The following is a 72,089-nucleotide window of genomic DNA, read 5'->3' as shown; positions in this document are numbered from 1 at the left end:
CTTAAAGGGTGTGTGTGTGTGTGTGTGTGTATGTGTGTGTGTTTGCATGTGTGTATGCACAGATGTGCATGAATTTAAAGCTCAGAGAACAGACAACCTTCGGTGTCATTTGTTTTTGGAGACAGAATCTATTGTTACCTTGCTCTTCACAATCAGGTTAGGCTGGCCAGCCAGTGAGACTCAGAATTCTTCCTGTCTGTGCTTTCTGAGCTCTAGGCTTTCGAGCACAAGTCACCACACCAGACATTTTAATGTAGGTTCTGGGGACTGAACTCAAGTTTTCATGATTTCTCAGTGAACACTTCACTGAGCTATGTCCTCAGACACACACACACACACACACACACACACACACACACACACACACAGTATCAACTCTAATTTCTCTAATCAGAGGAAGTCTAGCCCAAGCAACAAGGTAGGCTCTTAGCATGTCTTCCGTAATGCCTGTGTTTCTTCTTCCCGGCAGTTATAGTAACTATCAAGATAGACTGGTTGGCTGGCTTATTTGCTTTTTCTCTATGCCTTAACAAGAGTGAAAATCTCTCTCGGCCAAGATTGCTTTATCAATTTTTTAAGTTTTAGCCACTTAAAAATTGTTTCTGAACAAACAAAAGAATCCTCTAAGCCGGTAGGAATGAGAAACTTATTTTCAAACCTAGATTTTGTAAAGGTAAAACTCAGTCCTTCACAAAGAGCCTTTGGTTTGACATGTCTTGTTAGCTCACTGTCCCCTCTGTTTTGCCCCTTCACCTCGAAGCCCCATTGATGGAGCCAAACCGTCTTCCCTGTGAGCCAAGCTGTCTTATATGTCACGGTTTCCGGGGGTGGGTGAGTGGGAGCTTGTGAACCTTTCATTATTGAAAACACTGTGTTACTCTGATCTTGGTGGACACTGTCTTCACCCCGCTGCCTGTTAGCTTAATTGGAACCTGTTCTCCTCTTGGGAGGGCTGAGTTGTGCAAGGTGACTTCAAGACAGGCAAAGCTAACATAAAAGCACTCAAAGGATGTCAGCTGGTTACGAAAGCTGGAGAAGGATGTCAGTGAAGATAAAAGGAGTAAAGAAGAGGATGTTGACAAGTCAGAATGCGGCCTTCGGTTTTGTTTGCTCTGCTACTTTCACATTAGGTTTAAGAAAACTTTCACGTTAGGTTTAAGAAAAGAAAGCACAGACTTTAGAGCTAAGGTGCTCATCTAAACAAGAACAAATCTCTAATAATGCGAACAGCAAATAAAGTGAGTTTGGGAATAGTTGCTCTGCTTATAAAGAATATGTTATGTATGTGTATGTGAATGTGTATGTGTATATGTATATGATGTATGTTAAAACATGCATTCTTTCACTTAATTAATACTTACTAGATGAATTTTGAAAGGAGAGCTACAAAGTTGAAGAAATGCAAAGCATCTGGCTGCATTTTAGTAGAGAGAAATAGTAGCAATGAACCACATAGACTGAATTATGGGGCTTCTAGTTTGGATCTTAAATATCCCTCAAATGTGGCAGGATTGGGTGCTAGCCTGCAGTGTTGTAGGGAGCTGACAGAAGCTTGTGCTTAGCAGAGGAAAATTGTGTCACTGGTATTGTACCTTTGAAAGGAATGCGTTGTGGTAACTATTGAATGATCAGTGGCTATGCAGAGCCGTACATTAAAGAACACATCAAAATACACATAACAACCTGTATCTATGTATAGAAAAGAATATTTACATCTGCCACTGTGTTGGCTTTCAGCTCCTCCTCCTTCCACCTCCTCTCCTTCTCTCCTCCTTAGACTTTTCCCCACCTACCCTCCCATCCAATGATAGGCTTTGCCTTATCCTGGACCTTCCTTCTTGCATAATGACATCATCCTAAAGGGATGTATTTTGAGAGGAATGTAGGCCCTTGGCTGCTACCTCTTTCTTCTTACTTCCTGGCTGCCAAGGAGGTCTGCAGCTCTCCTTTACTGCACACTTCCCCCATGATGCTTTGACTCAGAAGTCGAAAGGCAGCTAGACCAGAGGGCCATGGACTCTGACCATGAACCCAAATAGTTTTCCTTTTACAAAGTTACCTTGGGCATTTCTGTCCCCAAGACAGAACACTGACATGATATGATTAGAATGTTCAAGAAGGAAGAGACTAATTTTTAAGTTATCCCACCTGAACAGTTATTTGGATGAATGCACAAATAAATACGATTGTATTGATGAAGCTGTTGATGTGGGAAAGGCGTCTGAGGTAGGGTGAGGGAGGTGACTAAAAAGACAGAACTAATTAAAGAAGAAAAACAAGTCCTTATCAGTGGACAACGATTACATGTACTAGGGCATTTCAGGATTGAGAGTAGAAGAGGTAACGGGCTTAGATTGTTTAAAAAGTGTGGAGCAGAGACTGAAGAAAAGGCTACCCAGAGACTGCCCCAGCTGGGGAACCATCCCACATGCAGTCACCAAACCCAGACACTATTGCTGATGCCAAGAAGTGCTTGCTGACAGGAGCCTGGTACAGCTGTCTCCTAAGAGGCTGCCAGATACGGATGCTCAAAGCCAACCATCACTGATCACAGGGACCCCAGTGGAGGAGTTAGGGGGAGGACTGAAGGAGCTGAAGAGGCTTTATCTGACATCAGTGGGAGGGGAGGCCCTTGGCCTGTGAAGGCTTGATGCCCCAGTGTAGAGGAATGCTAGGGTGGTGAGGCAGGAGTGGGGGGGGGAGCACCGTCATAGAAGCAGGGGGAGGGGGAGGGGATAGGAGGTCTGTAGTGAGGAAGCTGGAGAAGGGGGTAACATTTGAAATTAAATAAATAAACTATCTAAATTAAAAAAAAAGATCTTCTATGTTCTGCTAGGGAGTTTATCTTGTATTTATGTTACATAAAACTGCAGGAGAATTTTTAAATGATCCTTAGGTAACAGAACCCTCACTCTGGCAGTCTCTGGGAACTGGAGAGATCGTAAGAAGATTCCCGATGATTCCCTCATATTTCTGCACGTCTTCTGAAATCACTGGCAGTATCAGTTCTTCCCCCAGCATCCCAAGAATGTTGACGAAGCCAACAATTTTGGAAGGATGATAGTGCACTCCGCCCCCAGGGCAGAAGAGAAGTGGTCTCTTTAAGAGATTGCAGTTTCCCAATCTCGTCTCCAAAACCGTGACTCAGGCTTACGGCATGATCAACCTCCACTTGGGTTCATGGATAGCTCTTAGATGAGACATGGGAAGAAACCCCTGCTACTGCGAAGCTTATCCAGTCTGCTGTGCCTTGGTTTCTACATATACGTATGGAATCTTACATCTCTGTGACAGCTACCATTTAACTAAGGCAGCTGAACTTGTAGTTTGAAAGGATAGGAATGTCTGGGCACATTAACAGTCTTGGTGGACTGAAAGCATAACGTTTCCATAGAATTCAATAAAGTACAGCAGCAGTGGGCATGGGGCTTATTCCAGAAGATATGTCTGAGGTTATTCCAGAGATAATGGAACTGAGAAATGGGAGCAGTTTTTCCCTTACTGGATAAAGCCAGTGACTCAAGTGTAAAGAGAGAAGACTTTATTCAGCGGTCAAAAGATGCTGAAGTGTAGGAGCCTCTTAACTCTAGGGTGATCCCATAAAGATAGGCATAGTGAAGAAGACAAACAGGATAAGAGAGGGGAGGAATCATCATATCTTTTCTTTGAATAGGAAGGCTTCTTCCAGGGACTTGGGTGCCATCTTGTCCCATTCCTTTTACGGGTTAATGTTTCAGGTTATGACAGCAGATAAGCCAAGAAAACCAAAGGTTTAAAGCCACAAAGGAGACCCGGTAATTCGGATACCAATATTTATAATCTCACAGCAATGAGTCTGTGGGTCTTCTGCAGGCTCAAGAGAAGAGTAAGCGCTTCCAGAAAAGTGATCTTTAAGTCCATGAAAACAAGCACAGGCTACTGTTACTGGAAACCACGTGGCTGAGGGGTTAAATATAGCAAAGCTAGGAAGAGACTAGCACTGCTCTGATTGCCTGGCTGTGTGACTTCCAAAGGTCACGCGACATTCCAGGCTAGCTGAGAGCAAGCAAGACTTGAGGGTTTATTTATGCTTTTCCTTAGTAGGAATAATAAAGTGTGTAGGTAAGGAAAATGAGACTCTACATTATAATATTTCTGAGCCCTATTTTGCATGATACTACACTTGTCTCCTAAGAAATCAACAGCAAAAAAAAAAAAAAAAAAAGACATCATAAAATGGGAGAAAACATTATTATTATAAAAGCGTATGTTTTTTGGGGGGGTCGGAAAAAGATGTCCCCAAAATATGTCACTCTGAATGCTAAGCAAAGAACCTCTGGACCCGTGAGCCAGAAAACACAGCAAGAGACCTTTTCTATGGTTCTAGTTCTTCCAAAAGCCTAGAATCGTCCACCTTCTGATGCCTTCACTGAAATCCCACTAACCACGGCAGATTAAACCCAAATCACTGGGGAAGAGAGTGAAAACTCAAACATCGCATTTGAAGCCCCACAGAACTTTGTCAGTCTTTCCTTTCCTCTAAAAAGAGAAAAGTCATTGGATGGATCCAGGGTTGGTGGCTCACACTTGTAATCCCAGCACTAGGAAAGGCTGCTGGGCAGAAGGAGTGCTGTACATTCAAGGCTAGTCCAGGCAATATACTGAGTTTGAGGTCAGCGTGGTCTATAGAACCAGAATATCTTAGTTACATTCCTATTGCTGTGATAAACACCCTGACCAAAAGCAACTTGGAGAGGAAAGGGTTTATTTCAGCTTACAATTGAAGTCTGCCGTGAAGGGAGGTCAGGAGCTCATGCAGAGGCTGCAGTGAACCAGTTCTTACTGGTTTGCTCCTCCTGACTCATTCAGCCTGATTTCCTATACTATCTAGGGCCACTTGCCTGGGGTTGGCACAGGTTCCAGTGCACTCAATTAACAATCAAAAATATGCCCCACAGATTTGTCCACAGACAGTCTAATGGAGCTTTTTTTGTTTTTTTTTTTTGTTTTGTTTTTTTTTTTTTTTTTTTCTTAATTGAGGCTCTTACCCTCAGATAGCTCCAGGTATGTCCAGTTGACAAAAGACCAACCAGGAGAATCTCAAAAATAAAACAAAAGCACCCAAATGAAATAAACAACACTAGTAATTTACAGTCCTATTTCTTCCAGGTGAGTTGCTATAGTATGTCGGGATACAGGTTTTCTGCAACACGGAAGATGGTTACCAGAGCAACGAATGTGGAGACTCTGGTCCTAAATTAGCCTCAGGCACCATCCAGCAGGCTGTGTGGCTGGCTTGGGTGTTATCTCAAGCCCAATCAACATGGAAGAAGATCTGGACCAAATTAATTGAACATCGACTCACTCTAGCCTACATGAGAAACTGAGGCCCAGGGGGACTGTTCTACACGTGACACCCCTTTCTTAGATCCTTTCCAGCAGTGGTTCTCAACCTTACTAATACTGTTATCTTTTAATACACTTCCTCCTGTTGTGGTAATCCCCAACAATAACATTATTTTCATTGCTACTTCGTAACTGTAATTCTGCTACTGGTATGAATCATAACGTAAATATTTTTGGAGAGTCAGGCTTGCCAAAGGGGTGGAGACCCACAGGTTAAGAACTGGTGCTTTACAGCATAGCTAAGATGCTCCCTGCCTATAGGGAACAGCTTCACCAGCCGGTCCCAGTGACCCAGCCTTGTCTTCCTGCTATTCTAGAACATGGCTGGCTGGATTCTTTGAAGAGTTAAGGGGCTATTTGCAAAGGAGATCTACCCAATGTGTACATCAGGCAACTATGTCCCTCTAGTAATACTATGTGCAAAGTATTTACAATCAAGTCTTTAAAGAACAGGCTAAAAGCCCCAAAAAAGGCTACTTCTTCCTCAGGACCCTTCAGGGAAGGAATAGCTGGGTGTACTGAGGCCTATGAGAAGTTTATCTTCTTCCACGTGGGTTTTTCCCCCCTTGACACACTTCAAAAGAGAATATGGTGAGAAACAAGTTCTTAACTTTTAGCTTTTATTTGTAAGGTTAAAAACTGGGCAAGAGATCTGAAGAACTCACAAAAGAAGATAAACAGTTAATATGTATGTGGAAAATAAGCTCAATAGCTGCTTATAAGCCTAGACATCCTCGCCCATATAATACAGAACATGCGTTTCCTTGCCCATAGGATACAGAACTTGGGGTTTCCTGGAATTTAAAAAAGCCGCTGCCCGGTATTAGAGAACCTGTCTTGGTTTGCTGATCAGGGGTCTCAGAGACCTTCACAAAACTATAGAGGCTGTTGTCATTGCCTACAAGAACTGGAAGGGAAGACCCAATTGTTGACGAGGCACACGCCATGGTCAAAGAAGATCAGGCCCGGTTTGGTCTGGAAGTCTATATGGTGCTGTAAGATGCTGTTCAAACTCCTGGGGAAGAAAAAATCCATTTTACTCGTTGTTAATCTTAGGACCCACAGTAATGACTAGTGAGTGAGATAAGCCAATTGGTGCCATGGCCGGATGAATGTTAGGGAAGCGTCATACAGTATGCCAACTGGGTTTGAGGCTTACCCTACAGAAGAACTCAAGCCTGGCACCAGTGAAGTTGGCCAAGAGCCTGTGCCTGGGGAAGTCATAAGCCCTTGGGTATTCAGTGCACATAGCATCGAACTGCCTTTTAATGCCCATCCTCAGTCCCAGAGACTGATGCAGCACTCACCCCTCATCAGAAGATTCCCTTTGCAGTGTATTTATCAACACAGAGATAAACAACGAATGAAAGTGCAGAGACTGAGAGCCTGTAGAACGCTCAGGCACAATGGGATATCTATGTCACGATGCTTCCTGATTAACCCCAGGTCAGAGGAGGGTGAGGATTTGCTGGATTCCCACCCCCCCCCAAAGTGAGTCCTAGGTTTAGGAAGAGACCCTCACTCTACAGGAATGGGCAGTGGGCAAAGATGGACACCAGATACCCTCTTCTGGCCTGTGCACATAGCAGAGATGTGTAAACCGTGTGCACAAATATGCATACATAATCACATACACATAAAATAATTAAATTTAAAAATATTAAAAAAAAGAGTTAGCACAAGTTTAATGCAATGGGGGTGATGTAATACATTGCTCTACTCAGGAGAAAATGATGCTCGTTAAGATTGGTGTGTGTGTGTGTGTGTGTGTGTGTGTGAGAGAGAGAGAGAGGGGGGGGTGTTTAATATAGATTTTAACCTTAACATAAAGAAGAGGGGAGAGATGTACCTTGAGAATCCCAGGATCTAGTAGAGATGTCAAACAAGCTGTTCAAAAACACAAATAGAGGGTTTAGGGGAAGTTTCATGACTGAAGATACCCAAGTGATATGATTGATATTTAGAAGCAAAGGAGCCAACAGAGAAGGAAGGAGGATAACAAAACTCCTGCCTGCCTCCTGCCTCAGAACAGTATTCAGAAATACAAAGCAGTTCACCAGGAGTTAAGAGGAAAACCAGCAGCGTGGAGTCCAGGAAACAAGCAAGACAGAAAAATGTCTTTAGGAGAGATGGGGGTTTGCCAAGCACTGTAAAGAGAGAGGTCTGGGAAGGGGAGAACTCTCGTTGCCACTGGTTTGAGCAGGATGGAGATCAGTGCTCTGCTCGAGAGAAAACCAGTTTTAGTGATGTAACTGCAAAAGGGTTGAAGAAAGGATGAGACTTATTCAAATCAAATTCCGGCTATAGTGATCACTTCAAATTCTACCACAACAGGAAACACTCAATATATGGATCTACTCCACAGTCCTCTAGAAACGCCAGAGGGGTAGGGAAATGAGCTCTCATATAAAAGGAACCTGTTTCTTACGGTGCAGAAATATCGTCACATGGTTTTAAAATCTTCACTGGGTCCATGAAATGAAATCTTCACTTGCTCTTATATACAGCAAACGCTAAGTACAGTGCAGTAGAAAATAGAAGACTTACAAGGCTCCTTGAAAAATAACTTCTTATAGAGGCATACAAAGGAATCTCTCTCAAATGCCACAATAGCTAGAAATCATATGAAAGAACAGAATCCGAAGCTCCGTGAGATCAAAGAGGCAGGAACCCAGGATTGCGTAACCGCATGCGCAGATACAGCCGGTTTTCGGGAACTTCCGTTCTAGGATGCGGGGGTTTTGATCCTGGTTTCCCCTAAGAATACAGACTACAGTGATACTTGTCACGCACGATTCTATTTGGGTGGCAAGGCATTAGAAACAGGACATCGTGGGTTCTACTGAGGGTGGAAAGTAACAACGATAATGAGAACAAGGAGTGTTTATGACTGCCCACGTGACTGACGTCCCAGCTCGGGCACGTTTCTGTGAACTTCTATTAGCCAGATATAGGCAATATTTTGAATTCAGTTCATCTTGAGCATCGCAGTGCTTTGGTTTCTCTTCCCAGTATTGGGGTTTGTTTGTTTGTTTGTTTTTTGGGTTTTTTGTTTGTTTGGTTGGTTGGTTTTTGCTTTTGTTTTTGTAAACTGCTCTTTTGACTCCCTTGACCCGGGGTTCTCTCCTGTCTACTAAATTTCGTCTGTGTCATCTCATATCGTCATCCCTTCAGACCTCAAACTCAATACTATCAAATTAAAATGACTTATTTCTTCAAGTTACTAAGATCTGTTTATATACTTATGCTGTACGATAGTTATAGGTTTAGAAAGAAACTAAGCGGAAAATGAGGCTTTTTCCACATACTTGAAACCGCAGCCCCTCCATAATGTTCCAAACGGTCAACACCTTGCCTTGATATAGAATAAACACATTTTAAAGTTGATGAGCCACACCTTGTATGTTATTATTAAATAAAGTCTGTAAGCCATCTATTTGAGTGTGGGCAACCTACCAGAGGCTTCCATCTGGAAGTGTCATAGGTGCTTGTGACCTACCTGATATAGGAACTGGAAACCTAACTTAGGTCCTTGGCAATAGTTTTAATTTATGAACCATTACTCCAGTCCCAGTGTTTCTCTCTCTCTCTCTCTCTCTCTCTCTCTCTCTCTCTCTCTCTCTCTCTCTCTCTCTCTCTCTCTCTCTCTCTCTCTGCTTTCTCTGTCTCCATCTATCTCTGTCTCTCTTCACCTCTCTCTGTCTCTCCCCTCCCTCCTCCCCTCCCTCCCTCCCCCTCTCCCTTCCTCTCCCTCTCCCTCTCGTCCTCTCTCTCTCTCTCTCTCTCTCTCTCTCTCTCTCTCACACACACACACACACACACACACACACTCTGATGCGCTCTCCCATCTGCTTTCCTGAGAGCTGGGTTCTGGCTCAGTGTCTGCTACTCACTTAGTTGTTACTCTCTAATGTGGCTGCTTTCATTTGCAAACTCACATTACTTTCCTTACTTTCCTTGTTTGGGAATTAAGGTGTGTACTAAGGGTGTGTCTGTAGTCCACCCAAAGGGATTAAAGGTGAGTAGCATGTCTGCACTGCAGACAATCACACTGACCTAGAAGGTCTTTGGATGTGATCCCTTGTCAGAGCAGCCATGTTGGTGGATTAAAATTCCTCTACATTTGTATATTATCTTAATGAAAGTAATTAATAATTAATAATTTATTATTAGCAGTTAGGTTACTTAGGCAGCTTGCTATTCAGTCCTTGACTTAAGAATTAATTATTATGTGTCTTCCATATTCCAGAACCCGGAGATTATGTCACTGAACAGTAAGTAAAAAGTTCCCCTCCTGAATTCAAATTCAAGAAAGGAATCAGAAAACAAAAACAACCAGCAGACAAAATATGTAATACCATGGACGAAGAAGATGCAGATTTAAATGTGCCAGAGGGGGTGTTTTGAAGTGGGAGGGAGAGAAAATCCCTTAGTGAAGAGTATACTCGGCAAGTCTCAGAAGTAGCAAAGAACATTGAGGTGCTTAGGGATGGGCAGGAGGAGGAGAGGCAGATGCCCAGAGAGCTGGGAACCCATCTTGTATGGCTGTTGATTTTATTTTAATAGCTGTGGGAATCTATTGGGGCTCAAAACCGAGGGTGACATAATCTTTTGCACTACACGTTTGCCTTAAGAACTATTATTTCTCCATCATGGAGTTCCTGGGAGGACTGGCTGAGGGAACAGTTCCTAGGACTCTTGTCCCCCCTGCCTGTTTCTCCTTATACACCAGCCCTTGTGACCGTGGCTGCATATTCTGGAATGTGTTCCCATCATCTGTACATTTTTGGGAGGGCTCTGGCTTGGCCAGTGTGTCTGGCTTAACAACATCTCTTCACACTAAAGTGTGAAGGGAGAGGGGAGACTTCAGAGTGATCACAGAAATTCCCTAGCTGCCTGAAGCATCCAGGTAGAGCAAGGGAGAAATAAAGACTATGCATAGTTTGGGTCCATTCCACAATTTAAACAAATAAAAACAAAGCAAAAGGAACAAACAGACGACAACAGAAAGCAAGACCAAACCCAGGACGGTCTCCTCCACAATATTTTCTTAAGGTTTAATGATTAATGTAGGCAAAGGTAGAAGCCAACCGACTGTGTCAGGCCAAACAATCCTGGGGATCTGCCAGACCTACAGGCGTTTGGATGACCCCTAGGACTAATGGTTTTGAAAACTCATTTCAGCTCTCTCACACATGGTTTGACCATGGAGAGATGCTTCCGAATCAACCATAATGTTAATAAGTAAAAGAGCTACCGAGAAGACTGAGAAAGGCCACATTAAGATCTGACCGTAGATAAAAAGGGGAGCCAAAGAATGTTCCGAGAGACTCCATAAATCCCCTTCCTTGTGTCTAGAAAGACTGTTTGAATATCTTATATTCACTTAAATTATCTTAAGGTTTTTCCTTTAATTTGTTGATTTCATACAGGAGTATACTGTGTTTGCTTCCTTTCTACCCTCCTTCCTTCTACTCAAACTCCTCTTATAGGTTCAATCACATCCTCTGAAGTTCATGACCACGTGCGCGCGCACACACACACATGTGCACACACACACACACACACACACCTACTCCTCCTCAATCTACTGAGCCCTAAGAACATTTCCTCAGTTATTTAGGGCTGACCCCTCAGGCTTGGGAATCTCATTCCTGTAAATTAAAAAGAAGAAAACAGAAATCAGGTCCTCTCTCTCATACCAGCCATCGACTCCCTGTAGATAATCATTCAGGGATGGGGGCTTGTTAACTTTTCCTCTAGCTGCATGGTCATGTTGATTGGCGCAGTCTTCGTGGATCTGTTCAGGCCCCCATAGTGTTAGCTCCTGGGAACAGTATTCTATCCTTTCCAGAAGAATCTACCACACAGCAGACATTCTGGTCTTCAGCTTCTTCCAGTCTTTCTGTCCCTTCTTCTACAATGTTCCCTCTAGGGATATCTTGCCAGTTTCTATCTTGTGGTGGTTCTCAAGCTTGATAGCTGGGTAGGACTGCCATTAACTTTTTTTTTCCATGGCATCTTGTGTAATATCCAGGAGCACTTCTGCTCAGGGAGGAGGATTTCAGGTCACTTCCATTACAATGTCCTTTGACCAAAGTGTGTGGTGTCTTCAGGAATAGATCTTACCTCTACAGTCTGGTGGGAAGCCAAGATTGATGGAAGGAGTCTACATTGGTTTAGGGCTCTTTTGGAACCCTTTGACCAACAACTTGAAGAGAGGTTCCCTGGGCTTATGTTTGGTTATGTTCCCTGATGAAGTAGCTACTGTAAAACTATAAATGCATGAACGTAGTGCATTCTTCAAGCATCCACTTTAGCTGATTGGAGCTGGGATGGGTGGGGATAATACAGGTAGACTGCAGACTACCTGTATGCCTTCTCATGTTTGGAACGTGATCTAGGTATTCAGCCACAGGTTTCATACGATGCCCTTTCCCAGTGCCCCTTCATGTCTTCTCTCTTATAATAAGGAAACAATCGAGCACCATAGGAGAAGCTTAAAAGAGAACTCTTGGTGGTTTAAGAATTACTTATACCAGAGCCAGCAGATGTTTTGTTTCTGTTTGTTTATTTTTGTTGCCATTGTTTGTTTTTTTTCACCTGTGTTTATTGGGGATTTGTTTTGTTGTTTCTTATGAAGCTGGAAAATAGAGGTTGTAGGATTTCTTCCTGGGTGAGCTTTCCCCATGAATTCCTACTGTCTTATCCTTCTCTGGGAACCTAGTTAGCCATGCATCATATTCTTACTCTCTTGAACAAATCTTTCTGACTTGAAGTTTGCCTCCTGTCAGATCCTAGTTGTATTATGAATAAAATGTCTGTTTATTCACGGTCAGTCACGGGGCAAGTGTTGGATCCAGGGGGTGCTGTTGGCTCTTTCCATTCTTAGAGGTTGGTGTCTGACAAAAGCCCTAAATAGCCCTACCCAACTGTTCTGTTACTATTACTTTACTTATAAACTTTCATTGGTGACCTTAACTTGCTTCCTAAAGTTTAATCACCATTAACTCAGAGCCTAATCATGCTCAACAGCTAATGTAAACCCTGCATGTGTATCAGACAAAGGACTTATTCAGAGAACTCACTGAAAATCAGGTTGTCATTTAAACTTAAGAGGCAAACAACCAGGTAATCTATGCTGTATGGATGGACTGTCCAGTGAAGCTGAAATGGTTACTTCCAAGTCCTGTTCTGTATTCCTCATTCTCCTAATAAGCATTGTAGTATGAACATGGTTATGAATGCTAATTTGAAGAAAAGAAAACAAAACACAAGATTAATTTCCAAACAATCAGGTATTGAAGTCTTTAGGCTTAAAAGGCTAGATTAATCATCTGTAAGTGAAGGATGTTTAAAAATAAATGCATCCATTGAAGGACATTGAGTTGTAATGACAACCCAGCAAATAGAAACCTAAAAATATCCCCTGAGCCTTGTCTGGAGATTGTTAGGAATCAGAATAGATAGAGCAGAATGAAAAGCCATACTTGAAAAGGAAAACTGGTGGTAGCTCACAGAAATACTCATGGTGAGGGTGCTGGGCCCACTGAGAGCCCCATCTGGATGGTCTGATGGTTGATCAGATTTGAGGAGTTCTAGGCTCAGGAGCCTAGCAAATGTTGGTCACACCTATGCTGATCCCTTTACTGAATCCACCCAAGACATCATCTATGCTTAGGGTCCTGTGCTTATATTTTTACTGGGAGAAGATTTTCTTGTCGTTAGGTGGGCATATTTCTCATCAGAAACTAAAGAAAATGGCACCACAGCTCCTGGGAGAACATTTAAGAACTAGTTCACCCCAGGAAAGGTTGGAAAAGATCATCTTTAAGGGCTGTCAAAGGTCTGATCTTGAATCCCAGGCAGCATTTGGCTTTTGTCTCAACTTGCATAAAAGGAGTATGCAGAACTATGGAGACACCAGAGAAGAATCTACAGGCATCCCAATTCTGCCATGGTCTGGTTGTACCTATAATGACTGCACCATAGCGATTCAATTTTTATGTATAATCATTTACTAACAGATTTTGGTGATCTGAATTGTATATTCCTCATACACACTTTTATATTTCCCCTTATGGTTATCTCCAGTCCAGGAACAAACCGTGAGTGTTTTGAAATAAAAATACTTACAGAGGATAAAGAATACTAAATATTGGCATCCGTAACTGTGAACGTTTCCTTCTGAGTTATAATTAATGTAAGTATAGTTTGTTTAGAGCGTCTTACAAAGGAGCAAGAGGGACTGTCCTGAGATCACTTGCTTTCTTCCTCCAATGGGAATCCAAGAAAGGTGGGCCGGCTGTGTAAGTGCACAGGAAAGGGAGCCTGAGCAGAACTCGGGGCAGGCAGGGGTTAGACCAGAGCACAGGGAAGTGGGTGGAAGTCCCACCCTTTAGCTTTCCCCAAAGGACAGGGGTGGAGTTTCCGACAGAGACTGGAAACCTTCCTGTTCACTTTAATAGTTTAAGATGGGCTCTGACTCTTCTTGCCCACCCCTGAGTACAGTCCTCACAACATCCCAACATCGCTTTCTTGCCACTGTTAGCAACCTTTGAGAAAATGAATTCATCATCCGCAATGCGATACTTGTATACCCAAGAACGTAGATGCTAATAGAGAAAAGAACTTCCCCCCCAAAATATGTCATTAGGGCTTTTAAAAAATACCTTCCTCATTGACAAGAATTGCTGCATTTTGAAAACATAAATATAAAGAGGAAGTGATCACCTTAATATAAATTCTTTGAAAAACATCTTTTCTTTCCTTCTTTCTTTGTTGCAGAGTGAATACAAAGTAGCTGTTCAGTGACACAGCTTGGCTTTTGTTTTTGTTTGTCTGGTTTTTGTTTTTGATTTTATTTTTGTAACAAGTGGCATGACAGCAACTATAGCTGCTGAACATTTTTGAACATCATTTCTCACTATATGCAAAACATTGCATTAAATCCAAGGAGGAATTCTTAGACAACAGAGTAAGATACATAAAGGTACAGGAAGCAAAACACCAACCAATGATTACACATGAAAGACCCATGGCTCCAGGTGCATATGCAGCAGAGAATGGCTTTGTCTGGCATCAATGGGAGGAGAGGCCTTTGGTCCAGTAAAGGCTCATTTTCCCAGTGTAGGGGAATGCCAGGGTGCTGAGGTGGAAGTGGGTAGTTGGGAGAGGGAGCACCTTCATGGAAGCAATGGGAGGAGGAGGAAAGAGGGAGGAAAGGGGATAACATTTGAAATGTAAATACAGAAAATATCCAATAAAAGTGATTTTAAAAAAAAGATACAGGAAACAGAGAGGTGGGAAGGCGGATACTTAGATTTCAAAGAAACTTCAAAGAATCATTGCCTTAGTCAGGTTGAAAGTTTCTATGGCATCTCTTATCAGATATTTCAAACCTAGGTTTCTTAACTGCTGTGCTAACAACAGTTGTAAGACTCCAGTTTGAGGAACAGAGTTTAGGGTGTGTCCTGTAGAGGAGAAACCAGTATTGTGGCGATGTAAGTGTTATAACTTCTTTTTTTTTTTTTTTCAATAAGCTAATTTAAAGGTGACCCTTGTGCTTTTAAAACAGAGTCTATCAGAATGCATACATCTTGAAGAAGAGAGGTTTCTTTCTGACAATTTGGCAGCTTAGAAAAATCAAGTCTATTTACTGTACCGAATGAGCGCTTTGCTTCTGCGATACTCTACTGCTCAGAGAAAGGTATACTAGGGCATACTTGTGGTAAGTGTGTGTGTGTGTGAGTGTGTGTGTGTGTGTGTGTGTGAGTGTGTGTGTGTGTGAGTGTGTGTAAGTGTGTGTATGTGAGTGTGTGTGAATGTGTATGTGAGTGTGTGTGAGTGTGTGAGTGTGTGTGTGAGTGTGTGTGTGAGTGTGTGTGTGAGTGTGTATGTGTGTGAGTGTGTGAGTGTGTGTATGAGTGTGTGAGTGTGTGTGAGTGAGTGTGTGTGAGTGTGTGTGTGAGTGTGTGCGAGTGTGTGTATGAGTGTGTGTGAGTGTGTGTGTGTGAGTGTGTGTGAGTGTGTGTGTGTGAGTATGTGTGTTTGAGTGTGAGTGTGTGTGAGAGAGTGTGTGTGAGGGTGTGTATGTGTGTGTGTGTGTGTGTGTGTGTGTGTGCAGGAGGTGACAGAGAGAGAGGGGGTAGGGGAGAGCATGCTATGCCAGAAAGGACATGATTAAGGCTGAGCACGCTTTTACAAAACAATCCACTCTCAAGCTAAGACCCCACTCTCACCAGAACACTGCAAACCCCCATAACCTGACCCCCTCTTACAAGACTCCACCTCTCGGCACTGTGATATTGGAGATTAAGTTAGTATAACGTGGCACCCTTTGGGGATGCAGTCAAAGCACAGTAGTTTCCAAGTGGAAATCGGATAGCCTGGAGGAAATACTGTATTAAGTACAAGAGCCCTGATGTTCCTACTCCTGCCCCTCCACCACTTCGAGAGTGAAAATCTTCACTCTCCCCCGCCAGGATTCCTACCCTGACTCAGTGGTGACTGCATCACGAGGGTTTCTATAGTAGTCAGACTTGAATTCTCCCTCCTTTGTTTATCCTGTGCGTTCACTCTGAGTAACAGGACTTAGCTTTATCGAAATTTACTGGGAGTATCTGCCCTTGACCCTGTTGTCATCTCTCCCTGCAATAGCTTGCTCGCCATTGTCTCTCTTTCCTGGTTTGATCCTTTATAAGATTTATGATGGACACTCCAACCCCACCTCATTCCCACCCTACTCCTCCCTACGTCAGTCTACTGTGCCTAACCCCACCCCTCTCCTGCTACATTGACTGGATAACTAGACCACAAACTCCGAAGTAATCAAGGTGACTTCGAATTTCAGCAGGTGAGGCTGGAGGACAAAATTCAGATCTCTGATAACCGTCACAAGACTTTGTTTCTAGAAGGGATTCTGTCCTAAGCTAGTTCTCTTAACAACGTGTCACTTTATTGAGGTAGTAAATTTGAGCTTTTTTTAAAAAAATAGATCTGAGTTTCTGAAACTATGCTCACATTATGGCTGTGTGTGTTTATGCATGGCCGTAAATCACCGTGATTAAGAAGTTAAAGGTTCCAGAAAGGTTTGAAATACAGACAATGGGGTCGATGTTTGGATACAACACTCAGAGTTCCCTAAAGAGCTCAGTGAGGGGGCTACTAATTGAACATTCCGAGGATCCGAATTGCAGATCTATGCCCCTTTATCTCCAACGTTAAATTCTATGACTGGTCAGGGCAATGGGCCAGGATCTCTGCGCTCCAGACACAAATGGTCAGATAGGAGAGTGACACTCATCACTGAATGTAATGGGGCATAGAGGTTTACTGAGATCATAAAGGCCATGGGCTGAGGAGATGATGGCTCAGCCAGTACAGCATCTGGAGTAGAGAGACAAGGAGACCTGGGTTTCATTCTCCAGTGTCTAAGGAAAAGACTGGTGAGTCTGACTGCATACATCTGAAGGCCCAGGTCTGGGGTAAGCAGAAACAAATTCCTGACGCTTATTGCCCTACTGAATGATAAGCTTCATTTTCAGTATTACTTGGGAAACCAATCCTAAAATTCACCCATTACACTTAATGTTACCGCTAACAATGCATCCGAAATACATGTGTTATTGTTACAGAGTGGTCATATATTAATGAAAATTAGAAAGTTGTGTGTGTGTGAGTGTGTGTGTGTGTGTGTTCGATGAGATCCTCAGTTGCGTGTTATAATTGTACTTAGTGAAGATTTGGGGGAATTATTTTCCTAACAAACACTTGATGTATACAACTGTTTTATTTAGGGAGCAAGAGAGATCCTCTGAGAGGTATGAAAGGAAAGAACCAAGACCCAGGCTGTTTCCTCAAAGCAATCTGCCCAAATAGATTGCAGAACCATGATGCTTTTACACAGTGCCCACTACACCAGAAAGAGCTGAATGGGCTGCTTTCATAGTCCACAAGCATGTTCCCAAAAGAAATTTCTTTGTCAACTGCTCAGAACCCAGAAACAGTCAGAGTGGAACTATTGCTGTAGGTCATTTCTCAGAAGAAAGAAACAGGCTATCTATCAGCCCTGGTCACTGAGTCCTAAATAAATACAATAGAGTTAGTCAGGAGCAGCTCCTTAGAGTTTCCTTCCTCTTTATTTTTCTTTTCACACAAACATGCAAAGACATGCGACTGCCCCTTTAATTCTTGAAAGTGGCAGGCATTTAAAGGAGCTCCTTGGGATTTCTTTGAAAGGAACACATCAACAACAAACAAACAGGACACACTGGTGATGAATGGCTGTTTCAAGGTTCTTCTGAAGTTGAGGAGAGGTTACTGTAACCAAGCCTGGAAGCTTTGCAGGTTTCCAAATACCTATTGCTGTATTTGAAAGGAACTTTGTACTCCTATCAAAAAAAAAAAAAAAAAAAAAAAAAAAAGATGCAAAGCGAAGTGACACACAAGGCCCATTTACTTGAGAGCCCGGCAGCTTCCGCAGGGCCAGAACGGAGGGCAGCGCCAGCCTATCCACTGCTATCAGCTGTACCATTCCCCACCTCTGCCCCGCCACTCCCTTAACTTGATATCTGTTTACTCTAGAGGGAGCGGGTTTTGAGAGGCAATCATAAATATCCTGGCCCAATGCCTTAGCAGTCATAACAAGGAAAAAGACCGTACTTGCCTGAAGATAACGCTGGGGATATTTAAAGGTGTGGGTTAATTTTTTATCCATTCTAATAACTGTTTTTCCCTGCTCCGGTCTACTTCTTTGCTCTATTTCTGCCCCAAAGCTGCAGGCACACGGATCTCCGCAGGCAAAAATCCCTCAGAGCCTACTCAGGACTGACTTGTAAGGACTAGTTCGGCCCAGTCCCACCATAACTGGGTGGCTGTCCCTTCTCCAAAATGGCAGGTGTGAGCAGCTGTTTAAAGTATTCTATGTTTTTCTTCAACTTCTTGTTCTGGGTAAGTCATTTTCTTTTAGTTATCAGTTTTGTGCATGAAAGAGGGCTGGAGACAAATATCATAACCAGGAACATACTCACATAGAGCTAGAGGATGAGGAGAAAAAGACATTTAACATGGAAATGGTTAGACTTGTTTGTCGATGCGTTGTTTGGGGAACTGAAAGTAAGCCAATGGCTCAAAAAGGGGGGGCGGGTACTCAAGTTCTTTGAAGATAAACATTTCCCAAATGTTTTCATATTGTTGCAAGACTAAACACGGGGGAAATGTCCTTTAATTAAAGGACATTCATTCTTAGTTCTATGTCTATCAGCACCCTGGTTTAAGGAAAACAGTTTGATTCAGCACGGCTTCTGGTTCCCTCCCTTTGACATCTGGTTTCAAAACAGGTGACTAACGAGTAGGTGGCAGGGCGGTAAATACAGGAGAGGGTCCTTTTCAGAGCCCCCAGGAAAAATGAAGGGTCTTAAAATATCCCGGGAGAAGAGCATTTAATCATACGATTCAGCTAAACTGATGACTATACATTAGTATTTTGAAGTTAGTATTTTGATGTGTTATCAACCCACCCTTTCAGACAACAGGGTTTCTTGCAAAGTATATCTTGCTTAAGCCTGATGATGGCCCCGAAACACATGCACTCAAAGCATCATTTAACATTGAAAAATCAAATATGATTTGAAGGGGTGGGACGGGGTGCTGGTGAGAGAACCTTATCGCACACACAAATATAATATTACTAAAACGTGTTCACAAGTAAAGAAATGTCCCAGGGTGCTCAAACGGAAAACCATTCCATTGTTTCTGGCTTGAAAAGTAGTTTATGCATTATTAAGAATAAGGAGCTCTGGGTTTTGTGTCTGAGCCTTTTGGCCTCTAATAGAGAGATGGCTGGGATCGGTCCAATAAATTCATTTTCTCTTCTTTGGGTAAGGGGCTTAATAGAGATCTGGACAGGTCAGGGGTGAAGGAAAGGCTCTGATCTCATAGTCCCTTGCATTAAAATATTGATTTAAATAAACTAATATAGCGTTCCATGGAATGGCTAGTAGCACTAATGAATAAAGGTGACGTAATGGTAGATCAGATTCATTAAATAGTTTTCATTTATGGAAACAAGAGTATAAAGACATTTTGTCCTTTATGCTTCGTCATTTTTTTCCTAAAAAGGGGGACTAATTTTGAAATTACTAGAAACTAAAAAAGAAAAATATTTTGAAACTCAAGGATATATGACAAATTTTAAAAAGTAGTAGAGCATACTGCTTCTCTTGAACTATTAAAGTCATCAAGAGTCGAGCATAAAGGGAGAAATGATTGTGTGCTTTGGCCTTTTTTCAAACTTTCCAACATTCACAAATGAAGATAAATTTGGAAAACTACTCAGCCACAAATTCATGCCACCAATCTGGACGGGCACAGCCTCAGTAACTTGCCCAGGCAATTATGAAGAAAAATGTAAGGTTATCATTCATCTATCAGTACATTAGCATAAATCTTGAAAGGAAATTACATTTACTCATGTGTCTGCAATATCATTCTCGGACTTTAAAAATGTAATAAGAATTTCTTAACCGGGGTTTAAGTTTCTAATTGCTTCAAACATGTTATTTGAACTGCGATTCAGAACGGGCCCACAGACTGTGGCCGGTGAATACAGCTTGTGTGGCGATTTTAGTCAGTTGCTTCTTCCTCAGACCTCATCATTTCCCCTTTTTCTGAAATTTCATGCCAGTATTTTGGTGGCCTTGTCGTAGGTTCTATTGTTCAAATCTTGCTCGTCAAACACCCATGGTGTGTCATGTTCCTCTGTCTTTCATGTTTCTGTAAACCAGCAGTGGCCTTAGGGCAGGTGACAATATGTAATGGTGAGATGTCTGTGATGATACTCAAGTTCATTTTGAGTTGATTACATGATTGAAGTGGCTGATAACCAGTGCTATCAATATTTCTCCATAGAAATGTATTGTTTTATTTCCAGGACATTGTGTGTGTGTGTGTGTGTGTGTGTGTGTGTGTGTGTGTGTGTGTGTGTGCAATCTCGCGCACATGCATGTGTGGGTATTTGTATGCAAACCTACATATGTATATATACACATAATATATATACATGTCAAACATTTTTTCAATTTTTATTGGATATTCTCTGCATTTACATTTCAAATGTTATCTCTTTTTCACAATCTCCTCTCCCCTCCCCTTCCCATTGCTTCCATGAAGGTGCTCCCTCTCCCAACATCCCTCTCCCACCTCAGCATCTTGGCGTTCCCCTACACTGGGAAAACGAGCCTTCACTGGACCAAAGGCCTCTCCTCCCACTGATGCCTGAGAATGCTATCCTCTGCTGGATATGCAACTGGGGCCATGAGTCTCTCCTTGTGAACTCATGGGATGGTGTTTTAGTCCCTGGGAGCTGTGGTGGGTTTGGTTAATTGATAATTTTGTTCTTCCCATGGGGTTGGAGACCCTTTCAGCTCCTTCAGTACTTTCTCTAGCTCCTTCATTGAGGTTCTTGTGTTCAGTCTGATGGTTAGCTGCAAGCATCCTTCTCTGTATCAGCATGGCTCTGGTAGAGCCTCTGAGGAGGCATCCATATCAGGTTCTTGCCAGTAAGCACTACTTGGCATTAGCAATAGCTTGGTTTTATTGGCTGCATATGGGATGAATCCCCAGGTGAGGCAGTCTCTGGATGATCTTTTCTCCAATTCCTGCTCCTCTGTTTGTTCCTTTATTTCCTCGCATGAATGGTCAAACATATTTTATATATCATGAAGGCACACACAAATGTGACATTAAAAACTTCTTTCTTACTTTTTTACCAGATTTCAAAACGATTTTTCTCATACCATTTAACAATAAGATATTGTTTTCATTATAAAATAAAAATATAGCCCAATTCAGTTCTTATTCTTATTAATGTACAATTTATTCTGGGTTTTCATCAAGAGGCATTTCAAGTTGGCTTCTGATTCTTTTTGACATGATACAATAATTTTTCTAACTTCTGTATTATTAAGTGAGACAAGATATTTCAGGATCATTTGCTCATTTCCTGGCCAGAGTTAGAGCTACCTGTTTTTTTTTTTTTTTTTAAGTCCTGATCTATTTATTTATTTATTTATTTATTTATTTATTTATTTTTACAGAACTACATCCATTGTTTCTCTTTCTATGATATATATGTTATCATATATTTATGGTAACTAAATATTAATATACTAATGAACACATAAGGTTTAAGATGCTTAAAAAATGTGCCTGAAAACACACAAACCAGAAACAATCTTCAAATTGTGAAAAAGTTGAAATACATTTCCATTATAAACAAAGCATGTGATGGGCTTGATGGAAGTTGGAATCCATTGTCCGACTCACAAACGGAAGTTTGGAATAGATCCAGTTGTGAACCAAGAATGTTACATAAAACTAATCCAGGAAAGGGATGTATAATGGTTTAAGATAAAGGTTCAAGGTCAGTTGCAACCGTCCTCAATGTGTCCCATTATGTTCCCTGACATTGTCACCGGTTTCCTGGGGAACTCTGATTGCTTTATGGTTACAATCTGTTCTTTCTTCACGGTCACTCAGAAAATCTTTCTGACCCCATAGATTTCAGTTAGATAACTCTAACTTCTGTCACAGATTTGTCTCATCTCCATGTGTGGGAGGACCTGCAATTTCCACGTAAGGGACAGAGACTGTTGGTGAGAATGCTAGTTGGGAAAGCCAGTGATGACTTCTTAGCCACATGTCACATCAGCATTTTAAATAAAAATGTAGGCAACTGGCACTCTTGAGGTGAGGGGACATTTCTACCTTTACTCTCCTCTCTCCCCTTAGCCCCAAGCTTTTAGTTAGAAACTTATGATTCTTCCTAGGAAACCAGCAATTTGTCACATTCTTAATATTTGCTTAAGCAAAAATTTTAGGATTCCCATTGATGTGGTTTTCAAGTAGATGTCTGAGGTCTTGAATTTTTTTTTAAAAATGCATTCTTTCTGGTTTTGACTTGTGAAACTTGGCTTTGGTAGAGTGGGGCCAGATGTTGAAATGTCTCTGAGACAGGCAGAGGGTCATTTGATCTGAGCACACTGGCTTCTCTTCCAGGAGAACTTGATGTGCCATGCAAGTATGTGGTGGTTCTCAGTTGATAGAATGGATAAGGAAAACACATGAGTTGAAAATCATTCCTAATGATAATGGAGATCGCTGCCAATGGAAGAATTGGAGGCATTATCTATAAAAACATTACATATACCAAACCTATTTCTTTGAGTCATAAGTCAAACAGGAAATGGCCCAATTTTCTCACACCCTTCTTAAATAAGACAGACCAGGGAGTATCCAAGAGGCTTAATGTTTCCTGGGCATCTGGGTAAGTCAAAGTATGGGATTTTCTCTAAGAAGATGTAGGATAATAAAATCTAGTCACAGAGCATCATGGGACCATTGGGTCTCATGAAGAAAGCTCATGAACATTACCAACCTTTACATGTGCACAGTGAGGAAAAGGGCTTAAGCCAGACAGCCAGAGACAATTGCACCAGAAGTGATCAGTGGGCAAGGGAGATCCAACTGTTCGGAAGGTAGTGTGAGCATGAAGCAAACCCAGGAATCAGTGACCCAATGTCCATTGTCTTTTCTACACTGGAAGTGCTTGGCGTCGTCGATGTTAGGTCCCTTGCTCTTCCTTCCAGTCCCATGTTCCCAGAAATAAGACTCAGACTCAAAATAAATTTACAAATACCTCGGCCATTTAACCAGGCTCTTCTCTGACTAGAACCATAACTTAAGATAGCCCATTTATGTTCATCTACATTCTACCTATGCTCAGGTACCATGTAGCTGTGTCTTCACATCTTCCCTGACAGATCTTTTTCTGCCTGGCCCTATCCCAGAATTCTTTCTGGCTCCCAGAAGTCCGATCTTCTATTTCCTGCCTAAGCCATAGGCCACAGGCTTTTGGATCTTGGATGCAAAACAGATGTATTTTTGAGATAAAGGCACATCACAAATGATGGGACATACTTCTATTTTGTCCTTTCAGCTGCTTAAAAGCCTCACAATGAACAGTTAACTATGGCTGAAATTTATAACCATGGTTAATACAGCAGTTGCTTGTCATTGTATAGTCGATTCTGTTCAGTTGAACTATGGGAACAGTGAAGGTGTAAAGGGCCAGTTGTAGTGAGCTTAGGTCACATAGGTGCCCCTTTCACCAGCTGTCCTTTCTTGGAGGGACAAATGACAGCCATAGCTCAATCTACCTCCTTAGATCACTGAGTTAACATGCACAAAGGACTCAAGATAACTCAAGAAGTGTTTATGAAACCTAATGTTTCAACCAGCAATTCATAGGCATTTTAATGAATAAAGATATGGAATTATTTCATATTGTGATGAATAATTTTCCATGTCGTCTATTGGAACAGATGAAAAACTAATATGGAAAGAATTGATGATAAGGCAATAATTCTTCTATCATAGTTAAAGAAATGGAATAAAAATGTCTATTAAGGCCAATTGTGAGTCAGACCCTGAACCTCCCTACCCTCTTGCTCATACTAACATATGCTCGTTGGCTTATCTCTGCTCCACTTTCTGCACGCATAGACGGAGGGTGGGACTTTTACCTAGAAGCACTAACTGTAAAGATTAACTAAGAAGCTTTATGGCAACCTATAAACAAGGATTGATATGCAGTAATTTGATTGAAATTATCTTTATCCCAATGATGGCTCATATTGATTTTTAATATAAAAACTTGCCCACCAAAGATGATTGTATTTTGTAGTATAGTAGTTTTTTTTTAAAAAAACATAGGCATATTTTAGCCCTGCAATATAATCTTCTTTTCTCACAAGGCAAGAAGTCCGTGGGAATAAGGGGACTATACCCTTCATGATGCTGGCCTCTAAATAGGCAAGACCCTAAATATCCCCCACCCAAGTGGCTTCAAACCTGTGGCTGTTTACTACACACACTCTTGTCCACTAATGACCATTGGGGGCTTACTACTGTAAGTTGAGCTTGGTTCCTAGGTACTTATACAAATTTCTGTCAAGTCCAACAGAGCTCAAGTCAGAAGTCAGTTTTAGATGACATCTTGCCATTCTCTTCCTGACATTTTCTTGATTCCAGCATGTTTTCTGTCTTAGTTGGCTTGGAACTTGTCTTAGTCAGGGTTTCTATTCCTGCACAAAACATCATGGCCAAGAAGCAAGTTGGGGAGGAAAGGGTTTATTCAGCTTACACTTCACATTGCTGTTCATCACCAAAGGAAGTCAGGACTGGAACCCAAGCAGGTCAGGAAGCAGGAGCTGATGCAGAGGCCATGGAGGGATGTTACTTACTGGCTTGCTTCCCCTGGCTTGCTCAGCCTGCTTTCTTATAGAACCCAGGTCTACCAGCCCAGGGATGGCACCACCCACAATGGGCTGGGCCTGCCCCCCTTGATCACTAGTTGAGAGAATGCCTTACAGCTGGATCTCATGGAGGCATTTCCTCAACTGAGGCTCCTTTCTCTGTGATAACTCCAGCTTGTGTCAAGTTGACACATAAAACCAACAGTATAGGCCTCCATAAGTAATGACCATAGATTGGTAGTTGAAACAACTGAAATTCATTTCTTACATTCTGAAAGCAGAGAGGTCTAAGATTGAAGGGTGGGCCAGTTGGCTGTCCATCAAGGGTCTCCTGCCTTCTCACTTTTTCTCACGTGGTCCTTCCCAGGAGTAAAGGTAATGGACAGAGACAGGTCTCTCTTGTATTCTCCTCTTCAATCTCACTTAGATTCTACTTTCTTTTTATTTATTATATATAAGTACATTGTAGCTGTCTTCAGACACACCAAAAGAGGGCATCAGATCTCATTACAGATGGTTGTGAGCCACCGTGTGGTTGATTGGATTTGAACTCAGGACCTCTGGAAAAGGAGTCAATGCTCTTAACCACAGAGCCATTTCTCCAGCCCGGGCTTCTACTTTTGATGACCTCATTTAACTTAAATTATCTCCTAAAAGTCCTGTTTCTAAATATATTCATTGAAGCAGCGTCTTACCAGAGTCTTATGCTTAAGGAACTACGAATTGAACCATCATTTGCCCATCTGTCAATATCAAAATCTCCTACCTTCTTTGAATACTGATTCAGAGCAACCACATCATAATTGTAAAAATCAAAAATGCCAAGTGAGAACTGGGTGAGACCCAGAGGGGTTCTCCTGGAATTGAAGTCAAAGTAAAGATGGGCCAGTTAGTTCTCCGAAGCCATGGATACCAGGCCTGGAGCTGATGTATAATGCCTTTCACTTCCCAGTCCTACAAACACAGATATCCAGAGTGAGACAAATCTTAACAACTTAACACATCCTTCGAGCTAAAGGAGAAGGATGCAGGAGGCCCCAGGGACTCACAGTGAAGGCCCATGTCAAGACAATGAGAACAGAGCTGCTCTGTATTTCACCAACTTGATAGGAGGCACAACTATTTCTAAGATTGACTCTAGCATTTCGGAACATCCTAATGATGTTAAGTTTATAACTTTTACATGTGAAATTCTCCAATGTGATGAGAAAGATGCTTTAAACAGCATATTTTCATTTTAAGACTAATTGTGTGTGTGTGTGTGTGTGTGTGTGTGTGTGTGTGTGTGTGTGTGTGTGTGTGTAAAACAGGGGTAGTTACAGGAATGGACAGGAGTTTCTCCCATTAGAGCTGTAACAACAACCTGTCTGCAAAATATGCCTACTGGTGCAGGAGTGGCATGAATGTTATAGGAGTAACCAACTGCTTTTTCATTGGATTCTATGAGATGGAACCTATTCCTGATATCATTAAAGAGGTCAAGAACCTGAGACTAGACAGATAGATCATGGGCCCCCAAAGATAATCTATTACTATTATTCTGTTAAATAAACATAGCAATAAAATGACGCCTAATGACATATCGCCACACCCACAGATCAGGGTCTCCCTCTACTCTCATCAGAGAAGCTTCTTGCAGCAGATGGTAATTAACAGAGACTAACCACTGGACAATGTGCTGAGTGAGACTTCCGAGTGCTTATCCCTAAATGGAACTTTTAAAAAAATCATATCTCTCTCATATAACTCAGGGATCTATGCAGATGAGGGGGATAGAACCAGAGATGGCGGGTGATGTTAAGGAAACAAACATGACAGGGTAGATACATATAGGAACTCACAGAGACAGTGGAAGCATGTTTGAGACCTGAACTAACTCGAGGGAGACAAAATCCTAGCACAAAGGAGGAGACTCCCGGCCCTAGCCAAGAAGCCATTCACAAATGACAGCAGCGGAGAGAGGAAAAATCACTTCTCTTCAGTGGAGTGATACCAGGAGTAGCAGACTTCAGGCTGCTTGTTGACATTCGCCAACACAAATCAGACTCCATACTTTTTAGTGGATTTTGTTTTTATTTTTCAGAGAGAGGAAGAACATGAAACGGGGTAAAAAGAGACGCATATGAGTTGGGAGATGAAAATGAAATGATTAAAAAATAAACTATCAAATTCTTAAAGAACAAAAACTTACAAAGGGGATTGGTATGAATATACTTGTAAAGGGAGAAAAAAGAAACAGAAAACATGCACAAGGAAAACAGTTAATTAGAAAGAAAACTGTGATTATTATAGAATCATTATCAGAAAGCCTTGTTATCATTTACACTAATTCTCAGCCTCTGATTGGCTGACTAGCACCTGCTAACCTGGACCCTTATCTTTGTCAATATTAGCTGTAGTGGGAGGAAGGGGAAATGAGGTTTGCAGCTCTAACAGTTTATTAATTAATTTGTATAGCATTTATGTATGCCTGCATGTAAGATAGTCAATTGCATAGGTTATAGGCTAGTGGGTGAAGACATTTTCAATCACATTAGAATAACTGGGACAATTTTTGTAGGAGTTAAAGCCTGTAGGAAGGGTTGATGGGTTAGGTGTTGGTCTGGACTTTCAACCTTTTGACTATACTCTATCAGGTGCACTTCCCTTAGCTTGGACTTAAAAGACTTTCCAGGTCTTCGAAGCAGGAGAGATTCCACATTTCTTCAGCAGCTCAATGTACTCCCTGTTCTTTTAGCAAGTCCTTCGACCTTATTTCCATTGCAAATGTAACGAGAAAGCATTCGAGGTTCTGCTGGAGGGTCGCAGGCATATGGTTCAACCATGCATACAGGAAAGCAACAACAGTCCAAGGTCACTGGGTTTTGGAGAACTCAGACATTTCTTTGTTAAAGTATGGAGAGTGAGAAACATCTAGAAAGTTCTCCAAAGCCTACTATGTCTGGTATGTTACTGGGGCTGCTCTTAATATATCTAACTAAAAATACATCTTTGGTTTGTTTTTTTTTTTTTTTTTTTTTTTTTTTTGAGGCACATACACACACACACACATAAAGTCATTATTTTTTTAACTTTGAGAGACAAGAGTTTTTCTTACACTTAAGAGAAATGTGTTTCACATTTTATGTGTTGGTCATGGTCCAAATTAAATAATCTGGAAAACCCATTAAAGGAATTTAAGACTTTAACTATGGTTTCCCGTTGTTTCTTTTCTCCAGGTAAGCTTTACTACTTACAATAATTTATTTTTTTAAGTTTATTTGAGTTTTAAAACATTAATTAATATGTACTATCATTGCTTAATTTCACATTTTGTCAAGTATTCTACTATTCTCTGTCTTTACAAATACCTGTCTTCCTTAGAAATATTGAATGCATATTGAATGGTTAGAGTGTTATGCCTTTCTTTCTTGGTTTGAGATAGAGTCCAAAAGTCAAATCCAGGAGGATATCTTACCTTTCGGCCATAGGAAAAAATTCACATGATTGGAATCAAATCCCATAAAATGTCTTTCACCACTTAGCAGAGGTCTTGTCATACACTAGGAACAGACTGTGATTCTCATCACTCTTGTATATTGCTATGGAATACTTCAGAATGTAAGGGTCTAGTTATTAATGAAAGATTCCAACAGCCATACAAGTGGGGTTTATGGAATTTTATTGTCTCTTTGTATTCTAACATTCTTTTTATTTTCCCCTTTTCTACAGGTATGTGGTACACTGATCCTGGCACTAGCCATATGGGTGAAAGTAAGCAAAGATGGCAAAGAGGTAAATGTAGATACACAAAGCAACTTTATCTCCATAATGAGAAGGAATACTAATGATGGATAGTAGATGTCCTATAACATTTCCCTTGAATGCCTCTCTTATCATGTGTGATGTCACATAGGTTTGTATTTTAGGCAGTCAAAATTACTTACTATGTGCCTTGAGTGAAGCAGTCCTTCTGGAGAGCTGGGAGATGTGTGCTAATGCTACAGAAGCATCCATATACATTAAGAGAAAGCCATTTCTCTGGCATGGGTAGAGATCTAATATTACAAGCTACCCTAAAATGAGCTACCCAACTGGGCTAGTCAATCACTTGGCCAAGGGCCAGTCCTCAGGAAGGCTGACTTACCCTAAGCCATTTTAAAAATATGGGAGGAGTTATATCCTCAATGAGATGATGTATTTTGCCTTTGTGTGGTCAACAATGGAGCATCGACGTGCAGCTGGGTTAAGCCTGCCTGCTCTTCCGAGTCCTTTATCTGTATCATCCAGTGCAGTCCTGACATGAAGTCAACCTCCAGCCTGTTTCTTCCCTATGGCTGTTTGTCTGACCGACATGGCTGAACATGGCAGCTCAAATCAAATAGTGTGGCTTTCTCTCTCTCTTCCTCTTAGTCATCTTCCTCCTCCAGGAAGCTGCCAAGATTTATAGCTCGGTTTTGCTTTTAAGATCCAATAAAATTATCCTTGAGGTTTCTTCTGAGCCAATTCTTAAACTATTTTATCACTGAAACTCTAAGCAATGACCCCAATTTCCCTGGTGACATGTGTCATCCCAGGTGGGGCTCTCTCCCAAATTTGAGTCTTATTATTCTCAAGCTAGAAAGACTTCAACACAAGAAGATGTTGGAGGGCTTTAAGTAGAATCTTGCCTTCTTCAGGCCAGCCTAATGAACAGCTTGGAGGCATAAAACACCTTTCCTCTCTGCCAAGAACCACGTTTCTAGCACCTCTGATTATCATGTAGTTGATTCCAGAATGGCTGGTCCAAAATTGAGGGAGACAGATGTTTTCTTGGAGACGAATGTGACTCCAGATTTCAAGGGCAGCTCAAGGACAGTTGGTATTTATCTCTTGCAACTGAGGTGGTCACTCACACCAGTGTGACTCACTCACTAGTGTGACCAGGATTCTGTTCAGCTTCTTGATCATGGAAACACTTAACAAGACCCATCTGCTCCCATGACATACCTTTTCACCTCAGGGACAATGCTCTTATCACCATGTTTGAAAGTTCAGTTTTCAGGCACAGTTCCAGTCTTTGGTCTCAACACTTACTATTTCTATTCCATGTTCCAAATGCAGGAGGAGGAAGAAAGCAGGAGGCCATGGGCGGATTGTTGATCTAGATTTAGCCAAAATAGCACCATGCTGACTTCACTTCTTGATGCTCTCATTTTCACTCTATTCCGCTCTCAGTTCAAGGAGCACCCTGCTGCCTACTTTATGTTTCTCAAATCCTGTAGAGCAGTTTGCTCAAGTCTGTGAAGGCAGGCTCTTGTTACAGTCAGATCTTCTATTGTTAGGGCCTTCTCAAAGGTTTTCTTCCCTTAAGAATTCTGATTCCTATAGAACGTTGCAATGATACTATTAAGACAGACGTGAGGAGAATTCTTAAAATGATTTAAACACATTGTGTCACGGTACAACTAGATGCCTTTGGACACAGCTTAGTGGAAAGAAAAAAATAAAAGCAAACTAAGCTGGTTTATTTCCTTTTTCAAAATATAGATAGATTTTCCATAAATAAATCCTCCTCTCTTTTCTTCTCTCTCTCCTCCTCCTTCTCTTTCCTCTTTCCTTTCCTTTTTCCAGCTCCCTCTTTTACTACTTTCTTCTATCCCAAGAGAGTCTAGAACATCCAAGGCAGGTATTTCCTCATTCTGTCTTTATCTGATGGATAAACTAGGAGAGGCTGGGTGGAGCAGGTAGTCTTGCCTCTCAGTTAATCAGAATTCCATTTATTATTTATACTGATAAACATGGCTCTAAGTTCCTGATGGCCCCAACATCTGGTGTCTGAGAGGAGGAAGAGGGTTTTGAAGGTGCCCATAATCTTCCCGACTTTGGGGATCATAATTTAAAAACAAAGACTAACAACCAACCATTATTCTGAGAATACTTTAGATGCTCAAAGATATGTCCACAGCCTGAATTTTATACCATTATTTGATTTGTGGACAACATTTTCTTTCTCCCCAGTGTTTCTGTTAAGCAAATGTAGTGTTTAGTCTGTTAAGAAACAACACACATTGAACAGATTAAAAGAGAGTTGTAGTCCTTGAGAGAATGTGAGTCCACATCTGGGAGTGAAATGACTGAGTGGGGGGCTAGACGGTACCGCCAGTTCCATTTAGATCATTGGGCTGTCAGCTTCTTACCCAGAACAAAAGTCAGTCCCAGGCCAACACCACGGAGCCTGTCTCACAGGAAGTCAGCTTGATTCGTGTTTATCTTCAGTGAGTGTCAAAGAGTCAACAATGAGGGGAAGAGCTGAATTTTATTACTGGGAAAATAGAATGAGTCGTTTTACAAGGGCTAACATGAGCACAAACACACACAAGAATGGCAGGGAGGTGACATCTCTTTCTGTTAAGTGCTTTGGGAGGACAGTTTTTAAATGGATAAACCCAATAGCTCCCAAGGCCAACAACATGGGTACCACCCTTGTCTTAGGACATCTCCTTGAATCAAAAGAAGATTCTAAAATCCTCATCTTTCAGACTAACCAGGCCTCCTTTGGGATTTCTCCCCTTAAGAAACAGTTTATATGGGGCAGCTTTGGTAATACTGCTGGGTTCCAGCTGTAACAAATCTCGAGCTCACATTTCTAGTTCATTCTTCAACAAGAATAGGTGTTTGTTGGGTGGCACTAGTGGGTCAGCATGCAGCTTTCTTTCTGCCTGATCCCTAGCAGAGGGTAACCCAGCTGAGTCACCTTCACCACAGTCCTGACTGTTGCCTACACAGGTGTCAGCTGCACTACTTAAGCTCCTTATGAAGACAGTCCATCTATTATCACTCTGTCTGGGTTTTCTCTCTTAAGTTCTAACAACCTTCTACCTGTTTAGATGTTATAGCATGGTCTGGTGATTATAAAGAACTGCCTTCCCAAAGAGGTTTACCTGGCATATGTATTTTGTCTCTGACCTGTGCCTGCCTATTAACAACAATGATTTCTCTGGCTTTAGTAACTTCATAATCATTTTAAATCATTTAAATAAATATATGTATGTATGTATGTATGTATGTATGTATGTATGTATGTATGTATGTTTGTATGTCAATCGTTTGGGAAACTCACACATTCGTCCAAGATATTTTTAATTATATTCATCCCTCACTCCTCCCGGTCTACTTCTCACCCCTCTCAATATTTGTCTTTACTTTTGCTGTTGTTGTAGCAACTCACTAAACCCAATGCATGCTGTCCGTGTATTCATGGATGAGGGGGCATCCATGGGAACACAATGGTCTATCTACCCTAATTCTCCCTTTTGAGAAGTCTGGCTCCAATCTTAAGGATAAACCAAACAAAAAATTTTCCCCCACCCAAATAAAAAAAAAATCAAAATAGAACACAAGCAAGCTTTAAATTTGTCAATCTAAAGCATTGTGTGTATACAAATACTTTAAAAGACGAAGGGAGGCTTTAGAAATAACAGAACAGGCCTATTTTTCCTCTTATAAACTAAATATGGACCCAAAGACTCTGATAGCTTACTTTCCTTGGGGTTACAAGCTTGTAATATATTGGAATCCCAAGGAGAGTATAGATATTTGCATTTAGGCTTTCAAAACTTAAGTACACTCCTTCTTGATGATCATCAAGTTAAATGTCTCCTGTGGGTTATGAAGGGAGTTTAAAAACCTTCAAGAGAGAAGGATCACTCGTGGTACCTCTTGCTTTTGTGCTGATTGTTAAGAGGTAACCCATGAGTGTTCCGGTAGATTTGAGAGGACACAGTCTTGAGCTTTCTTAGCCCAGTACCTAGATGTTGTAGGTAGCATAAGGACTGTATACAGCATACATGTGTAACCCTGGCATATGAACTCCATCTTTAACTGTGATTGACTACTGTCAATCATGTGAGGAACGCACATATCAATGCATGAAGGAAAATAAGTGGCCTATGGGTTTCAGGCACTCTGAGGCTTATATGTAAGAGTATACTTGCCTTGCATGCAGAAGACCTGAATTATACCAGATGAGTAGCCCAATAGCTGTGAATAGTCCTAAGATAGTCTCTTCAACATCCCATAATTGGACAGTTAGGTAAAATGAATGTTTCTAGGTTAGGTCCTTCTGAAAAGAAGACAGGATTTGATATTTGAAGAAGTGGGCTTACTGCATTCTTACCAAGATGTAAGAGCATATTTATTAACCTGAGCCCTTTCCCAGTGAGCTTTTCAGCCATTTCCTGCCTTCTGTCCTCTTCTGCTCAAAGGCAAAGCACTTTGATTTTGATCACCACAGCTTTGCCTGTTCTTTAGCTCCATGTGAATGGCTCTTACAGCATTTGCTCTTTTAAGGACATACAACTTCTTTAGCTCCCACATGATTCTGAACTTCATGCATGTTGTAACCAGCATGACCTTGAAGAACTTGAGATGTTTTCAAGTCAAAATAATTAGGTTATCATAAAACAAAGGCTGTAGAATGCTACTCTAGGTATAAAGTATACAACATGTGAACCAAAAAACCCATTAAAAAAAAGGACTAAAAGCATCTTTTCTTTTAAACTGTTAGAAACAATTTTAAAGGGCCATCACGGTTCCTCCATCCAACATCTGCTGTCTTATTCTAGGACAATTTAAGGCTGGAAACATGACTCAGGAAGGTGGCATTTCAATACAATGTGAAAGCAGAGACTGTCCTACTGGTTTAGATCACAAAAGCTTCTCAGGGTTTCAGAACAGGGTCTGGCACCCAGTCAGCGCCCAAGGGGTATTTGGAAAATGAATAAAATAAACATCAAGGGGAAGGATCCATACACCAATTCTTTTCTTTTTTCTTTTTCCTAGATCGTTATGTCTGGAGACTATAACACGAACCCCTTCATTGCTGTGAATATCTTGATTGCGATTGGGTCCATCATCATGGTTCTGGGTTTCTTGGGATGCTGTGGAGCTGTGAGAGAAAGCCGCTGCATGCTTCTCTTGGTGGGCAAACATCACCCTTTAGACCCCAAGGGTTATCTGTGATCTGTCACAAGACTTGGATTTGCCAAGTTTGATGAAACCCTAATTTATTTTAGAGAATTTGGTTTTGGAAGATACTATGGCATAGGTTTTAGATTACATAAAATACTATTATGTACTGTTTATATTAATTAATGTTGAAAGTTAATATGGCTTCAATTATTCCTTAACCAGCTTTTCCCAAATAACCACACAGAAACCTTTTAATATCTCAAAGCCTTCGCTGGGTAAACTCTCAACTAGCTCATCTAAGTTAACCCAACCTACTAGCCACATCCAGGCACATGGATAGCTATACTTCCCAGTCCTGTAATCAGGACCAACTCTTCCCATGTCTCCCTACAGAAGGTCTTTCTGCCTTCTCCTTCCCAGAGTTCCCTTTACCAGGAAGTCCCACCTTCTACTTCCTGCCCAGCTAATTGGTCATCAGATTTTTATTAAAGCCAATCAGAAGATGCCTTAGGTAGGCAAGGAAGGACAGAGACAGTTTCACACAGCAAAAGCCAACCCATTAGCTTAAATCTGAGTTTACTCTAAACTTTAGAGTCTAAAGGAAGAAACATTTCAATGAGCCGTGCCTTCATTCCTTCAGTCAGTCATTCATGCAACAAGACATTTCTGTATGTCAGACACTGTGTTCAGTGATACAGAGAGCCCTAAGATAGACCCCCCATTGTGGGAAGACTCAGTGAAACCATACCATACTGAGGGTAACTGAAGAGGAGAAGGGTGAGGCTGGGAGAGGGAGCTTTCAAGCCAGAGGTAGAAGTGAATAATCTATTTGTGTGGGGGAAGGTGTGTGCTTGATTCCAGGAAGAGAGCCCGGGGTCCAGGGCTGCTGTGTTTGAGAAATGGGAGTGTCCTGGGTGTAGCCAGGGAGGGCAGAGGCTGTTTTCAGTAATGGTAGGAGATGCATTTGTGTTGGAGGCAGCCAAGTCCTAAAGTACATGCTGTGCAAACCACATTGCAAGGGAGACAATCAGATTTGTAGTGAGAATTTTCTAGAAGGGCGAATTAAGCTGGAATAGCTCGTAGGCATTCACTTTTAGACTTATACACTAAAAACAATGGGCAGCTCTTGTAAAAACTATTAGAAAATAGTATTTATCGGGTATGCATTTGACCTAAACTTGCTTCTCTAATAAAATAAGGATTGTGCCTGTCTGAGGGGAATGGTGCTTAGTGGTTTGCTATGAGGGAAGGCAGAAGCAAGTTTAACAGGACTCCAGCCACATCTGCCAGAGCTGCTTGAGTTAGACCTCTTTTGACATTTAGAAAATTTAATTACTTGAGGAACTTGTTTTCCAAATAGACTGGTATGTGCCCTGCCTCTTCTAGGCAAACTTCAGGATATGCACGGGGAACAAGGTTCAGTGATTTCAACTGCGAAGATACTGTTTGGAGACCAGTTTTTGTGCATGTTTTCACCTTGACTGAAACAGGAATGGGAAACAACACTTAGATAGTCTAGGCTTTCAAATCTACTTTCCTTTAATGGGCTAGAAAAGGCAGGGGTCTTTCTGATGAGATTTACGCAACACACTGTCCCTGACCCACTTTTGAAGCAGATGTTTCTGGGTAGTAAGAGGCTCAGACCTGCTGCTTCAACACTGTAGGATAATAAGGGGGGGCAGAGGTTGGTACTGGATTTTGAGGTTATTCTGGCTGCTGGGGGTGGGTGTCACACAACACTGGATATGCTGTTGGAAGTTACCCACTGCTCTGAGAGTAATCCATCCCTATTCCATCTTTCAGTTTTTTATCAGCTTGCTCCTAGTTCTGCTTCTGCAAGTGGCAGCCGGTATCCTAGGAGCCACCTTCAAATCTCAGGTACGTGCCCAGATGATGTCTGACAGCTCCCAGAAACGTATAAAACACTGAACCCCTTCATTGCTATGAATATCTTGATTGCAATTGGGTCCATCATCATGGTTCTGGGTTTCTTGGAATGCTGTGGAGCTGTGAGAGAAAGTCGCTGCATGCTTCTCTTGGTGGGCAAACATCACCCTTTAGACCCCAAGGGTTATCTGTGATCTGTCACAAGACTTGGATTTGCCAAGTTTGATGAAACCCTAATTTATTTTAGAGAATTTGGTTTTGGAAGATACTATGGCATAGGTTTTAGATTACACCACGTATATTAAAATCCTACACGGTTACGGATCATTTAACAAAATATATTTTTCCCCTCCCAATTTCAGTCGAGCCGCATTCTGAATGAAACACTGTCCGAGAATGCCAAGCTTTTGGCAGATACAAGCCATGAGGCGAAAGAATTCCAGAAGGCCATGATCGCATTTCAGACAGAGGTAAGTATAATGTTTGACCACTTGGGAATTTGAATATAATTATTCTGTGTTTAATTTTGAATTAAAAATGTTATTATTTTATATGGGTGGTGTTTTACTGCTTGTATGTCTATTCACCACGTGTGTTCCTGGTTCCTGCAGAGCCCAAAGAGGGAGCTGGATCTCCAGGTACTGGAGTTACAGGTGTTAGTAAGCTGCCCTGTTCGATGCTGAGAATCAAACCCAGGTCTTTTGAAACCATAGCCAGAGTTCTGAACCACTGGGCCATCTCCTCAGCCCAATGTTTAATTTTTTAAAGTTGTTGCATTCTGTGGAAAGAAATTGTCCATTTGCAGATTTTGACTTATTGTCTTTTCGAAATGTAACAAAAAAAGTATTTGTAACAGTTTCTAATCCCTTAGTGTTTGAAGCAATTTTAGGGCATACATTAAGAAGGTATGTGAACAACAGATCAAGCTGTTACGGGGCAAACCAATAATTACTTTGATGTTTATAGTCTAAAAGAGTCATGCTGTGGAGTCTACCTTCCCACTTAAAACTAATGCTGTGCTCCTTACAACCCTATGAACTTATGTTTTGATTTATTTTGTATTGCTATAACAAAATGCCCAAGACAATATTTTATACATAGAAGACATTATTTGTTAATTGGGGTTCTTATTTATTTGCTTGTCAAGTTGTTTTTTATTTTATTTTATTTTATTTATTTATTTATTTATTTATTTATTGACAAGGCCTCACTGTATAATCCTGCAAGTCGCTCAGTAGACCAGGCTTTGTCCTTTGCCTCTGCCTCCTGAGTGTTGAGATTAAAAGGCATGTACCACCAATAGTGAAAAAGAGGCTGATTTTTGGTCACAGTTCAGTAGGTGGAAGAGCGTGGCGTCATTGTCGCCTCAGTTCTCTGAGGTCCTCAAAGAGGAGGGCATCATGGCAGTGGAAGTAAAGAGGTCCCCAGAGATAAGAACCAAGATTCTAGGGGCGGGAGGATGGGATGGGGCAGGGGGACGGGGCCGCGATTTGGGAGATCCTGCTCTTTAGTTGTTGGCTTATGTTACTTTGAGGGTTCAGATTTTTAATTTTTTAAAAATTACACACAAAGCTACAAAGTATGAACAATAGCTCCCAGTGTGTTGTTTGTGTGTTCCATGTTCTTCCGCTCTTCCCCTCATCCTCTCGTCGACCCTACCACCAGCTCACTTCGACCTCCTTCGGCCCCCTTCGGCCCCCTCCTGCCTGTTCTAGTTTCATGTCACAAATGCATCCTACCAGCTTCCCCATCCTTTCTTAACCCCCCGTGTTCCCCTCTCATGGTTACTCACTCTCTTACGAACAAACTCAGCCCTGCAAAACCACCTACTCTTCACAGTCAGCGGTAATCCATTCACAAGGGTGATTCCCCTCTGCCACAGTCCCCACTTCATACAGATTTCAGAATACAAAAACCGAAGCAGATGGTAACATCATGCTGACTCACACCCTCTTGAGAAGGGGCTGACAGATAACAGATGAAAGGCTTGGAATCTGAATTCAAATTTACAGGACTTTTCCTTCCTTCCTTCCTTCCTTCCTTCCTTCCTTCCTTCCTTCCTTCCTTCCTTCCTTCCTTCCTTCCTTTCTTCCTTCCTTCCATTCATCCATTAATTTATTCATTCACTTTACCCCCAGATCGCTGCTGTCCCTTCCTCCCAGGGCGCTCTCTCATAGTTCCTCTCACCCTCCTCCTTTCTGCTCTGACAGTGTGGAGGTCCCCTTGGGTATCACCCCATAGCGAGTCTCTGTGGGGCTAGGCTATTCTTTGCCACTGAGGCCAGACAAGGTTGCCAAGTTAGGAAAACAGGATCCACAGGTAGGGAATAGATTTAGGGACAATCCCTCCCGCAGTGAAGACCATTTGCTCATCTACTATTTATGTGCAGGGGGTCTAGGTCCACTACCCTATGTATGCTCTTTGATTGGTGTTTCATTTTCTAAGATCTCCCAGGGTCCAAGTTAGTTGACTCTGTTGGTCTTCCTGTGGAGTTCCTATCCTCTCTGGGTCCCTCAGTCCTCCCCCCAAATTTTCCACAAGATTCCCTGAGCTCCATCTAATGTTTGGCTGTGAGTCTCTGCATGTTTCCCTTGGCTGCTGGGTGGAACCTCTCAGAGGACAGCTGTGCTAGGCTCCTGTCTGCAAGCACAACAGAGCATCATTAATAGTGTCAGGGATTGGTGCTTGCCCATGGGATGGGTCTCAAGTTGGGTCGTTGATTGGCCATTCACTCAGTCTCTGCTCCATTATTTGTCTCTGACCTTGTCTATACACATGTTAGAATTGAAAGATTTGTGGGTTGGTTGGTGTCCTTATTGTGGGCCGTGACTAGGACACATACCGCTGCTAGGAGTCTCGGCTATAGTCACTTCTATAAACTCCTGGGAGCCTCTCCCATCCCAGGTCTCTGGCACATGCTAGAGATGTCTTCCACCCCCACCCCTCAACCCCTGCCAGCTGCTGGTTTCCATTCATGCTCCCAGCCCTCTGTCTTGTCTTTCCCCATACCTGATCCTGAACCAGCCATTCCCCTCCCTCTCCCCTCTCCCATACAGTTCCCTTCCCTCTAAGTGAGATTCAAGTATCCTCGATTGGGCTTTCCTTCTTGTTTAGCTTCTTTGGGTCTGTGGATTGTACCATGGGTATCTTGGCTAAATGGCTAACATCCACTTCTAAGTGAGTACACGTATCGTGAATGAGGACATTTTATTATTATTATTTTTTCATTGGCGTCCCTTTTCCTTCATTGTCTCTCTTCTCTCTGTTCCTTCCTCCTTTTCTCCCTTCCTTTCCTTTCTTCCTTCCTCCCCGTCCCTCCTCTTTGTTTTTCTATCCCTTCCTTCCTTCCTTCCTCTTTCTTTCTTTCTTTCTTTCTTTCTTTCTTTCTTTCTTTCTTTCTTTCTTTCTTTCTTTCTTCCTTTTTGTCTTTAAGGTAAAATCAAAACTTATAGAGGCACAAAAGACATTCAACTATCTAGTTTCTTCCCAATCAATACCAAGTTCAACTTCTTGAGGAAGCTGTGTCAGACCAGGTTTGTCTAGTCAAGGTCCCTTGGGCTACTCTGTCTTCCTGTCTTAAGATTGTTCCACTCCCTTGGAGTGGGCTTCTTTCAGTCCTTCCCCTTTGTGAACACGTGCACTTCCTAGAACAACTAAACATTATTTTGTGAGATGCTTTCTAGCCACACATTTAGATTTTAGAAACCTCATTATAATAATGACATGTAATATTCACTGCAGATGTGGCTTGTCATAGAACATTAAGGGGGCTGGATTTTATAGGTTATCTAACCTGAGTTTTCCTCAGTTGAAATATTTTACATTTATCATCTAGCATTTAAATAATGTGTTGAAAGTCTACTGATTTGTGTACATCTCACTTATATATTCCTCTGGTAATCAGTATATTCTTCAATTTAAAAAATCACTCTAGAATTCATCTTATTTAGTCTTAATTATTTCTGAATCTCAAAGGAAAAAGAAGTCTATGGATGTCTGCAAACACTGTGGCTTTTTCTTTGAAAACATCTGTTGTTTGACTCCCAAAGTTTGTTTTTTCAAGCTGAAAAAAAATCCTCAATTTCTTAGGCAATTTATCATATGGCATTGTTTCCCTGGTTATTTATCAGTTCCTATTTGGACAGACTCCAGCTTATAAAAATTCTGCTTAAAACATTTGTTTTCAAGCACAGAAATATGACATGAGCCAGTTCCGATCTAAGTTCCTGTGAGAAGCGCTGTTTCCCTAACTTCCCCATGACTATACCCTCTGCTTTCCCATGCCCCACCTATTCCCAGTGTGGAGCCCAGACTAATTCAAGTTGACAACAGAAGATATGGGCAGCCTTAGTCTTCCCATGGGGCAAGAGCACAGAGCAACTTGGTTCTCTCTGTTAAGAGGTCTTGGGACAAGAGACTATAGAGATCCAACGAGATTCTGGGGCAAGCCCATTTCGAGGGATTTAAGGCCTCTGTGCAAACTATGATTTACTAAATGTGCCATGTGTTGTCTGTTTTGATGTAATCTCAGTGCCTAAGACTTAGGGTCACATTGCACCCTGAACCTAATTTTGTCTGCCAATCCATTTAGCTGTCTGTGTTTAAATTACATTTCTTTTGGGAAAGGACGTGTTTGGTAATGCTGCAGCATGCTGTAGCAGAAGGGGTACCTTAGCCGGCCCATGCTGAGGCATCCCCTGCTGTGTCTAGTATAAAATGAAATTTACTTGGGGGCATAAGAAAGGGGTGAGAAGGGAGGGGAGGCAGAGAAAGAGAAGGAATGGAGGAAGATGGGCTGGCCAGGAACATGTGGGAAGAAGGGGAAATAGAGAGGGAGGGGGAGAGAAAGGCCAGAGAGCGAGAGAAGGGGGCCAGGGCCAGAGAGAAAGGAAAGGGAGAGAGAGGGAGTGGGGGGGGAGGATGCAAGAGCAAACAAAACAGTCAGTCCTTTTTATGGCAAGCCAGGCTCCTACCTGGCTGTTGAATGGAACCTAGAAGAAATGCTAAGAGGTCATACTCCAACCTGTTTCATCTACATATACAATGCATATGAAAGAAGTTTCAGATGTTGCATGGCTTTCTCTGATTTTCAGGAAACTCCCACACAAATTCCCTATTACAATGGAATGTGGCTCCCTTTTGGAAATCTTGTTGAGTATTTTTATAAGGGTAATGTATCATAAACTCTGGCTTTTACATTCAACATTCACACAACTTACAATTTTTTTTCTGACAAAACGTCTTCCCTAACTGCCCTATTGTAGGTCTAGAGAGTAGGTACCATAACAAGCTTTATTTAGTCTTTCTGTCTTCTCGCCTTTATCCTTTATCTGTCTGTGCCTCTTTAACAATAATCAGGTATGCCGTATTTCAAACATGGAGTGATCTTATGTATATGAGATTTTTGTCCTATTTTATATAGTGTCTTAGTTAGGGTTTTACTGTTGTGAACAGACATCATGACTAAGGCAACTCTTATAAGGACAACATTTCATTGGTGCTGGCTTACAGCTTCAGAGGTTCAGTCTATTATCATCAAGGCAGGAACATGGTGGCATCCAGGCAGGAATGGTGCAGGAGGAGCTGAGAGTTCTACATCTTCATCTGAAGGCTACTAGTAGAATACTGACATCAGGCAGCTGGGAGTAGGGTCTTAAAGCCCATGCCCACAGTAACACACCTCCTCCAACAAGGTCATACCTCCAAATAGTGCCACTCCCTGGGCCAAGCATATACAAACTATCACATACAGCAAGCCCACATTGATTAATATTATTTAAAATAATCAGGAAGAGTAAGTGACTAGTTGTCTCACTCATGAGAACAAGGAGGTTATTTGAAGAAAGCCCTCCTTGCTAAAATTTCAGCTCTTTCTTTATCATAAGAACATTGAATCATGAGTTTGTGCAACTCAGTTCTTGAACCAAAGCCCACATCACTATCTTTGCCTCAACTGAATTTGTTACTTTAAACTCACTATTTGGATCTTCTTTGCAACGTTGCTGTTCTATAGTGTCTGACACATACTTTCCCCGTTTCTATGGAAATCATTGATAATGATATTGAAGAAAACATGCTCACCTGGGAGTATAACAGACAGTGAAAAGAAAGTTATTGTAGTTAATGTATTTAAAAGCAGATGCTAAATGCTGAGTACTAAACTTAGCACTTCATATGGATTTTCTTGTTCTCCATCCTTGCAACAAATCTGGAGATTAGGTCCCATTATTAGCATCTGAAATTTTGGCAGGATGGGCTTTAAATATGCATAATATGGCTACCTAACTACAACTATTGAATTACAGTTCTTTTCCTATTTTTCAGAGTTTGTTTTGTTTTTTGCTTCTTCTCTCTTTCTCGCTTTTATTAAAAAAGATTCTTTTCTCATACAATACATTCCAGAGGGATAGTCTAAATTGGAAGTCTTTCATCAAATCCTTAGACTTGATCAAATCCTTCCTTAGAGCTCAGGGAATCTTGCAGAAGAAGAGTAGAAAGATTCTAAGAACCTGCAGGTATGGAGGACATCAGGAAAAGAAGGCCCTCTGCGTCAACCCAGCAAAGTGCACATGCACTCAGAAACAAATGCAGCAAGCACGGGGCCTCCATGGGTCCACACCAGGTCCTCTGTAAATACATTACAGCTATCAGCTTAGTGTCTTTATGGGACTCCTGACTGTCAGAATGAGGGGGTTTCTAACGCCTTTGCCTGCTCTTAGGGCCTGTTCTCCTCTCCCTGTGACTGTGTCCAACTCTGATATGAAAGTCTTTGCTTCATCTTATTATATATCTAATATGTTATGTTCTTATGTTTGGTTGTTATCTTTTTGAAACCTGTCTTTTTTCTTTATTGAAAATAGATTCTTCTTTCATACAATACGTCACAACCACAGTTTCCCTCCCTTCACTCCTTCCAGCTTCCCACTCACCTCCTCTCTCTCTCCCTGACACCCACTCCCCTTCCATTTTTTAATTCAGAAAAGAGCTGGTCTCTAAGAGACAAAAACCAGGCATGACAAAACAAGATACAATAAAACAAAAGTTCGATTATTAAGGCTGGACAAGGCACCCAATAGGAGGAAAAGAGTCCCAAGAGCATGAGTCAGATAGACATTCACTCCCATTGGGAGTCCTACAGAAACCCCAAGCAACACAACCATAACTTGTATGCAGAGGACCTGGTGCAGACCCATGAAGGCACCATGTTGCCACTTCAGTCTCTGTGAACCCAAATGAACCCAAACTAACCCTGTTTAGTTCATTGGGCCATGTTCTTCTGTTATCCTTGACTACCCCCTCCTCCCTTCTCCCCTCTCTCTGCTCTTTGGCCTTCTCTAATCTCTAAGAGGGGGGGACTTGATGGACATCTCCATTTTAGATTCTTTCTCTGTATTATGTCTCTCTGTGAGATTACCCTCTGGCATTTTCTGTTGGAAGAAACATCTCTGATGATGGCTGGACAATATCTATGAGTCCAGTAAAATACTATTAAGAATCAATTTATAGGTTTTTTGGGTTATTTATGTTTGGTTCTACCCTAGGTTTCTTGGCTATCCAGACTCAGTCTAGAACATGGGCTCCCTCTTCTCATGTGGGCCTTAAGATAAGCCATACATGGGTCATTTTTTTCAAGACAGGATTTCGATATGTAGCCCTGGCTGTCTTGAAATTTACTCTATTGACCAGGCTGGACTAAAATTCAGAGGTCCATCTGTCTATGCCTCCCAACTGCTGAGATGAAAGATATGTGCCCAGATCTTTTTACTATGTCTCAAAAATAATTGTCTTTAATGATCTTTGCACCAGAGACATTTCAAAGAACAGAGAGTTTCAGGACCTCCATGAGATTGAATTTTCATAGAGGTTTTTGAAATAGGAAAACAAGCGTGCGTGTGTGTGTGTGTGTGTGTGTGTGTGTGTGTGTGTGTGTGTGTCTTGGAACTCACTGTCTTAGTCAGGGTTTGTATTCCTACACAAAACATCATGACCAAGAAGCAAGTTGGGGAGGAAAGGGTTTATTCAGCTTACACTTCCACATTGCTATTCATTACCAAAGGAAGTCAGGACTGGAACCCAAGCAGGTCAGGAAGCAGGAGCTGATGCAGAGGCCACGGAGGGATGTTGCTTACTGGCTTGCTTCCCCTGGCTTGCTCAGCTTGCTTTCTTATAGAACCCAGGTCTACCAGCCTAGGGATAGCACCACCCACAATGGGCCCTCCCCCCTTGATCACTAGTTGAGAGAATGCCTTACAGCTGGATCTCATGGAGGCATTTCCTCAAGGGAAGCTCCTTTTTCTGTGATGACTCCAGCTGTGTCAAGTTGACACACAAAACCAACCAGTATACTCACCAAGTAAATCCAATTGGACACTAACTCAGCTATCTGCCGATTCTGTTCCCTGATGTGCTGGAATTAAATTTATACCTGAAAAATCAGCCAGTATTTGTTGTGGTGGTTTCAGAACTGTTTTGAACAGTTTCTTCATGAAGTGTTCTCTCCAGTAGATGAGTTAGAAGAGGATGGAGATACTTCCTTTCTCTTCCTCATCCAATAGTGTTCCATGTTATGTCTACTTCCTGGCTTCCTTCCTGGATTACAGCCACATCCTCTTTCCCTTCAGTGACTTTAGTCTGTACTTTTATCTCTATGATGTTTTTCTGAAAACTTGATCTTTTGGCAGTGCTTGCTTCCCTGTTTCAAAGATCTCTATGAAAAATTTAACCTCACAGAAGTCTGGGAACTCTCTGCTCTTTGAAATGTCTCTGGTGCATAGACCACACAAAACAACTATCTTTAAAGTTTTTCAAAAGTTTTGAGCAGCATGTGTATGTTTCTAAGTTGAGAACTTGGTGTGTGTGTGTCTTGTGTCTACATAGGTCTGTAGATTTATGATAAGGCGATAAATGATTAGACAAGAGAGAGATAGGCGGGAAAGTTCAAGGAGCAGAAGTGGAGGCAGGAGGCCTAGACAAGATGGAGGCAGACGTGTATGTTTCTCTTGGTGTATCTCTAGCTTAATAAGTTTGTTATTATTATTTCCAAGGGTTTCCATGGGTCTTTTATTATCTCATATAGAAGGGTGGTTTGTATCTTTATCTATTGGATGTAAGTTTATTGTGTAGAGAGTTTGTAGATTGAGAATTTAATATATCAACCTGTTTGATAATCTACCGGTTTTTGGAGTCATGTTTGTGCTGGGCAATAGAGAAATGGAGCACACCAGGGTGGTTGGATCCACGTGGGACAGATACAACAGGGGCAGTGGAGTAAATCACGACCGAGTTCTTAGAGGTAGACTGGAGTACCAAGCAGTGTGGGAACCGAGTGTGTATTTGGCTCTGCCCTAGAGCGGAATCCATCGAGTGAGACCTCAGGGGCAACAAAAGGTTAAGCCATCATTTTAATATTTACTACAAGTTAGATCAGACTTTCTCTTGTCATTAAAACTAAACATGAAAAATCTTGTTGTTTTTATTTATACTTTATTTCCAATTTCTTCAAACGTTTACTACTTTATTCATTTTTCCTTTATTGATGTTCAGAACAAAATTCCTTTCTAACAGTAGATTTTATTTATTTATTTATTTATTTATTTATTTATATTTTAGTTATGTGTATGGGTGCTTTGTCTGGGTAAGATGACATAGCATATGTTAACATAAGGAGTACTGCAGAGGTGGCTCAGTGCTGCTTTCAGAGGACTGGAGGTCAGGTGTCAGCTTCCATGTCAGCTGGTTCACAACTTAACATAAATCCCTTAAACACACTTCCAACGGATCCCATACCATCTCTGGCTTCTATGTGCATGTGACACACCTGCCATATCCAAGCACATGCTCATGCTTACACACACACATGTAGACACTAACACACCTAGACACTCACTCATGTTCAAGTGAAAGAGTGCAAGCACATGTACGTAACACAAAAAAAAAATTGGTATTTTTTTGCATGAGACACATCTTTGTAGTGACATTTAGAAGAGCAACTGAATGCATGACAATGTTTCTGGTTATGCTAAGGACAGGGTTTCCTCCTGCCTTTCTCCTCACAGTTTAAGTGCTGCGGATTGAAACTTGGAGCTGCTGACTGGGGAAATAATTTTCCAGATGCGATAAAGTCCTGCAAATGCACAGGCTCTGGTTGTGTAAATTATGACCAACAAAGAGTTTATCGAAAGGTAAGAATAAGGTTCACTTTGGCATAACCTTAGTTCTGCTCTATTCCTTTCACAATGATAGTCTTGTAAAAACGTGAAATACAGCAAGCACCAGGGCAGCTGTGATATGAAGATGTTTATATAAAGCTAACATTTATATAACCTAAAGAATTTTTTGTCTATAAGCTTAGCATCATTTTAATCTAATTTTCATGGGCCAAATTTAGGTCAAGTACAAGCTAACACAAAAGTTTATTTTATCCTGTTTTTGGTCACTAAAATTACTTTTCTTTTTTTTTAAATTGTAATTAAAGTTCTGGAAATTAATATATTTAATTTAGTTTTAAAAAGTTACCCCCCCCATTATAATACCTTTCCCCAAGAATCCGTGTAAGTACAAATAAAGGATTTGATATTTAAGACTTCAGTTTTCAAACATTAAATTACTTGCTAATTTATCTACTTATTGTTGCAAGTAAGAGATTGATTTGAGTATTTGAAATCAATTTAAATGGTGAGTTTCTATCTTCTGCATGTTATATGCATTCAAAGTGTCTGAGTTGTGGGTACCAACTTCTATTTTCCATGTGATTTTTAATGAAAAAAATTTAAAAAATATTGTCATGAAAAGTAACTACTGATCATGTTTATTGATTACCTCTTAGAAGCCATGCATCTCTCATCACAAGGCTTTTTACACTGGGGCTGGAGAGTTGGCTTTGCAGTTAAGACTGTTCTTCCAAAGAACTGGATTTCAATTCCCAGCACCCACATGGCAGCTCACAACTGTCTGTAACTCCAGTCCCAGGGGACCCAACACCCTCATGCAGACACACATGCAGGCAAAGTACCAAATTCACATGAAATAAAAATAATTGAAGAAATCAATAAATAGCTGTCCCTTCTGCCCAGAAGAGCTCAGCAGAAACGCAGTCAGTATCAATGTGTAAATGTTTTATGGCTCTTCTTCAGAGACAATTCCATCTCAGTTCTCCCTGTGTCTCGCCTCAGAATGACTTGAGCAAATGATTATGATCTAGTCATGAGAGACTCCCAAAAGCTACTCCATTTCTCATTAGTTCCCAGGATACCCAAAAGTTATTTCCAACCTAGTGTTGTTTTTATTGACCAACTGTCAGTGTCATTAATAAATAAAAGAAAATACCAAATCACAGAGGGAAAAAAAAAATCCTCTCCTCCAGACTACTCATTGGGGTTAAGGGGGCTCAGCTGTGAAGTACTACAAGATGTCACTCAGATTTACAGGAATTCCCAGGAGAGAGTTACAAGTGGCAATATTATTCTGTCATTTCATTGTCAAAATAATAGCAATTGCATTTTTTCATTCTTACCTTTTATGATCCTCTCTGATTCCCTCCTCCCTACCTCTCCTGCCCACCTAAATTTAGTAGCACACTATTTCCAAGATAGAATGGGAATCATTATTTGATATGGATGAATGTAGCTTCCACTTAGGGCAATGAGGAAATTCATAGGCATCTCTACTTCCCATGGAGGACTCAGCTGAAAGATGTTTTTCGTCAAGATATAGTCTGAAAAGCACTTTATGGAATGATGTCTCCTGAAAGTTCATACAGAATTCATCTGAGTATAAGCCAACAGCTGCCCTGGCATGGTTCCTTTTCTTTGCTCTCTTTTGCTGTGTTTTCTTGGGAGCAGGAGGAGACAGATATATATCATAAATTTAAATCAATAGATGTAGACATTCACCTCTGTCTTGGCCCTAACTGGCATAATGGTCTCAGATGTTTGCTGCTTTGGATTAGAAGTAAATGAAGAAGTTCACTATATTAAGGAATGAAGTTTGGGATAGACCTTCCCAACTTTGGAGATCTTCTGCTGCTGCGGCTCCTGCTTCCTCCTCCTCTTCCTCCTCCTCCACCTCCTCCTCCACCACCACCACCACCACTACTACCACCACTACTGTTTCTAGCAAGTAGTATGATTTTGGTCAGTCTTCATACACTCATGGGTATCTCATGAATGACATGGTCCATGACAATACAGATCATATTGTGAAGTGTTTGTCTATTTTATAAAAGTTATCCTTGTAATTTTCAGTTCTCAAAATGTTTAGGATTTGTCTGAAAATGTTTTAAAGTTTGATTTTCAGGCCAATTTGAATATGTTTCAAAATAATGTATCAGAAAAACAACTTTCTAAACTCTTTCTTAAAGTCATATCATAAAAGCACACATAGTGGAACCTTTAAAGATAAAAATAGGAGTCATATTTATTATTAGAGGACTTGACATTCGTTGTTCTTCATAGGAATATCTATACTACACTAGCTGGAATCTCAAGATAGCCTTCCCTGCTGCAGGTCACAAGCCCACATAAGCTATCTTTTTTTTTTTTGATTTATGAAAATTATAGTTTAGAGATAAATTGTCACAGTTGACTTATTAATTTATTTTCAAAATTTTGCCAAATCATTTTTATTATATTTTCAATATTTACAGCATTTTTATTTAAATCTATTTTGATCATACTCTTCCCTTACCCTACCATCCCAATTTTAAGTTCTTTTTCAACAAGCAAACAAACAAACAAACAAACAAACAGAAATGCAGGACAACAGGTAAACCACCAAGAGAAGAATGTAATGCCAATCCTTCTGCCTACCAAACTGTAACCTAATAAAAGCTCACAAAAACCCTGTGGGATCCAATATACATTGGCCGGCTACTCCTACGAAGTCTTTGCTGAAGTGCTTGGTCTACCCAGTGTCCTTCTTGAGTGTCAGTCCCAACAGTTGGGTGCTATGAAGCCAAAGAAAAAAAAGAAAGAAAGAAAAGCTGGCTAAGATGCTCTTTAGCACACAGAGTAAGGCTAGGGGTAGAAAAAATTGTTCAATGCTTCTTTGTTGGCCTTGATACCAATATAAAACATCAACCAAAAGAATAGAAACACTTACAATGAGATTAAAATTTCACTAAAAGCAATGTTTTCTTTTTCTTTCTTTTTTAACAGACCTGTTTTTCTCAGATCAAAGCTCTGATTGAAAAGAACATTATTATTGTCATTGGACTTGCTTTTGGACTGGCATTTGTTGAGGTACAGTGTAACAGTGTGACCCCCTGTGCATGCATCTGTCATAATTGTAACTTTATAACATGCGGGTCAGCATGGCCTGGGTGGGGACAGAATGAACTGGTTGTTTCCTGCCTCTGGGACAGGGCCAGCCGGTGTGGGCCTCCAGGAGCGTCAATGGCTGCTGTGGGCAACCCGGCTTCTTTGTTTAATACTGTACACATTACAATTCCTCCTTTGAGGAAGGTCCTCCCTGTTAGTGACTCTAAGTTAATCTGAGACATCGTGAGTCTGGGAGGTGAAGGTGTGGCTGATGTTTCAGCAAAATGACAAAAACTGGGACCTTCAGGACAGCCCGTAAGGCTGTGGAAAAGAACTCTAAAAACATGGGTTCAAAAACATATAATTTCTCAACTAGGCAAAATCTAAGGGTGCAATATAAATCTTAGGGGCTTCATGAATCCAAAGAGACAAAAGCAGCTGCCCTGTGAGCCAGCTTATCAGAAAGAGGCAAAGACAGGCCGGTACAAATGCAGGTAGATTCCTGAGTTCCAGGTCAGCCTGTGACAGAATGGATTCAGGTCTAGGTGTGGTAGAAATGGCAATTTCGGGATGGGGTCCCACCCAGCTAGTTTTTACCACTTTTGTTTAACCAACAGACCAGAAGACCTGCAAATCTCTAAATTTCTTGGCAGTGTTAAAAGAAAATGTGTGGCTGTCTTCTAAGAATTAAGGGTCTAGGCTCCTGGGATGCTGATTCATAGGATAATCCAAAGAAAACCTGGAATAAATAACTGAATTGATATGTAAATAAAAAGTTGGGGTTTTGGTCTGCTTGAGATGAGCTAGCTGAAAGTGAGAGCAGTTCTTTAGAATTTTTCTCTAGGAGGATGGGAGCTGTCTGAAGATCTCTAGAGAGCAAAAACAGCGCTTTTAAAAAAAAAAAAACAGGATTTCTGATTTTGTTTGGAAAATTCATGGAGAGCAAACACATCTCATTTGGAATTTAAAAAAAAAAAAACAAAAAAAAAACAAAAAAAAAACAAAAAAAAAAAAAAACAGGATTTTTTTTTTAGTTAGAAATCCCAAGAATTACTTAGAGAGCAGACACGGCTCTTTTCGAATGTTTTCTAGCAGGTATCCAGAGAAGGCTGTCTGAAGAGCAAGCACAGCTCCTTTAGAATGTTCTCTGACTTTCTGGTTTTGATCAGAGAACCCAAGAATTGTTTTTTTAAATTTCTCTAACAGGATTTCTGACTTTGTCAGAAGATCCAAGAATTTTTTTTTCTTAATAGCAACTTTTCTGACTTTGGTCAGAAAACCTGTGAGATATCACAAGAGCTTTTAGAAGTTATGCTAGCAGAGAGAGCAGAAAGCTGTCTCAACCAGAGCACACACACACACACACACACACACACACACACACACACAGAGAGAGAGAGAGAGAGAGAGAGAGAGAGAGAGAGAGAGACAGAGAGACAGAGAGACAGAGAGACAGAGAGACAGAGAGACAGAGAGACAGAGAGAGAGAGAGCAAGCAGTCTGGAAAGCTATCTCAACAGAACCTAAGCTACCAGTTTGGACCCACGATTTTACTTCGAGTCATTTGTTTTTGCTCCCCCCAAAGACCCCTCTCTCAGAATCTGGACCTAGCTGAGGCTGGTCCTTAGCAATAACATATGCTTGTGATAAATCAAACAATCAAAAAAAGCACCAGGCACACACTGCCTAGGACACAGAATCTCTTTGAATCATTCTTGAGTCTGGAATAGGTAGGATTGTATTACAATAAGCCAAGAAGGGCTGAGGCTGCTATTTCTAAAAGTCTTGTTTTGAGAAAAAAAATTCTACACAATTCTTAGTTGTAGGTATCCCTTTTGCATCAAAACTAGTACATGTGTTAAGAGTTCCTGAAGTGAGCTCAGCAGAAAGTAGTAAGAGTTAAAAGCAAAGGAACCACCCCATGATTGTTCATTTCTAGCCATGATCTTGAAACAAGAAACACAAGCTAAACTCAAAGGCGTGAAGAAATGTTTTTCCTTTAGTTCATTCTAGAGAGATCTGAGAAGTTCTAAACCTCTTACACCATTTTCTCGAATCTTCTCAGCTTAGGTATTATAAGCAGATGTCTCCGGGAAAGCTCTAAGTGAGGCTGGTGTATCCATCAGTTCAATTATTGATGCTGACAAATATACTCTCCATTGAATTTTCATCTTGATGGACTTCTTGGCATTTCTTTTTATGACCCAAAGGAGAGCTTTCATATGGCCTCCAGATATTCGCCAAGAAGATGAAATAAAACATTTTCAAAGAAGCATTTATGGAATTATCTCAGATCTTGAGAAATGGAGATATCAAATGAGTTGGAGTTGCCCATGAGTTGATATCAATACAGTAGCAGGAAAGTGAACACTGTGTGGAATCTCCCTGATAATCTCTGCCGAGAGATGTTTGCTTCCTTCTCATGGAATGCTGAGCACTGGTCACTTTGGGTGCTTTAGCAAATTGCAAACTCCTATCACATCACCACTTGGTAGGAATTTCTCTTGAGAGTAAAGCAAGATAATGTTCTAAGTGGTTCCTAGCAGCCAAGTATCTCAGCCAAGTATCAGGAAAAAAAACTAGGTACTACTAGCACCAAAAAAAAAAAAAAAAAAAAAAAAAAAAAAAGAATAGTTTCTCATACCCCAAATTAAAAATCCTGTGTTAGTAGAGTACAGATTTCTTTGACTCTGATAGAGAATCAAAGTCAAAAGTTACTCTGCATTAGGTCTGTTTCTCTAGATTTGTGACATTGGTTCTGTGTCCTTTGTTCATTTACTTTGTATTCTGACTTCATGATAATCACAATGGTCACAAAGGTGAGAAATACACACACACACACACACACACACACACACACACACACACACACACACACACACATGCTTTGACAGAGTTGAACTTAAATCCTGCCCAAGAACACAGCTGGGTAGTGAGCATGAGGTTAATAAACTCAGAGACCTGGGCTTAATCACTAAGAACTAAGATTGGGAAACAGGCCTTAAATGAGGTTAAGTATTAAATTTCATGCTGGAGTCAAATTTAGAGAGATGGCTATGACAGAATACAGCTCACGGTCACTTTTAAGAGGCTTGCTGAAGCTGAGCCAAAAGTAACAAGGACATGATTGACTGGAAAGATTGGTGGCTTGCATATCCTAGCCAAAGTTATTGCCAGGGATCTTAACAGAGCGAGTGGGCAACTCAGCTGCAAGAGGAGTAGGTCCATATCAATATTTTATGGATTTGATACACTCTTTGTATTTGTAACACCCTTGGGGGGCATTTTTAATTCTCTTATATGTCTTTCCAGTAAAATAGCTGAATAAAAATGCTATACACAGTCATTTACCATATGGGGTTTGTGTGCTGCTGTTACAATGTTTATCCCTAAGTGAGAGTGTTAAGTTGTGATGCTTGGACTATCTGTAGATATGGAGGAGAGCTGACTGAAAGAACTGTTGGATAATTTCCTTGTTTGGTTTCCCAATCTAAAGTCCGTCTTCCCTCTAGAGTTTGATATAAAAGAGAAATATTTAGTGCCTGATTCAAAAGAGACCTTTGCAAATGGTCTTCTGTTATCCAATCAGTTAGAAACCTGGCCCCAGGTAGACTTTTGTCTTAGAATCATTAAACGAGCCTTTTAACACTTGTATTCTCGGCTTCCAACTTCAAGGAAATGCAAAGATGCATAGAGAGAAAGTATCTTCTCATAAACATCTTTCAGGAAATATAATCAATTTCCCACAGATCTAATGCAGAAAATATTTGGAGACATCATCTTGGAAAAGAAAATCATGTTTCATATTTAGACCTTAGGTGGAAGCTTTATTAAGACTGTACCTGAGGGTTTCTCTCAGAGTGCATACGAGAAACTCTGACAAGATGTAAATACTTAATTATGGAAAGAGAAAAAAAAAAAAACTATGGGCATTTGGAATCCTTATCTAGAGTGAAATATGCAGATTGTTATTCTTACTAAAAAGTGGCAAGCAGTTTTTGGATTTACAGTCACTAAATAAAAACTATCAAATGGCGTGGACAGAAGGCTACCTCACAGGAACAAAAGCCATTCAGAGAAGTTGTCATTTTACCACTTTTGGAAGAAAGCTTCAGCATGTGGGTGTCTGTGCATAAACACACTTAGCCACATGTCTGCTGTAAGTCTTACTATACACATCAGGAAATGATTAATTTCTCTTCTGTTCTTCTGAACATAAATGTTCTTAGCTGTTATAAGGACATGAAAGAAGTGTGCTATTGGTGATAAAACTCTGATATAAAAACCACATGAGAATCTTTCAGCCAGTTTTTCAGTCAAGGCCTGCCCTATCTCTAGGAGGGGTAGGCATCCATCTTAAGGTTACAAAAAGACTGCAGTTGCTGGAGCTTGTGTTTGGTCATTTTTTTCATTTTCTGTTTCCCAGCAATAAGCTTTGGGATAAAGGTAAACGATCAAATCACTTTTGAGCCCTGCATCGCAGAGCATCCCGAAGAGAATGCTTTAGAGAGCCGCTTCTCTGTTACTCTTTTCCCTTTAAAACAGGACAAAGCTGACAGCAGTCCTCATTTGAATCATGCTTCTAGGCAGATGTCAGTGAGAAAGTCAGCACAGTAAAAGAGTTTAAGATGACTCAGCACATGTCATCTTTCTCTCCTCAGCCTCCTTTCCAGGGAGACAGGGAAGGGGTACAGTTTTCCTCTAACTACACACCGGTCATTTTCTATCATTTCCACATTAAAACCAAAGCATTTAAGTCACCAACTACAGAGCCAATTAGAGCCGGTTCTGAGAATCTTTACCCTTGGAAGAACTAATGAGATGGGGTTCATGCCCTAGATTTTTGATTTGTGACTTCAGAAGAAAATTCTGGAGTTAAGCTGTTACCCATAGTTTACAAGTGCATTTTTTTCCTTCTTTAAAAATTTAGTCTTTTTTTTTTTTTTTTCAATTCTAAGCATTGCCTAAAACTTTAGTAGAAGAAATTTTAGACACCTTGATTTCTGTGCAGATGATCCAAACCAGATGACCACGGTCTTTCAATGAAATCAATACATGTATTTAGTTCCTGTTGGCTGTCCGTACCCAGAGCTCAGAGAGAAATGGTCACAGAAAGATATGTGCATACCACAAGAGGAGACCATCCTTGAGTAGTAGCTGATACAGCACAATTAAGTAGGGCCATTGGAGATTGGCTGGCAAGCTGGAAAAACCTGACACACAAACACACACACACACACACACACACACACACACACACACAAACGTGCACACAGAGAGAGAGAGAGAGACAGACAGACAGAGAGACAAAGAGACATATAGAGGCAGATACAAAGATAGGTAGATAGACAGACAGACAGACAGATGGGGAGAGAGAACAGGGGAGAGACTTCTGTTCTCAGTCTCTGATATTAATTTCCCATTCAGTAGACTGCTTTCATTTTCTATGTTATTCTTTAGCATCCACATTAACCCTGTGCTTTATTTCTAGATTCTTGGTTTGGTGTTTTCTATGGTGCTGTACTGCCAGATTGGAAGCAAATGAATCTGCGGACTTACTTAGCCATCACAAACTCCATTTACGTTTCTGCTTTGGCGTACTCGAGTACTGTAAATATCAGGAGCAAATGTCTTATCGAAGTGTCTCGCTTAGGCAGACCCTAGATATCTTCACATGTATTCAGCATATTTAACCGTGAAGGACATAATAAAAATGGTTGTGTATTTTTTTCCGCTCACAATAAAAAGTGTTTGTGTTGATGTTTTTATGGTGTCAGCCTGTTGTGTCTAAGTGGCTCTGTGATTCTGGTGATGCTCATATAGGGCTTCCCAGTGGCATAACCATGTTTCTAAGTGACAAGATCAGACTCTAGAACAGTGAATCTGGGATTTCGTTTTTAAAAAACATACCCCTGTTTCATCAGGTATAGCAACGGTTGATGATGAGATTGTCCAAAGTTGGAATACTTAAGAATGGTCCAGCAGTGTAAACTACCATATTATAAAAAATATTTTTCACCTGTATGGTGTCTATGTTTTGTTTCAGATGTACTCTAAGCATCCCCCCCCCAAAGTGTCTGTATCCTAGCCTTAGACTCCCTGGTACCTCTTCACATCCTCCTATGGGACACAGCAATTAAAACTACATTTTCTTTCTAGTTTGTAGAAGAATGGTTTGTTTATTTATTTATTTTATGTATGTAGCTGCCATCAGGCACACCAGAAGAGGGCATCAGATCCCATTACAGATGGTTGTGAGCCACCATGTGGTTGCTGGGATTTGAACTCAGGACCTCTGAAAGAGCAGTCAGTGCTCTTAACTGCTGACCCATCTCTCCAGCCCCTAGAAGTATGTTTTGAGTTTTACATTCCACTGAGATATAATGTACAGCAAAATTAATAGCCTGTAAGTGTGGAACTCTGGGGTTTCACATTTGCCTGTGTAAGTACTGTCCGAGGAAGACAGTCTTAGCATACCTTATTGCTCTCTAATGCCACCTCCTGCTTCTGTTAGCCAGAGCAGGGTATTCACATTTGTATCTCTGCAAATTTATTCATTGAGGTCTATTGGAGCCTGTAGTCCATCATGCTAGGGGATCATTTGCACCTTGGACATTGCAAACCACTTCGGTGTTTCTATTTTGCATGGCTAGAGAAACAAGAATCAGTAGACTGGTCCACTTAGCATTTTTTTATGAAATAGTAACAATTGGTCCAACTCCTGTGACCATCCATCAGTTTTCCTTTTCTTAAATGTCCTCACAGTAGAATAAGAAGCTGTACATTCTGGCTTTCTTTCTCAGCTCTTTGTCTATGGGATCCATACAGTGGCGTGTGTATGTAGCCTTATTCTCACTTCGGTGGGACACTCCATTGTGTATGGATGTACCGAAATGCATTGACCCATTCTTTTGCCAATGGGCATTTGATTGTACTTGGTTGTACTATTACAATAAAGCTGATATCAATGTTCTTGTGTGTGTGTGTGTGTGTTTGTGCACATATACATACAGGTATGGAACTGATTTATATGCATGTACTAAGGGTTAATAGGTTTTGTTAAGTCATTTTCTAAAGTAGCTTTGACTATTTATTCTCATACTAGAAAAGTATGATAGACTCATTCCCCTCTGCTGAGCATGGACCATGGAAGACAGGCATTGTTAAGTTGCTCAAAGTATCATGCAATGAGTAGTAAATTTGGGGCATCCTTTCTAGGTTGGATACCCCTAGTCTATGCTCTCCCACTAATGATAAAAGTAATAGCTCTTCTGTGAAAACATGTCATCTGCTGAGAGCTCTGTAAGAGACTCTGCATTTATTGTCTCACTTCTTCCCACATATCCATATGAAATTGACACCATGATTATGCCCATTTCTCAGGTGAGACCATGAAGGCTAAGAGAAGTTAGACAAATGCTTATTGATAGCCAGAACTGAGGAGACTCAGACCTGTACCAAAGCCTCCGAAAGCCCAAAGTTCATCAAGTTGGCTTCCTGTTAAGATACCAGCGTATTTATTTTGCTATCTTTTTCTAATTACTGTTTTGTTCGTGCCCATTGTATATAGAAACTTACTGAGGACATTGTTTCTGATTCTACATCCTTACTACATAGTGGTTAGTCCAGAACTGGTGCATGGTAAGTTCTACCTAAGAGTTCTAGATTGGCTGAATTTTTTCTCAATCTCCAAACACATTCTAAACACTTCACACAGAAAATCCCTCTTTCGCTGTTACTATCACTGGGTTAGTTTTCAATCACGCATGGCCTAGAGAGACTAGGGCCACACAGGAAGTAATTAAGGGACTTGTAACTGGTTCCAAGTGACTCAGAACCTTTATCTTTTATGTCAGAGTATCTAATGTAGTTTTGATAATTTACTCTCATACAAGATAAATATGGTCAACTCATTCAATCCCGTCTTCTGAGCCTGAGGGACACTAAGTAAGACAATCACGTAAAAACAAACAAACAAAAACCACAACAACAAAAACATTTTTAAAAACAGTTAAGACAACAAATCTTAGATAAAGTTTCTTTTGAATAATTTGGGGCACATGATAGTATATTGTCTTGGTGATATAAAGACCTTTGCTAGTCAGGCTTGGTAGGAAAACAGAAGTCCTCTAACTCCTTCAAACAATAACAATATAGTACAAGAAACGGGTGAAAACATCAGGCACTGCCATAAGAAAATACCGTCCACAGAGTGGCTTACACGGCAGATATTCTCAGAGTTCTGGAAGCTGAAAACAAGACCAAGGAGCTGGTAGGTCCAGTTTTTGGTGAGGACTTTATTTTTGGATTGCAGAGGACACAACTCCTTGCTGTGTCCTCATGTTAGAAAGGGGGATTTAAGGGGAAAAAAGTGGAGAGCATATGGTCTGGTATGTTTTTCCTAGAGGACAAGATACTATCGGATGAAAGTTCTACCCCACGGCTATATTTAACATGAGTTATTTCCTATTAAAATATTTCCACAAAGGAAATTGGGGATTTAAAACACTGAATGCATCAAGTCTCTGCCAGATTAGGCACATTCAGAGATTTTGATGTACCAGGTTGGACCGACACGGGGGGGGGGGGGGGGGGGCGGCACCCTCTCAGCCGAGAAGGTGAGGGAAGACCTGGATGGGGGCAGTGCTTGGGATGTAAATAATGAATGAATGAATGAATGAATGAATGAATGAATGAATGAATAAAAACACAGAACATAGGGGACTATAACTCATTCTGTGGCAATTAGTTACATAGGTGGTAGGAAAGTTATCCGGTCCCATGGAAACGAGAGGTAAACCAGAGATTAGCAACAGGAAGACGCTGCTGATAAACATAGGGACAAAGGGTGGAGACATCCCTGAGACCAAGGTTGTGTGGTAGAAGATGGGATCAGGCTGAGGAAGGATTTGACTAGCGGGATTAAGATCCATGGAAGTCACACAGCAGTTTGACTTTACCCCTTCCGTTCCTTTAATTCCATTCTTTTGCCATCCCTCTACTGGCTGAATCCACTTTTGAGCAAATCTAGAAGAGAGCCTGGGAGGACAGCGCCCACCCATGAAAAGCATGGGGGGGGGATGGGGGAAAACCCAGTGGAAGGCTTCTTCTCATTGCAATGACAGACCTTAACACTTCGATAAAAGGGCCTAAACGGGGAAAATAAGAACAAAGAAACGCTAGAATCTGTATGAGAAACTGTGCACCTACCCTCCCCCCCAACCCCCCCATGCCTTGGCTTAAGTTTATGATGTTTCAAGGGCAGAGAGGACTTGAGAGCAATTGTTCTTAATTGTGGCCACTGTCCGCACAAGGGGATATTTGTCAGTCTGGAGACCAGGTTTTGGTTATCAGCAGCGTGAGTGGAGAGGGTGTTACTGGCATCTGGTGGGTAGAGGCTAGGAAGACTAGCACACTGCGTGGTGCACGCAATCTTGTGTGGCAGCTACAACTATCAAGTCCAGCATGTGGGTTGTGCTGGGCAGGGAGGAGCGAGTCTGTAGACCCATCTGAACAGTGACAGCAACAACATAACAGAGTCTAACCCGGAGACAATCTCCTAAAGCCACTAGTAAAGGAAACTGGAGTTTGACAACGTTGTGACCTTCACAAGCCACGTGAATTTTCTCTTCTTTAAGTGACAAATTTTATCAGGAAGATATTAACATTTCCAGACAGTCCTCTGTTGTGTATCAGCTGCCAAAATGTGTCCAGACTTCTGCTTTGAATGTTTTAAAACGTTTATTTTCTTAGGATAATTTGCTTGCTTTTAAAATTTGTTTTGGTTCTAAATGTGATTATAAAGGAAGTTTTTCCTTTCCTGAATGATATTGATTCTGGTTTAAAAATAAATTCAACCTTTACTTCATGGCTCTAAGATCAAACCAGAATATTTTATAATATATGAAATTTCATTAATCACTGAAGAATTATAGCAAGAACAAAATGAGAGAAAAAATAATCCCCACTAAACTGTTCATTCAGCTAAAATGGAAATGTTTCTCCAATTCAGAGATGTGTAGGCATTCGTTTTTTTTTTTTTTTTTTTTTTAATTATGTTTAAGATTATACGTGGTGCTGATTTGGATACATGAAATTCAAATTAACACTTAAGACAGGTTTCTCAAAGCTGCTCACTTCTCTCTTTCTCTTTTCATTACTTTATTACTCTTTTCATGATCTCTCCTGAAGTAAGCTCATTGTAACAATCCCCTCTTAAAATCCTTTATTATTTATTTATGTGTATGTATGTATGCGGATGTATGTGCACGCCCATTTGGGTGTGTGTCAGCACCTACGGAGGACAAACACTGGCCCTGGGTTCACTGAGATAGACTTATGGGCAGTTGTGAGGTTCGGGATGAGCGCAGGGAACTGAACTCTGGTCCTCTATGAGAGCAGAGAGCACTCGTGACTACTGGGCCATCTCTCCAGCTTAAGTGTAATAATCGTTCAATGGGGTTTCCCATACTTATTTTACTGTCTTCTAACCCATTGCCTTTGGTGGCACTGCAGTGACCTGTCGAGATTACAAATGTTCCTATGTCATACTATGTGTTCAAGTTCTAAGACACTTTGACGGGTCCTCTGTAGCTTGTAACTCTCTTCATTCTGGCCAAGTCTGTTCCCCACTCCTCTTTAGGCTCTTTTCCATGTATTCCTCCCAAGTTCCCATCTCTGCCTGTCTGCCTCTCTGGCAATAACCTTCACATTATTTAGTTGGGTTCCTTTAAGGTGTGGCTTGAGTCTCACCTTCTGTATGGTACATTTCTAGGTCAAATAAACACACACACACACACACAAAACAAGACTAAGTTTTCTATTTGAATAACCAAGTCCTGATATGTCTTAGCTACATTTTGTTTGCATTTTATTATTTGACTTTGATGACTCCTGGGGTGATGAATTAAATTTATATAATAGATCCTAGCAAGATAACTAGGCCACACTAACAGTTCAATTAGTAGATACAGTTATTATTGTCTCCTGGCCCATCTGAAAGAGGATAGCCATGCTTACCTTAGAGATAAATTGGAGTGTTTACTTACAGTTTTATCTATTACTTACAAGGTAATTAATACATATAATATAAATAGCTAATATTTTATATCACTTATTTACTGGAGTCAAGATGCAAACTCAAGTACTCTGGTTCCATGTTACATTATTAGACCCCAATCCTTAAAAAAAAAAAAAAAAAAAAAAAAAAAAGAGTTGATTAAAAGCTGAGGGAAAAAAAAACTGAGTTGATTAAAATTTGAGTTTAAGAATTTTCCTGGAGGAGCTAAATTTCCGGAGCTATTATGTGAACATCTGGTTACGATGACAATGACCTGATACAGTGGCGTGTCCCCTCTCTCCTCAACCTTCTACTGTGTGTGTCCCACCATGATGCTTCTTATACCCACTTGTTTCTGAGGCCATATCTTTTACCTGAGGAGACCAGTTTGCAAAAAGGAATGCATTCCTCCTTACCCGTATGCTCTACCCAGTTATAGCCTGGCAAGTAGTGGATGTTTGCCAAACAATATCTTTTGAATAAATAAGAAGAGATAAATTTCACATCTTAAAAGACATTAAAATGACCATACACATGTCACCTATAACCAATTCATTTGCCTCCAAGGAGAAGATGGGAATGTAGTGTTCCTTTCCATGAGAGGGGCTTGTTGTCACCTCTCTCATCTCCTTCTTCTATTACAAGGGTTGGAAACTACGGACTACAGAATCTGGAGGCAGATTCCTTAAGGTTCTCATCATCCGGCTTCATCATCCGGCAGCCGAGTGATGCTGGATGTGTTCATGTTCCCGTGACTCATCCAAGAACTGAGAAAGAAGAGAGGTCTCCACGGAGCTATAATATTAACTAAGACAACATACACAAATTGTTCAGAACATACAGTATGATTAGCCCTTAATAAGTGTCAGGGCCTATAATATCATGATTATACAAGTTGTTACAATTAAATTATTTTAAAGACATGTTCATCAGATTTTGTTTTTGACTATGAAGTTCCTTTAGACTTCAAAGCAAGTATAGGTCCATCAACAACTTTTTTTTCAAAGCCGTGTAATTTGACACGGGTTTGGACAATAACTCCTCTAGAAAAGGATAAATCTTTTACCCAGAATCCCATTCCAAGGCCGTCCGCCAGATAGTGTGCTAAGTAGTGGAACCTAACCGAGCAGAGACAGGGGGTCAGCAACTGAACCTCAGCGAGGGAAAGACGGTGAGTGAAAGGGAACGGAGCTGGCCATCATCCTGATGTTTAACAGCATGTGACAGGATGAACAGAGAGAGGGCATGGTCCGCTCTGCTGGCAAGCTAAAGCCTAAATAAGTCACGTCTGCTTAATACAGTCTGAGCATCAGTTGCAGCAAAGCCAAGAGCAATAAGGAGCTGAGCGGAGCACAGCACCACACCTGGCTCGAGGGATCTCCAAGAGTAATTTGGGACACTATTTCAAGTGATTCCAACAGAACATGCTGTTCTCTGAAGACATTGTGATTTTTGGAACACAGGTTAGTGTTCTTGGCAAAAGTGAAGATGAGAACTATGGGGAATCTCGTGAACAACCGAGGAAATATTAATTAGTTCATAAACAAGAGGCGTAATAATCGACAAATGAACTTTTTAGTTAAAGAAATGCTTTCGTGCAGAACTGGGAAGGTAACAAACACATAGTAAGCCAGGTAGGTACTCTGAGATGAAATGAAGCATCAGATGTGTATAATGATGGATAATAAGCTTTAGCATGTGAACAGCACTTGCTGAATTAGAGATGAGGTTCTCCTGGGCCTAAAAGTTAGCATTGTGGTCTATAAGTTGGGCCTGGGTTGGCTATGTGTGATGCTGGCTCCAATTACCCCCTCCCATTTCTTTTATTAAATCGTAGGTAATTATTCCTCAGTGGCTCAAAAAAAATCTCCACACTGGAAAGTCCATTCAAAGATCTTACAAATCCTTCGATAGAAGAAACAAGTTTCTGAGAGAAAAGCCAACTTTATTTTCTGGGATACATCCAGCCATAAAAATAGATCTAAAAATATCTTGGAAATACCGTGTGTTGGAGAAATATAAAGCAGAACTTTGATTTTTCTCACCACCTAGCTTACTCTCACAAGTAATGATCTTCATGGTCAAATGACACCGATGTAGTGAACTAAAGAGTGATGAATGTTATATCCAGTTGGGGGAGATGAGCAAACAAAAGGAAGATACACAAGATTAAGACCCCAAGGTCAACAAAGGAACTCGGCTATTTGAATTTCTCCTCCCTCTGGTTCACAGATTGCATTTAGATGTTGAGTTACTTGCTGTTGTGGGGTACAATATTTGTAAGGTAATTAAAATTCTTTATGCAACTTATATATTCATCCTATGAGGATGAAAGGGTCAGGAGGTAGGGACAAGAGGGGACATATCAGCAGTAGATATGAGCTCATTGTCAGCCTCAATCCTAGGCACTCTACAATTGTCTCAATGGCTGGGTCGGTCCCTTGAGATTCGGAAGTAACTAATAGTGAACGTTGTGAAGTTTCAAACCCAGGACAAGCAGCTGTGGTGTCTATTGTGCCAAAGCAGACATGGACTCCAAGTTCTCCCAGAATTCCTCAGTTTCTACCTATTACAGGGTATGGTCTGCATACTCTGCTCTTTACCCTGAACTCTCCAGCCTAGGGGCTGGGTTGCCTTTCTCCCAGAGGCTCATCCCTATATAATCTAGACATTTAGATTAGTTACCTGCATCTTTTTACTGCTTTTGTAATCTTTAGCCTCCTGGATGCTGTATTTGGTTCCCTTCTCTCCTTCTTTCCCTCTCTCCACATGGTTCAGGGTCGTGACCACTCTGGACTTACCCAGATGTGTCTGCCTCTGGCTGTGCTCTCCCACATATCTATAAACAACTTTCTCCTTCACCCTACCTAGAAGCAATCATTTCCTTTCCTTTCCCTTTTATTTCTTTTTCCCCCTTCATCCAGTGGTCTGCAGCAGAGTCTGAGAACTGCTCACTTCAGGGGCCCCATGGAAACTGGAAAAGGTTTTCTGCTCTTCAGATATTTGCTTCTGCTGCTGCATTCTAGATGTTTCTATTTGTGAAGGACCTGTATCCCACCTACAAGAACACAACTAACTTGAAACACACTGCCAATTCTTGCATATTTTCTTACCCTTGAACCTGTTTAAAAACCTCCTGACATCAGAGTGGAATTCCAGGCGGCTGACTGGGTGATTCTTTGTGATACAGACTCTAACAAGGCAAAGCTATGGTTTTCCAGCATATGATAGTCTAGCCCTGATCTACCTTGCATTGTTCTGGCTGATTCAGAATGATCCTCTTCTGTCTTCACCTTGGATCTTTGTGGAAGAAGTGTGGCAGCCTACAGTGTAAAAGTCTTCAGTGTTTCTCTTAGGATGGTAAAGTGGTACTTATCATTCCCGAGGTTTGAATTCCATTCCTCCACCATCCATTCCCTGCACTCCGTCTTTCCTCCTTTATACCTGGTTGAAGCCTGCACAATACAAAGATAATCTGTATGATGCCACCTGCCGTGGCTTGGGTAATTGTTCCCTCAGTGGCCCATATGCTAAAGACCTAGTCTCCAGCCTGTGGGAGGTAATGGGACCTTTAGGACATGGGGCTTCATGGGAGATTTTCTGATTATTAGGAATACATAGTTAAAGGGGACTGCAAGATGCCAATGTTTTTCTTCCTCTCTCATTCTCTACCATGAAGGGATCAGGCTCAACTTTTCTCAAAATTTATCAAATTAGTTTTCAAGATTCAAAACAGTAATCATGCAATTCTCACTTGATCTACCTTGCCACAGGCCCTACAGGTACTACTTCCAAGACTATGAGCAAGAGTAACTCTTCCACTTCTGTGAGTAGATTAAGTATTTTGTTATAATACCAGAAGGCTAACTTACTGCTATCACTAGACGTGATAGCAAAACAGTCTCTTATCTGTGGATAAAAAATGGCTACAAACAGCATTCAGTTGTCAAAGTCAAATGTAGGATTTTGGGTAATGGGTAGAAATCCTCTTGACATAATATAAAACCTTTGCAACCGACAAAGGAGCCATGCCTATACGCTGAAGGCCACATAAAATTAACATCACCAGAGACCTGTGACTTTGGCTGACAATTTCTGCTTATTTCTCAATATTCAAAACATATCAGCCAGATCATGCCAAGAGATATGACGGCCTCCAAGTGAGAAAAAGAAAACTAAGTCCAGCAAGCATGGGTAAGCCATCAGCTCTGACCATCCTGTGGCTGTTACCATCCATGGGGGCGGGGTCGCAGTAGGGCAGTGTTAAAGGGACTTACTGCTGAGAGCCTCAAAGCTAAAGTAAAAGTCCCTGGACTAAGGAGCTCCTGTTAGGGGAGGAAACACTGTTTTAATAGTGTGTATCAGAAGACATATTTATAAATGACTAGAGTTTTAACTTCTAGTGGAAGTATAGTATTTATTAAGAAAATAATGACATTAAAACCTGGCTTTTGAGACAGGATCTCCTATTGTCCTAGGACTTTCCAAGAAAGCCATATTTGCTAGAACCACATTAAACTGCATAGAAAGAAAAGCATGGCATGTGGAAATTAGGTGCATTGGAAGAACATTCAATTATTCTTTTATTTTTAAAGGTTTGATTTTTCAGTGGAAGGAGTTGCTTAAAAAATTCTTCCACTTTTTTGGTTTGTTTTTTGTATTGTTTTCAAGACAAGATTCCCCTGTGTAGCCCTGGCAAGCCTCACTCTCTAGACCAGGCTATCCTCAAACTCAGAGACCCACCTACCTCTACCTGGCTCATGCTGGGATTAATGACTTGAGCCACCACCACCCAGAAGAAACCATTTCTAAAAGAATGAAAAGGAAAAATATCAAGATAAGACGATACATTTAAAAAAATTGCTAAGGGAAAAAATCAAGAAATTAAGTTAACATTTTTAAAATTTATAATTTTAATTTTCTATTTTGTGCATATGTGTCTGTGTGGGTGTGTGTGTGTCAACGTGGGTGCTCGTGGAGGGTAGAGGCATCAGATCCTAGTAGAGCTGGTGTTAGAGACAGCTGTGTCACCTGATGTGGGTGCTTTTAACTGCTGAGCCATAGCTACAAATCTAAGTTGATTCTGTTTTGGGAAAAAGAACAAAATTATGAGCTTGCAATCAGGACAAAATAGAGGGGAAAAACCATTTGTAATGTTCTAATAGAAGGAATGAGAAGGAAGGCAGCATTACTGATTCTCCAGCTACTAGAAGAACAAGTCAGATATTATGGACTTTGTGGGAGACATTTGAAAACACAGTGTAGGAGACTAGGTTCCTTTTAAATCATAGCTTCTCATATTTATGAGAATGAAATAGAGCTATACCTACTGAGGTTAAGAAGAACTAATTAGCTTAATGGATATAATGTCAATGAAAACGACCTTTATGTGCCAACAACATGTAAGTGGGAATGGGTAAATCAGTTCATAGCGAGATCGAAATAATCATACACCTGCAATTAAATGAAAAAAATATGTGAAAGACTTCAATGAAATTATGATATATTATTGAGATGAATCATGAGAGGTAGAGAGATACCCATGGACATACCCCTTGATTTTATTTTAAAAAATTGTAATATCCATTCATTTTAAATTGTTTCGTAGATTCATAGGAAACCCCAAAATCTTCAGTATATTCAGTATAAAAACCAGTGGATTAATTCTAAAATTCTGGTGAGATTTCCATGTCTAGAAGAGCCCAAAGCAATGCTTTACAGTAAAAGAAGCTGTAACGTGGAGCAGAAATAGTGTAATTAAGACAGAGTGTACTGGAATGGGAACAGACAAGTAGCCCCATGACATAGAATAGAGGCCATTTCATTTATGCGAGGTCACCTTGTTCACAGGGCTATTCCAACCATAGCTCACCGAACAGATGGTGTTGGGATGGAAACCACACTGTAAAGTGAACAGGGAATGTAATAGAAATCGCTGTGCACAGAGTGAAATGTTGCTAGGTACTAAAAGAGGAAACAGAACTGTAGGGTGTAGCTAGTGCAGAAAGCATCTGGCTGGAGGATCAAAGAGAAAAGCAGAGAAAGTGGGAGAAAAGGCTTCTGGGGACAGAGTGAGTTGGGGCTGCAGTTAGGGTCTTGGAAGAGGAGGCCTGCGGTACAGTCCTAGGTCTTCAAGGAGAAAACTGCTGAAGTGCCACTCTCAGAAATCCAGTATAGAAGACCCTGGCAGGTACAGGGGATAGGACGGGGTCAGGAGCTGGGGCGGGGCAGGGACAGAGAATAGGGGCAGGGCAGGGACAAAGGATGAGGCAGAGTCAGGAGCAGGGGAGGGGCGGGGCCGGGGGCAGGGTCAGGGGCATGAACCAAACTAGTAATCAGGGGAGAAGCAAGGCCTTTGTTTCCATCACTTAAATCTTTTTTCTAGTCACAGTTATTTGTAGAATCGAAGAGTAAGCCAGCCAACACAGAAAAAAAAAAAAAAAAAAAAAAAAAAAAAAAAAAAATAGAAAGTCCCATACACAGCAGCAGAAAGCTGGAGGATGGGGGATCAGAGCTGAAAATCAATAACTTAGTATTGGTATATGTAATCTTTCCAATAAATCACAAAACAGTGTTCAATTCTTAAAAAATAAACTTTAGCCGCTACTTCGAATCACATAGAAAAATTTAATTCAAGATGAACTACAGACCTAGATATAAGAAATCAAACTTCTAAAAGACAATAGGATATCTTTATCACTTTGGGATAAATTTTTTCTTATATAGATAGAAGAGCATTAATTTGGTAAGAAGTAACTGGCTACTACTTAAAGTGAGAAAAGACAAGTGACAGACCAGAAAACATTTTTTTTAAACCATATATGCGATGGAAAAAAAGTAATTGAATTATAAACATAACAAAATAAGAGATTTTATAGTGGTTGATCTATAGGTAATTTATGACATGAATACTGTCAGCCATTGGTTCCCTTAGAACTCAAGTCAAAGGACTTGTAAAGTTTGGTATAGATAAAAGAAGACCTTCCAGTCATTAAGAAGAGCGGAGCATATTGTTAAAACAGGAAATTCTTAAACATACAGTTGACAAGAAAACTATAAAAAGCATAAAGACATGCACATTATTAATCACTGCAGAGCGACAGTCACAGTGAGACAGGCTGACTGGGGTGATTTCAGTGACTAACCAGGGAAGGGCTGGTGAGGCTGTGGAATGACAGCTTGTACACATATGGAGAATGTCACCGTGGACGACGGATATGCTAAGAAAAGCTATATGTTACAATACCTACAGAACAGCTTACACTTCCCACTACATAGCTAATAGAAATTAGTGTTTTTCATTGGAATTCTTACAGTAACTTTATTTGTAACAGGACAACATGGATAAGACCAGGATGATGGTACAATCCAGATTTTGCAAGGTTAAGACTAGACCTTGTAGAAAATACAAACAAACAATTAAGGAAGAAAGTACTTAGTTCTGGGACAATAAGAAAGAGGTCTTGAGGTCACTGCTTAATCCAGCAAGCCTTGCCCATCACAGCCTCAAAGATTCGTTCAGAACACAGTCTCAAGATGCACTGTACAAACAATGCTACTCAGGAAACTTTCTCCAAATCCATTTTCCCATGTTCAACCACCGAGGGACACAGACTCTGCACCTGTGGTACCAGAGGGTCCACCAGTTAATTGCTCAAGCTGGTGGGACCCTCCCTTGCCACTTTCCATATGATTATGATTTTGCAGGCATCTAATATATAAGGGTTGTAAAGCCATAGAAGCTTCCCCAAAAGATTTGAGAGGAAACTATGGGAAGCCATTCAGTGTGAGGCAGGGCTGGAGTCTCTGCTGGCAGCCTCTGAGAAAGCTACGGATGAATGATATGAAAACAAAGATATTTTACCATCAGTAAAGATGAATTTCACATTTAGAAGTAGCCAAACATTAAGATCTGTATCAGGAAGTTAGTACCAAATAGAGAATATTGTACTTTGACAGTGTATAATTTTGCTCATTGTGGCTCGTCTTTGATTTTTTTTTTAACCTTGAATCATTTCAATCAACCAAAATCTCCTAAAATGGGCACTGAACTGAGTTTTTCTTCTAATTAAAATTTTATTTTTATTTTCTGAATAATTTAACAAAATTATTTAAACAGGAGAGTACAGGAGAGCTTTTGGTTTTAAAGCCAATAGTAAATCCTGTTGTCAACAAATAGTGCATGCTAAATAATACTGAAATTTGTCTTTAAGCAATCAAGAACTTGAAGAAGTTAAGGGGTGACAATGCACAGGCATAGAATGGATAATTCTGAAATTCTACAACACAGCTTGGAAACTTTCAACCTGCAGTGAAGATGCTCTTTATAGGATCCCTATTTTTACTTGGGAAAAGTATATTTGGTAAAATTTTCAGAAAAAAAATTGCAGACAATGTTAGATATGAATTTGTTTCATGGAAATAATATATGCTAATATATAACATATTGTGTAATTAATGTATAATATATAACATATAAACAACATAATATAATATGTGATTATAATAAATATTATATATGGGGCTGACGAGGTGGCTCAGTGGTTAAGAGCACTGCCTGCTTTTCCAGAGGTCCTGAGTTCAAATCCCAGCAACCACATGGTGGCTCACAACCATCTGTAATGGCATCTGATGCCCTCTTCTGGTGTCTGAAGACAGCTACAGTGTACTCATATAAATAAATCTTTAAAGTAATCTTTAAAAATAATAAATATATAAAAAATAAATAAATATATATAATATTATATATTATAATATATCTACATATAATATATTACACATTATAATATATCTATATATCTATATAAAATATAAGATATAAAATATAAGATATAAAATCTCATATATCATATATCATATATCATATATAAACATAATATATAATATTGCTATATTTTTAGCATTATATATTATAATATAAATTGTATATGGTATAATATGTAATTATACTATATATACTATATATAAATATATATTTTAACTAAATATAATTTATTTTGAGAAATCATGCCACTGATTTCAAATTTGTTGATACTGAAACTCACCTTTAAACAAAGTTCAGAACAATTTTTTGGAGAGGAGATAACATTTGAAATGTAAAGAAAATATCCAATAATAATAATAAAAAGCTGTGGCCAGGGAGAAAATGGCTCAGTTGATAAGTTGCTGGGTAGGAATGAAATCTCTAGTTCAATCCCCAGGGCAGGTCAGAAGCCAGGCGTGACAGCATGTGCCACTAATCCAGCACTGGGGAGGCAGCGCTGGGATGAGCCTTTGGGCCTTCTCAGCGAGTCTAACCAAATCTGTGAGCTTTAAGGAAGGTACTAACATAGACCTCTGCACTCAATACACTACACATACACATACACTACACATACACATATACATACACTACACATACACATACACATATACATACGTAGGTGATGATGTACAGGTACATGCATACACACACATTCAGCGAATAAGTAAACTTACCATAATACTAAAAATTAAATTCTTAAGGGAAACATTACCAGTGTCTTAGTCAGGATTTTTATTCCTGCACAAACATCATAACCAAGATCAAGTTGGTGAGGAAAGTGTTTATTCAGCTTACACTTCCACATTGCTGTTCATCACCAGAGGAAGTCAGGACTGGAACTCAAGCAAGTCAGAAAGCAGGAGCTGATGCAGAGGCCATGGAGGGATGTCACTTACTGGCTTGCTTCCCCATGGCTTGCTCCCCCTGCTTTCTTATAGAACCCAGGTCTACCAGCTCAGGGATGGCACCACCCACAATGGGCTGGGCCCTGCCCCTTGATCACTAGCTGAGAAAATGACTTACAGCTGGATCTCATGGAGGCATTTCCTCAACTGAGGCTCCTTTCTCTGTAATAACTCCAGCTGTGTCAAGTTGACACACAAAACCAGACTGTACAACCAGCAACACTGTTAGCTATAGACATCACTAGAAGGTATATTAAAACACACAAATACATACACAAATATGTAAGAATAAAAAAACATTTATGTCTGTTTCCTTATATCATTCAAGAGATTTTTGTTTTGTTTTGTTTTGTTTTTTGTTTTTTGTTTTTGTTTTTTAGAACGCTTCCTTACACTCTTCGCCTCCCTTTAAGTCCTTCAGCGTATTCATCATCACTGTTTTGGAGATCTTGTCTTGTGCTTTAGCTGAGATGCTTCTGTTGGGACCCATTGCAAGAGGGCTTCTGGCTTCCCTTGGAGGCAATATTGTTTTGGCTGCCCATGTTTGTGGTTTTGTTCTGGGATCTAGGCATCTGGAGTTAGGATGTCTGAAATGTTTCCTGGTGCCAGTATCTGCTCTCTGTTTTTGTGGAGGACTGTGTTCCCCACACTGGATCCTAAGCAAGTGTGTCAGCTTTTTGAGATACCCAGTGTGAAAAATACATCCATGTCAATATGTAGCAGAGAAGCTTGGTGTTCCCATTTAGGATTTGGGAAGAGAAACCTCCCTTGAGGGCCTAGGAGATGGCTCAGCAGGTAAAGGCACTTGCTATTAGGTTTGATGACCTGAGTTTAATCCCCAGGACTCACATGATAAGAATAAAATAAAATTAAAAAAAGAACTGGTACCTGTAAGTTTTCTTCTGGTTTTAACATGAAGGCAGTAGTATGCTGGTACATGTATACACACACATGCACGCATGGAAAAACAGAAACACACACAGATATGTAAATGTAACATAAGTGCATAATACTCTTCCTTAAGACTCTGGGATTGCATTTAGAAAGGAATGCTGTCACATGAATGTTACATCATCAGAATCACCCAAAACCATACAAGTCTCAAAGTTGATGCGAGAGTTTGTTCCTGGCCAATACTATTGAGAATATCCAGGACTGAAACACACAGAGATGTTCGCAGGAAGGACAAGAATCCCATGCCCTAACTAAAGGTGGACTTAGAAGATGATGGTTGAGCAACAATCTCTAGACACAGTAGCTGTAGAACATAAAAGCAATAATGGAGAAACATGAAAAACTAAAACACTTAAGTTCAAAGACATAAGACATTCACTATTGACAAGTACATGTCCCACCAAATACTGATGGCATCAGAGCATCAGAGCATTAGAAAGACACCATTAGGAGGCAGGTAAGCGCATATAAACAGAATATAAACAGTGGTTCTTATGTTTTCAAGGTAATCCATGTAAGAACCTGGTGTACGTGAAACTATCCCGACGTAGACAACTGGTGTATAAGGAAGTTGATCTTATATGAGTTGAGACCATAACTGCAGTTAACATAATAGGAGAAAGGGAGAGATCGGGAAATATGGCTGTGAAGTTGTAGTCAAAATGAAGAAGTTCTGGTATGCTATTGTTGATGACCCATAGCAAATTCTCAAAACAAATCCACTAATACCCTGGCTCTACACTTTGTCCACCCCAACTTCCTCCAGGTCTCCTGGCCTTGGGTGTGGAAGTTGTTAATAATGGGTTTTTAAGTACATGAACGTAATAGGGACACCAGAATGGCCTTCTTGCTGGTAACCAAGGGCAGACAACCTTGATTTGCTGTAGTGCCCCGTGGCCGTTAGTCCTTCCTTTGGCTAACATTCATCAAAGCATTCTTCAGCCTCCCTGGGAATGTAGGGCTCACCCTATTCTGCCTTCTTGATTTGCACCCATCCTGTTAATTCCCGACCTTGATTCTTCCCTATGTCTTCTCTCCATTGTCACAAAAACAGCAACAACAAGAACAACAGCAACAACATTCTAAGGTCCTATAATAAACACTAAGGAATTCTTCCTGTTCTTTTAAGTGCATACATTAAGTGCTTTCTAAATTGTATATGTTTACATAAATACCCCAGTATATGAAAAATTCCTATATAAAATTATCCACCTAATTTATCTATATATGTACAGATAGACATGAGGCATAAAAGCAGAAAGGTGACTGTGAGTGGGGAAGGAAAAGCCTAAAGGGACAGAGGGGGTGGGAAAGAGAGAGGGTAAGAGACACACTTATCTGGGAAGCAGAAGGAGATGCTATTTGGCTGAGAGAGGATGGGGAGGGGTCAGCAGGAAGGAAAGGAAGGATAGGGGTGACTGAGAATACAATGCAATGGCATGTATGAGTGAAGATGTAACCTTTACTCTGTAAATGAACCAGTAAATAAATAAATAAATGGTAAACTTGTGCATTTCAGATGTAGCCAGAAGGTACAACCTTAGAAGACGGCTTTCCTTGCAGATTTCATTCTCTTGCTCTGCTTCCTAAACA

General features: G+C 40.7%; 1 protein-coding gene across 1 annotated transcript; it reads left to right on the top strand.

The window, feature by feature from the left end:
• Nucleotides 1-17,963: 17,963 nt before the first annotated feature.
• TSPAN8 (tetraspanin 8) lies at nucleotides 17,964-55,747 on the top strand. Its single transcript, XM_080935000.1, has 9 exons — nucleotides 17,964-18,080; nucleotides 18,162-18,336; nucleotides 28,413-28,475; nucleotides 33,504-33,641; nucleotides 35,436-35,510; nucleotides 35,882-35,989; nucleotides 45,575-45,700; nucleotides 48,674-48,757; nucleotides 54,267-55,747. Exons 2-9 carry the CDS (start codon nucleotides 18,277-18,279, stop codon nucleotides 54,318-54,320), a joined length of 708 nt encoding a protein of 235 aa, XP_080791126.1. The 5' UTR covers nucleotides 17,964-18,080; nucleotides 18,162-18,276; the 3' UTR covers nucleotides 54,321-55,747.
• Nucleotides 55,748-72,089: the final 16,342 nt, after the last annotated feature.

Source organism: Micromys minutus (genome assembly GCF_963924665.1).
Source record: "Micromys minutus genome assembly, chromosome: 22".
NCBI classification, from domain to species: Eukaryota; Metazoa; Chordata; class Mammalia; order Rodentia; family Muridae; genus Micromys; species Micromys minutus.
The sequence above is the reverse complement of the archived record's forward strand: the minus strand, read 5'-3'. Positions and strand labels throughout refer to the sequence as shown.

Bases quoted from the DNA above. Each gene is read 5' to 3' on its own strand.
- TSPAN8 (XM_080935000.1), top strand. From the start codon at position 18,277: ATGGCAGGTGTGAGCAGCTGTTTAAAGTATTCTATGTTTTTCTTCAAC. The intron at 35,990-45,574 runs GTAAGTATAATG...TTCTCCTCACAG, and splicing joins TGATCGCATTTCAGACAGAG to TTTAAGTGCTGCGGATTGAA. The intron at 45,701-48,673 runs GTAAGAATAAGG...CTTTTTTAACAG, and splicing joins AACAAAGAGTTTATCGAAAG to ACCTGTTTTTCTCAGATCAA.